Raw genomic sequence first — 72089 nt, forward strand, 5'->3', positions numbered from 1 at the left:
TTGGAAAAATGGCCACGGATTGGCGGACTAGTTGTGTACATTTGTGAGTCTGTGTTTCTTCTCCTTTATTTTGTCGGCCGGAAAGAAAAGTCCGGGGCCGGGACAGCCTGTGTTGTGATGGTTGGAGCACAGTGAAAGAATTATAATATCCAAACGTTTTGAAGGAATTTGTTTCACCCGTTTCATAAAATGTTCCTCTTCTAGATGTTGGCTCTTCTTTTTCTTATTCTTTTTTTTTTCTTTTTCTCTTTCTTATTTCTACCTGTATATCTTCCCAGCGAACTCATTCTTCAACGGCAAGGTAGTCTGGGCGCCCATGTTGACGGTACAGTTTGACCCCTAGAGTTTGTTTAAATTCACAAACACAGAACCTCCTGCTGCTACTGCTGCTGGTTCTTGAAAGGGACTTGAGGAAACGAAAGAAAAAAGCACGCCACAGACGCCGGTACGCGTCCGGCTATGGAGAATCCGCTGGTAGTTCAGCTTACACTGCCATATCATTATCATAATGCAAACATCTCTTCTCCGTTCGAGGCACATATATATATTGACCTACAGGGCCGCAGCCAACCAAGGGTGCAGTTTTATCCGAGCCGTGAAGCATGGCAGTCGTTGTGCCGCAGTTTCGTGTGATTCCTCGTAATATTCGGTTCCAATTAGGTTCCCTCTAGTGACAGCAGCAGCAGGGAATGGATCAATGTGCGTTTCGTGTTGTGCGATCTAACGAACGAACTAAATCAATTATTAGTTACAAAACAGGAACCTATAACAATTGGCTTAGCGAGAAGAAAACTGAGTCGCAGGATCATATCCCGTAGCATCCTGTTTCATGCAGGCACGTCCACAGTTGCCATCGTTGGGGGATAGTTACGGTTCGGATATGGTGCACCGTGAAAGTAAGAGAAAAGGGGAAGAGCTGGAGTGTGTGGCAACTTCGGGCAGAATTTTTTTTCTGCCTGAAACGTTGTGGAAACCACTCAAAGTGACCGGAATGCTTTTAGAGGGAACGATAAATCTATTACTTTTCACTAGAAAGTGCAGGAACTCGTACACCGCTGCAAGGTGCGACGCAAGTGTGCACCAACCATGTGTCGTATGCAGGCCAAGGGTGCACAAAGGACCAGGACTAGGTGCACTAGGATACGGTGGAATGGCGTGTCAGTGGACCAACCTTGACCGGGAAAAAGGGCTTTCGCTACGAGCATGCCGCTTTTCCTTTAAGACGTTCGGTTCACTTATCGGACCCGGCGTGTAGTGGGTCAGTTTAGCATTGGAAATGCTCTTTTAAAGCACGCGATCCGTACCCAGTTTCTAAGCTCTATTGCTGATCAAAGCACCGATGGAAGTTAGTGTTCAAAGTGGCTTCTGCTGGGAGTGGAGTAGGAACAAGTTTGTGGTTTTTTAAGTTCGCACTACCGCAAAGACACATGCTCAGAACGTCTATTATAAGACCTTTTTGTTTCTTGCAACTTGTACTTTATCAGTTATCACTATCAGCAAACTTTGGTTCAATTTTCAAATTTCGGTTTTCCCCAATCAGTGTTATTTTGATGCCTGATGGATACGAGCACCATCTTGGAGGGACGGTTGGTTGAGAACAAGCTATCGAATCAAAAAAGTTTGCCCATTTTGTGACCAACCGACGGCCTGCTATAACGAAAAGATTTTCCTACTGAACTCAGTGTGATAGAAAATAACAGTAAATGAAAAATCCTTTTTTGAAGTGGTTTTTCACAGATCGAGGTTGACAGTTGATCATGTAAGTTGTCGTTTTCATTTTGGTTCCTTTGATTATATTTTTTCCTAGGTTACATTTATGTCGCCGTTTAGTGCTTGATTGGTGCTTTCAGGCCGTTACGGCACCGGACGTTCTTTGGGTTGTGTAACATTTGAACTTTCGTTGGGATCGTTGACAACGTGTTGACGGCAAAATCCACACAAAATCGAAAGCGGGCAAACACAAAGTGGTCTATCGGAAGTGTCGCACAAGTATTTCGCCTAGCGGGTGATAAGGCACGTGCTATTCTCAGGCGATTTTAGGGAGCTCTCTAGCTCGAAACAGCTGCTCCTGTGAGAAGGCGATAGAAACAGTGAAAAAGTGGATTCAATTTACTGCGTTAAGTGTCATCCGCGTCACCATTGATAGGGTTCACGATAGGGGTTTCAGTGTGTAAACTTGAGTAGAAGCGGCGAACCAGAAGGAAAGTATCATCAGTGTGCCGCATGGTGCTTCAAACGTGTAACAGGAGTCGATTGGCATCAAAGGGTTTATAATGAATGGAAAAATGTTGCCGTTGGTTCTCCTGATCGCAATGCTTTGCGTATCGGCTCATGGAGAAGGTTAGTAAACATTATGTATGTAGAACTCTTGTTTGTAAATGAGCGTTTGATTCATTTGGTAAGAAAAAACTATAGCATGTTGTTTGAGAATCACAGGCCCGAAAGAGCTCGTGCACACGGCTTAAATTTGCATTCCTCGGGATGCATCTACCCTCACAAGATGTTATAATTCTCTGCTACAGCACACGATTAAACAAGTGACTCTTATCGCGCAGGCAACGGCACTAGAGGAACTTAAATCTACCTAAACAAAAAGAACTAGCCCGCTATCTTCGTTATCATAGTTAATCGTGTTGCCACGATATTCATAACCCGCTTGTTGATTATTGCAGTTATTTACGATATGGATGCTGTTGGTTGAATCCAAGCATCTTACTTAAATTAGTTTGATTTTCTTCACACAATACGATGAATTCGAGTAACCAAGACATATTTCTATAGAAAATAATTTCCCGACAATATTGTTAGATGTCTTTCAAATCTCTTGGAAGTTTTATTAAAATGTGTGATGTCTTAATTACTTTTATTTTCATTTATTCAATGTAATTGTAATTTAATGCAAGTTTACGGTGTTGAGCATTATCAAAAAAAAAAAAAATCAGTTTTATATTAAAGTTTATTTCACTCATTTGTCTAGCTTATTACTATTGTATCATTCACAGTCTTAATGATATCGACGCTATTTTACGTTATATAGAAAGCTTTCTGTTTGATCATCAAAATGAGGTGCTAAAGATTTTTTAACTCTAGAAACCGATGAGGCTTCACTGACACGGATGAGCGATTTATTTTCAATTTGTTATAGTGGCTCGTTCTTGCTATAATCAACTTTTTTCATCTCCATAAAGATTCGTGTTGAAATATGTTCTCCAATATTCTTTTATATTTTCACATTGAACTAACCAATTTGGTACCTTTTTGTTCAGTTTGTTTATGAAATTGTTACGAAACAGAATAAAGTTGAAATTGATTTTATGTATGACATTGTACGGAGCTTCTTAATAGTGAATTGCACGCACGGCCACCGCCATATTGGCGAGCTCTATATCAATAGATCTTGATTACAACAGCATTTTAAGATTAATTTACTTTAGTAAGCCTATTTTTATAAATAGCCAGCTTAATCGAACAGCTACGCACTGTAGACATAAAGAAATTCAACCAACGTGCTACTGAATCCTACGACCCGGGTGGGAAATGTCTGCGTTGAACGACTCGTTGCTCGTATCTCCATGGTACACACGGTCCAGATTACAGCATCCCATGTAAAACAATACAGAACGTGATTAATTTCTGTACCTTCGTACAGCAAAGCCTATCGAGCACAACCGGGCGGGTTGGCACGAACTCTGGCAGGCGTAGATAGAGTGAGAGAGAGAAGCCGGTCGAGTAATTTCGCCCGCCAGCATGACGTAATACTACAAACTGAAATCGTTTCATATCGTTACGTTTATTGACTTAGAAATCGGTAATTGAAAAACACAGCGGCAAATTATTTATGGTAAGGATTTAATTATTCATTTCAACAGCCGCCTCCAGGTAGGTGCAGCTGTGCCACCGCCCCGAGGCTTTGTAACACATGTAGCCGGAGTTCCCGCTGCTTCGCTCCTGTCACGCTTTCGATCGTTGCATCGGAGTATGGTATAACTTCGTCTCAGGGGTCTATCAGAACCTTCCGATCCTGCAAGATGTTGCCTGATGTTTGCAGCAGAACCGGTTACCGCCGTTTGCACTCTGCAGCTTAAAAGCTTTTTATTACCGGTGAAACATAACCTCGGTTCCGGAAGTGAGACTCGATTGTGGTAATGTGCACATGGTTGTGGGTACGTGACTACCTTTTACGTCAACCACAGAGCACCCGGCCCCCGAAACAGAACCGTGTATGTGTACCAAAGCTGTGTGTGTGCATGTGTAGTGTAGTTTAAATATTACTTGTTCTAAACGCACCGCTGTGCGCCATATCAGCTGGTTTAATTCAATTTTTGGCACGAATGTAATGTGGCACACCGCGTGGCGTGCTGTAAAGCTCGCATGGTGAGATGGAATTCGCATACAAGCGAGCTGCTGCAAACGGCAAGCATATCTTGCGAGTGTGGGGGAAGGAACGTTAGCGTAGTGTAAGGCGTGTTCGAATAACTTTCGCTGAAAAGTCGGGCACAGCGTTAGCGACACTTTCCGGCGTTTTAGTGCACACGTTGGGAATAATGTCAGTAATCAATTCACGGCCTTTGAAAGGGAAGCATAGTGCAGATTGATCGGTGACATGGGGGACAGCGAAATAACCGGTATAATATGCAACGCTGGGCAGGGATGACGAACCAGTCACCTCATATACGTGAAAAACATCCTTTTCCCTTTAAATGGATGCAAGGAAATGAAAGAGGTTATATCACAAAATTATTACAAATATATTTTGAATCCGTTTAACCGAATAGTATGTTAAATAATATACTTGGTATTTTATATTCATTTCAGCAGCGACAGCCGCTTAATGTTAAAAGTGATTCCTTAACATAATATAAGTGAGCACGTTGGTCTAATGCGTATGAAGCAAAATAAATAGTACCGGAGAGATAAACTGATTATCATTGAGCATTCTTCTTATTCTTCCAAAAATTTTGTCAAATAAAATAAATTACAATAAGTTAAAAATAATTGAAAAAATATAAAATTAATCATTAAGGATTTACCTTCATTTAAATCACTTGGAGTGCTAGAGAAGCGCAGTTTGTTTTGCAACAAAAATGTTATAAACTTTGGCCGTTTATTTTGTTGAATAATAATAGGTGTGATTATCGTCACAATTTTTTGGTGTGATTGGACCACGTAAAACCAATGCGTAAAAATTTCTCACCACTGTTACATCGCTACCGTAAGGCAATGCTTGCGACGGCAATATGTTGCCTGCATGGGCGCATGTCAAAAGAGTTATGAATAATTGATTTCATTTTTTAAATAATAAACGTATGTCACAAAACCGCGAGCTCACTAATGAGCAGAGTGTGAAGGTCACTGAGCAAATGGTAAGGAAACAGTTTTTTTTTGCTTTAAATTACTAAATAATCACTACCGGATTCAAACCGCCGTGCAAATTATGAACGAAATGTTTGGTACATTGTCGTATCGAGAAAAAAATACCTATCCTGAAAGACCAATTAATTGCTACTGATTACTATTTTGGGAATGAATAAATTGCGGATCAATCAGATTTTTGTCCACGCGTTGCTATTCATATTTTACTCACATGAACGGTTGTATTACGTTTTGTTCTACACCTTTTGTTATGATGAAAAAACACAGATGCCAAATACACTTTTGATACTTTTGATTTTTTAGTTGATCTCTACAGGCGGGCAACCTGTCATCCTTACGAGGACTTTGCAGTGTGATTCTCAACTCATCCATTCGAAAAATGTTATTTTGAGTTACAAGAAATGTATGATAATTTTTTTTTTCAATGCTATATATCTTAAAGATAATTTGTCTCATCTCAATCTTGTGCAGGGGGTGTACAGGGGGTGTGCAGGTGGGCTATCATCATCATACTTTTTGGAGCATCATCATGGGTCATATTGAGCTCTTAAAGTGACTTTTGTTATGTTGTAATGGGCGAAACTTTTCATTTATTACTAGACTAGTCTCACTCGCTAGATCTCTTTACTTTCAGTTTTGTTAATTAAATCCGCGAGGTGAAAAAGGTTGTAAATGGCATGAATTAACTTTTTCAACAAAACAATACAAATAGTGGAAGCTGATGATTTTTTGCAGCATTTTTTTGTAATTCTTAAACTACACAGTCAAACTTGTGCATATAATAGTTTGTACTGTTTAAACTTATAGATTCCGACCAAAATCAACAAAATGTCTGAAAGTTACCGCACTCACCAAACATAGATGATAAAAAAATTAAAACTCTTAACATCCAAAACATATTCGTTAACATTCATTGCTGCTGATTTTAGTAATCTATTGATACAGTCCTTCTTCTCATAGTATCTTCTTCTTGGCGTAAACGACCTTGTTGGTTATGCCTGCCCGTTAAGGGCTTACGAAACTTGTTTCCCTGTTGTACGTGGATAGTCTGTCCTCTCGTACAGGGGAGGGTCCGGTCTCAGTTGGGATTCGAACTCATAGTATGTTTTATATAATTACTTGTAAGATATTAACAATTGAATTTACAACAAGTTTAAATATTATATTCTTGATTTTAATTTGAATGCTTTCATGTTTTTTTTTGCTTCAAAAGTTTGAATGAATTCTTATCATCCATGATATTTTAATCTATTTTAAATATTTCGTAAAATTCAACGTGGGCATTTATTGTTTTAAATGTTGCAGCCATAATCGACTGCAGAATAAATGGCCATAACTGCTGAAACCGCTTGCTGCTGAGGTAATAAGCAGTATACAACGGAATAAAACTGCGTTTGCCAGTTTCCATGACATGGTCTTCTATCTTTTTATCGTACCCTAGCAGTAAAGAAAAAAAAAAACTACAAAATATTATAAACTCGGTTTGCATCTCAGCACCACGAAAATAGCATTTTTTCTTCCGTAGTGAAAAGTTGCTCGTTTTTCGTTTTATTTTGGGGTGATATATTATTTATTGCTAATTAAATATGTTGTTGATTGGTTTTTTTTCTGAATGCGAGGCCAATAAACGGCGTGAAGAGAATGTAGTTTTCTGCCGTAATTCCATAAAAGTACTCTCAACCGACTTAACTTATTTTTATTAGGGCTTTTTTCAAAAGCTTCATCATTAATCCACTGTTTGATGCGAAATTTGGGAAATTAAAAAAAAAATTATGATAATAGAAACATACTCAACTTTAAATAGTCGATTAAGCAGTCGATGCTTAACTTTCTAACCTTCTTTGTGATTATGAAACCCTTTTAAAAAAAATGATTAATACTTTGTTCCTATCATTTAAAAAGTTGATCATGCTCTATCCGTAAAAATGTTGATTAAATTGCATAATATTTTTCTAGATATGCATCATACATATGGATCCATTTTTAGAACTATGTAGCACAGCCCTCGCAAGGTTCATGTGTGGACTTGAGTTTAATTATTTTAGCTCTACACGACGTGAAAGTACTCTTTAACACTTTTCCGAAAGTGGATATCGATTGCATGGTTATATTTCTTTGGCATTCCACATTTATTCTATTCATTTCATTACCGAGCGACTAGCACACGGACCAGCGTAAGATGAAAGCCATTTCCATTATAATTACTATTGATCCGGATCAAGTGTGAACATTCTCGATGCAGAAAATGCCCGCTCTTTGTAGCGACGTACGAAGGAAGTTATGGAGCGAGCACTTTTTTTGTCTCGTCGTGCTCGTCTCTGCGCAGAGAATGGAATCGAGCATATCGTATTCCCAGGGCTTACATCGTAACCCGTACGGTAGAGCAAAAGCTGCAAAAATGCAATTCTTCTTCCGAGTGCCACCACTTTGGTAATAGATACATAAAACTGAAGAACCTACTAGCACCGTTGCACTATTTATGGCTAACAAAGACAGGCGGAAAATGTGCACCTTCCAAATATGCCCCTGAATCTGTAACACCTCCCCAGTGTCGTCCGGTTTTTGGAAACGTTTTGGGTTATAAATGTGGCCCGCAATGGAAGGTGAGAAAATTGATTCACGGTGCGGTTTCTCTAGTTCCGTGTTTGCGATCACCTGGTGACATTTTTCCTCCCTATAATCGAAGTGCTAGGTTCGGTTTTGTTATGCCGGTTTTATTATTTTCTTCAGTAGCCGTAATTGAAAAGGAAGGTTTTATTGCATACTCTCCTACCATGTATGGGGAGGAAAGTAGTGCATAGTTTTGCCATTTGAAGGTTTGTCGCCTGGTTAGTTTTGTGTTTTATTTTCGGTAATCACACCAGCACATACATAAAAACAACATTGTTGAATGATGGGGTTCCACTTATTACTCGCATGCTGATAGGTACTCAGTTTTTATAGAATATTCCTTAACCCGGTTTTCATTTTTATGGAGTTTCCTTTTCGCCCATGCTTAAGCGGCTACCGAAAAACACGGAGATTATTTTACCAATATCAGTATTTTACGAATGGTGGCGTTTTGTCTATTTGGCGAACTAAAATAATACATTTATTTATTTCTATCTACAGCTATCGCCATTGAACAGATACTGTCGCTCTGCTGTCAGGACGGCGAAGAGTGGGGCACACAGAACCGGCTCTGCTCGACCTACAACAAATCTCTGGAGCTGGTACCGGCTGGATTGCACGGTCTGTGCCTCTCGACCATCGAGATATGCTGCTCGAAGCAGCATAAGATCTACCAGTGCACGGCCGGCCAGATTGCCGCCCGGCAAGGACTCAGCTGCTCCCTGAAGGGCGACCATTCGGGATCGGAGTTCTACACGGTAGGTTGAACCGGATGGGTCCGGGTTAGCCTAAATCTAACATAATCAAATTTCATACCCAAACGCCTCTCGCCGGCTGCGATGTAGGATTGCTGTGAGGCATGCAAAATCGGGCTCGTGGTCGGCTCTAGTGCAAACAAGTGCTCGGTGGAACCGTTCTCCTTCGGCAGCCCCTGGGACGAGATCTATGATGCGTGCTGCAACGACATCAAAACAGAAGGTGAAATCATACTCCTCGGAGGCCATGATGAGCGTGAGTTGTTTCAACGTTGCTTGTTGTTGTTGTTATTATTGTTGTTGCATACCATTGTCGGACCGCCGTTGCACGCGTTCGCTTCTTCGCTGAGCGGGTACGCTGACACCTTACAGCATGCATGTTACCTTTTTGATTTGTTTCAAATTAGAGGGCCTGTGCGACCAATTTCCGACGATCTGCTCGCATGTGTGCGAAAACATTGAGGGAGGTTCGTATGTGTGCAAGTGCCACCCGGGATTCGAGCTACTGGATGACAAGAAAACGTGTGTTCCAGTTACGGATGAGGATAATGAAACTGCACAGCAAACTATGTAAGTATGAATCAAAATGTTTGTAAAAGCTATTAAATTAAATTTTTGTTTTGAATTGTCAAGTGTTTGCTCATACAAAAAAAAAAAAACGCGATAAGTTATATTCTGCTAGCATCTGCTTTAACCAGAGCCGGATCTACTTATGAGTGGATTGAGCGGGCGCAGGGAGCCCCGAGCTTAAAGGGGCCCCAGAGTCTAGGCCTAAAAGCGACAAAATATCCACCGATATTAAATTATTTGTCTCATCGCAGTCGTTAATGATTAATTTTAACTTGAACATTTAAGAGCGACAACAAATGTATTGTGTGACCATGAAAAATCAAATTACCACATGACAGCGATTTAACATTGATAAAGAAGAAGAAAAGCATGATATTTGTCGATGAAACAGTATTAAAAGTGTAGTTTCCAATAGGAATGCTGGAGGGTTGGCAAGCTATAATGATCTCACAGAAAGGGGTCTTTAAAAAACTATAAAGATTGCTTAATTTAGTATAATCATTTTCTAAATATAATCATAATGAAAAATGAATGTGAATGTGAATTACCTATCATATTATGTTGTTGATGAGATCTATAAACATATCGTCTCTTGGACTCTCTGCGGCGAGAGACCTTGTCCCACTAGGAAATGTCTTGCCACATCATAAAAAAACAAAATCAATTAATATTCGTTAAAGGCCGTGTAATAGAGCAGAATTATAAAATGGAAAATGTATAGAATTTATTCGAAATTTTTGATCCGATGCACAGGCCATCACATAAACATACACATACATACACGTCGACTTATAGTTGATCGTTTCTAATTTCAACTTAGACTTACTGCCTGTATGCCCAGAAAATGGGTTATTAATCCACCCGTAATGTCAAACAGAATCCTCTACTCGAGTTAGATTATCTGCATGCACATTTTCACTAGAAGAAAAATTGCACCACTTCCAGCTGCGAGAAAGGTTTCCAGCGAAATGCACGTACGGATGAGTGCGAGGACGTGAACGAGTGCGAAACGGGTGAGGCCACCTGCGACGCCGTACGTCAGATTTGTCGAAACTCACGTGGCGGCTACCAGTGCGTGGATATTATCCTCCCGGATATCGCTTGCGAGCCAGGATATCAGCCGAGGGACGGCAAATGTGAAGGTAAGGATTTCTTCGCTACTCCATTGCTAGCCGGCGTTTGCCGCAGGTCCGCAGCTGGATGACCCCCTCGAGGAGCATGCGAGAAAAATATCTTCTTCCAAGACTTTCCGGTAGTTTGCGCGCTGCCGGAAAGTGACATTCGGATGCTTACCGCCTCGTGAAGAGTGTGTGAATGTTTGTGTGTATGTGTGTGCGTGCTTGGAAAAACTCTTAACGCTCTGCCTTCGCTTCGTTGCCGGGCCGTGCACATTCTCGCTTGGGGCCACTTTCCGACCTGCCTAGATGTTAACGAATGCTTAGAGCTGCTTGACGCTTGCGACAGGGAAAAGGAGCATTGTCTGAACGGACGCGGCAACTATACCTGCCTGCCGAAGGCGGTCACCATGTGTCAACCGGGCTTTGCTTACAACGTGAGCTTGAGTGTGTGCCAAGGTTTGCCAGCTTTTACATTCTATACTCTTAAAAAAGTGAAGCTTATAATACCTAACTCCATACATGCAGTTTCCTCACTCAGCCATGCCGATTTCATCCAATATTTGAGTTCGCTCAAGCGCACCCTCATAGAATCGGATTTTACTCAACCTAGTAGGACAACATAGTCGAGAATTACTTACTTTTTATCCTAGCACCATCACATCTGTCCCTTATAGCGTAGAGGTGTTGAAAGTAAAGTCTAAGTCTTGAGTTCATAATGTAAGCACTTGGATACGATAGAGTCTTTCGCTTGATGATGAGATATGTTGAGCCCGTGCTGAAATGAAAATGCTAGTTTTCGTTCTCAAGAACTATGTGTTGAAGGTTTTAGTCTTCCTTACAGTTTTGAATTACTATTTTTCTAAGAAAATATACAACTCTTTTGTTTTGGCGTCTGGATTGAACTTATCAAGTCATTCAATTAATTAATAAAACGCATTACGCATTTATTACATCTTTTTTATACAAATTTAACTAGTATTGTTCGCTTCTTACACAAAAGCCTTTTAACAGTTATAAGACAATCTCATCAGATTTACTGTTTCATAAAATGTAAAAAACAATCCTTACTTTGAATAAACTTTTTGCGTTTTTTATTAAATCCTTGGACAAATGTAAGAATCGTCATATTCATCTTCTTTTATTTAGCATCATCCAAGAGTTCATTCATCATGACGTTTATTATTCAGTCCATTCCACAAAAATTACTACTATTAATTAATCTTAATTGCAATTATAGCTTTTAGTAACTCAGGTAGTGTGGGTAGTAGCTGTACAAAGAGAGAAGGGTATTTAAACAAATAACATAAGTGCCTTCACCATTCTATTAGCAACGGGAATGCCTTCAAGTTAATGGAGATTGTTCCAATTAAGTCGGAAAGGATGCGTTTTCCATTGCGATTTCTACTAGCATTAATACCTCTTTGTTGATTTGACTTCTTTCATCAACCATTGCCAACATCAGATGTCAACGAATGCGATGAAGAAGGAGCTTGCGATCAGGGATACCAATGCGTCAACATCGAAGGATCTTACGAGTGTATAGCTGTGGTACCGAATTATCAAACGTATGTGCTGTTTTAATCTTAAAGCCATGTACGATAACTCGTATGTGTATGTTCGCAAACTATTCAGGTTGGCTACAATTTCTTTCATCTTACTTTACTCTTCCTGTCCCGCAGTACACCAAGAAGGAAGACTGAAGCGTGTACTCCAGGCTTCAGGCGACATAATGATCAGTGCGTTGGTAAGCTTCTGATTGAACTGCCTCTTCAGAGTACAAGTGCCGACGAGTTTGATCTAGATGAAGCTATCTTCTATTGGCAAGCATCGTCGTTGATGGACCGTTTCAGTGTGCAAAACCGCTCATGGATGGATGAGGGCTGCATTTTTTTCTTCTATTTTTATGTTTAGTAAACACTCTGTTACACTTCAACCTCGTTTATTCCTCTCCTACACACTGGTTCTTTCAGATATCGATGAGTGTGCCGCCGATAGGAACGCTTGCGACAGTAATCAGGTGTGCACGAATGAGATCGGTGGATTCAGGTGTGATTGTAAAATTGGATTCATCTTGGATGCCGTGACAAACGCGTGTGTTGGTAAGGATGGAGACTCCCTGTTTTACATCGTCATGTTCCATTTTATCATTCAGAATATTATGTCCTTAGCATGTACGGATGAACTCAATTATCTATATCGATTTCTTCAATGGAAGCTTTGATCAAACGTGCTTTCCTGGGCTTTAAACTCGTCGTATGCTGTATATTTACAAATGGTGCCAAAAATAATATATTTACATTATTGAGCAATTTACGAAATCCTTAAAGTAGCTACCCAAATTCAATTCGTACCAGTAGTTATTAGATAACTTTTCGAAAAATTGTTATAAAAAGAATAGGTTTATATTCTATAAGTTTGCGGTGTTGCTTTTTGTTCTCATTGCAAAAGCATTGAAAGTAATCCTTGAAGGTTTATGTAATTTCGATAAAACCCAAAATAAGGCCTAATCCCGAAATTCTTTCATCATTAAAATTTTAATGGAATTTAATTTTATTTTTATCTGATTTATGATCTTAAATATAGAAAAAACAAACCAATTCACAAAATCTCAACTTACTCACCCTCAACTAAGCCTTTTGCTTTTAAAACTTTGTCAGTGATAAATAGGCATGTTTACTAAATATATGTAAAGGCATACATTTAGTTTACATAGCGAAATTCAATAGTTTGCTGATTGATGGTTTAAAATTTGGAACGGCGTAACAGTGTTGAAAATAATGTGAAAAGATTTCCAGGAAAAGTGGTGGATTGGCCGGATTAAAAGTATTACAAATTGAAAGAAAAGACATAGCTGATAGTTAATAATTTTTCCTTCCTGCGTTTACCGAACAGACATTAACGAGTGCCAGGTAAATGCCCATGAGTGTCTGGACACGCAACGTTGTGACAACACGATTGGATCATACACCTGCATCCGCCTACAGAGCTGTGGCACAGGATACACGCTTAACGCGGAAACAGGACATTGTGATGGTAGGTAGAACACGAGCAGATAAAATCAATTCGATATTCGATGGGGCATTGCCTTTTGTTTCGCAACGGAGTAAATGGTTTCTGCGTGCGTGATTTTTCCATTTCCCAGACGACGACGAGTGTGCCCTCGGGCGCCACAACTGCCGACCCCCGTTCGAATGCTTCAACACCAAGGGCTCCTTCCGGTGTCGCCAACGATCCAAGTACCAGCCTCCGGCGCATGGCTTCACCAGCACATCGACGTCAACCAGTACGACCACCTCTACCACCGCCCAGCCTTACCGGGCTCGGTACTCCTCGTACCAGCCGTACCTTCCGCCTTGCGGCATCGGTTTCGAGCGAAACACCCTGGGCGCGTGTGTCGGTATGTAGTGTAATGTTCTTGTATATAATTCTATATGTTTCATAATTGTTTGCCAGTTGAGCATCTCGATATTCATGTTCTATTGCATAAACCAGAAAAAGTAGCTAAAATTAAATGTTTCAAGTCACTCACATTTATTTCACTATTGTTGATTCCAGTACACGTTAAAATATGTGATTTTTCGTTAGAACATATTCAGCAGACTTTCATCAGTTTATTTATCGATTAAAAAATGCTGCTCAAATATGTAAATCGATTTCCTTTTAACAAATTATCCGATATAAGCCTTCCCGTGCATTACTACTGAAATGAAACTACTAATAAAGTACAATATGTTTTATTATATCATATGGGCAGCATATGCTAAAGCTGTGAGACGGATAAAGGTGATAAAATTGGTATAACTTTTTTCTCATCCTATGGAATGCTGCAAAAACTTTGACGGGCACTGTTAGCAATAAATCCGTAACGTCGTTGGTACATTTTTAAACAATTATTTGTTCGATTTATAATTATACTTTTATTTTTGCCAACTATTTTCTTAATCGTCGCGGTAACGGGGTACGGTTCCAAATGCAGATATCGATGAGTGTGCTGGTACGGGAAGATGCCATAGACATCAGCAGTGCATTAATACCAACGGTTCGTACCGGTGCCGGGACCTTCTCACCTGCCCAGTAGGATTCCGGGCTAACGACGATGCAACGGAGTGTTTAGGTGAGTTATTTTCGGAATCTTGGCTGGATATTGTGAAAAATTTAAGTTTCCTTTAATATAGAAGATATCATTTCCTTCGGCTACCTCGTAGAGTCAAAAGAATTTACGATTTATATAATGTCTTATCTAAAACATGTGACATACAATCACAAACCTCTCAAGTGCTCTTTTTTCCATACTAAATGGAACTCAATCCCTTAATCATAAGAAAATGTTCATCTTTGACAACAACACATATTGCATCAGATCAGATTGTATTAAACCTCCAAGGAGTATTAAAAAATGGAGAAGCCACAAGCAATTCATGTAACTAGAAACCATATCAAAGAAAGTAGAATGCAAGGACATTAGTTTCTATCCGCTATATTGGGCATTCTTTAGGACTTTTTTGTCAGTTTTATGAAGCCCTCTGGCGATGTTGGCATTTATTTTGCACCACGTCGTTAACGAGGTGTTACACTTAGTACGTAAGATTGAACCGCCCGTTTCGCTGCCGTTTGATTCTGCAGATATCGATGAGTGCGCCACCGGCGAGGCCCACTGTGCTTCCGACCAGACGTGCAAGAACAAACAGGGTGGGTACGTGTGTGTCTGCCCACCAGGGCACATGATCGGGCGAAACCAGCACTGCGAGGATATCGACGAGTGCGCCATGTACGTCTCGAAGGTCTGCCCGCAAAATTCGGACTGCGTCAACACGGTTGGCTCGTACCGCTGCGACTGCACGGAGGGCTTCAAGAAGCACAGCCCGAACGAGATGCTTTGCACGGACGTGGACGAGTGCAAGGAGATACCGGGGCTGTGCCACCAGCGCTGCCTGAACTACTGGGGCTCGTACCGGTGCGGCTGCAACCCGGGCTACAGGCTGAGCTACAACAATCGCACCTGTGACGACGTGGACGAGTGCGAGGAGTACAAATCGACCAACCTGTGCGTGGGAATCTGCGAAAACACCCCGGGTTCGTACGCTTGCAGCTGCCCGCCTGGTTACAAGCTCGGATCCGACGGCAGAAGCTGTATCGGTGAGTGATTGTTAATATAAAACTGATACATTGAAAGTAAAACCAAAAAAAAAAAACATTGAAAAGCCATTATTGAAATAGAATTGAATTTGTTTTCTCTGCTGGTATAATATTCTTTCCACGAAACATTTGCGTTGTTCGAATTGACGAGTTAAATACGTTTTCAGTGAATTGCAGTTATAAACAATACAGAATTTTTGAGTATGTTATCCTCATTATACTGCCAATCTTAGAATTCAAATATAAAATTGTCTAAATTATGCTTCACACTTGGGGTTGGGTTTTCCCAGTTTTCTTTAAATCCTTAGTTTTCCAATTACCTTTTTTTTCATCGTACGTTTACATCCAAGCGTGCAAAATTATTACCAGTACTTATATGCTGCTGTCTTGAGCTTTCGATTAATTTCGAACCAGGTTGGGAAGCTACCGTATAGAAGTATGAAAACCTGTTTGAAAAAACAAAAAATAAAAACCTTTTATTAATTGACTCTTATATATACCTTTAACAGGCTGTGTTAAACGGATCAGTTTACCCATTTTTCGTTTTCCAAATGATTAAATGTTAACTAATCGCTGATTTGTGACGTGCATTAATCAGAGCAATAACCAAGCAATCGTACCTAATGGCTAGCGTTTGTTTAGTTGCGATCGATTTTTTTGCACCCTATTGATCGTTGAATGTCAAATATATCCACTGATGTTTTCGCCTCTTTTGGTTTCCTTCTTTTTTTCCCACCATTTGCAACGCGTGATCTCATTTGTCAATTATTTGCTCGAACGCTTCTGGGATGGCTGTTTCCGGTCGGGGTCTGGTTCTGCGTCCTTTTGCAATGCCGCTCACGTACACCACCGGACAGACATTGACGAGTGCCAGACGCGGGAGGTGTGCAATGGGCACCACGACGTGTGTACCAACATCGGCGGGAGCTACCGCTGTACGTCCATCGAATGTCCTTACGGCTACCGCCACGATGCCGACCGGCGCAAGTACGTAGCAACATTTGCATTTACAGCAACGCATAATTGATTGAGTTTCGCTTTCCGTTGTGCACTGTTGTGCCGTGTTTTGCTCCGGAACATTTCATTTTTAGCCGTTGCGAGCGTATCAATCGGTACTGTAATGTCGGCGATATTGAATGTCTTCGGCGGCCGCACTCGTACTCGTACAATTTCCTGACAATCGTGTCCAATATTCCGGTGCCACCGGAGGGCCGCGGCCTTTTCACCCTTGCCGGTCCACAGCAGTTTGAATTGATCGAATTCGACTTGAAACTGGTGTCGGTTGATGCGGCTCCGCATGTTCGCGAGGTGGATATGTACTACTTCAGGTAAGTGTTTTTGTTTGTGCAGTCTTTTTTTGTCCAAAACATCCATTCAATATTCTACCCTAACTCATTTAATTTTGAGGAGCTTTCGAAGAAAAATCATGCAATCATTATTAATTCTAATCAATAAGAATTATTTGCTTTATTATTTGATTATTCGAAGCTACGAGATGTCTTGTGGTCCTCTATGGCACGTCTTTATTATTCGGTTACTCGAGCAAGAGGATAACGCACCACGTGTGCGTTCAAAATTTTATATTGCATATTGCTATCATTTGAGTTATTGTAATTTCATCATAAATTCCAGTCTTAACCAATTTAATATAATTTGTACTAATATACCAAATGTACCCCACCTTTTTTATCCAGTTATGTTCCCAAAAGTTCGTTATGTATTTCAATAAACGAATTTTTTTTTCTTCACAACCCTACAGTCTCGACAAGAAGACGAACGAAGCTCAGCTGAACCTTAAAAGAAGCATCGAAGGACCACAGGATATAGAGCTGGAGTTGAAGATGACAGTGTTCCAGAACGGCCAAATGTACGGATCGAACGTAGCAAAACTGTTTTTAATGATATCGGCTTATGAGTACTAGAATAGTTTTTACCGTTGGATTTCTTCCCAAATCTGCGGTGGTTTTTCATAGCTTTGTAAAAGAATCATACTATGCACTGCATGCTTTTCTTTTTGTATAACAATGTACTTGAAACATTGAGTAGGTTAATTTACTGCAATAAATAAACTGTGAATTACACATGAGTTCTAGCTCCTAAAGTATCACATTGAATCTATGTTGTTTGTTTAATTTATATGCTATTTTAATATTCCTTTTAAAATAGTGTAATCTTCAAAATCCTCCATTTCATTGGCCATTAACTAAACTATTGTTATAAAATTGTCCTAGAACTCTGGATAACGAAAGTTGCGCTTTTTTCATTTGCTCTTTAAATAATACACAGTTAGAATGATTCTCATTAAACGCGTATTCATAAAAACGTTTAATTACAAGCATTAAGATGCATTAGCCGGTGTCATACGTTTTTCTCAAACAGATATGCTAGACTTAGGCACTGAATTCACTGGACATTTGAAATCCTTGGCCTTAGACATAGATACCGGGTGTTGGATATATGCTGTGAAAGGTTCCAGCAGCTGCTTTGGTGCTCTCTAGTACCAGCCTCTGAGCACTGACATTAACTGGTGACCCTTTTTGTAGCAGGGTGCCAAAATCCCCGAAACAAAACAAAAAATCCCTGGTTTCGGTTAATCCTTTGGCTGAGGGGGTTCAAACGACCCAAGGAACGAGCCAAGGAACGGAGCCACAAAACCCTGCTCGTATACCCGAAGACTTGACAATAAGTGAGCCGCGAACGACAACATTTGGCGAAGGAAATTTTCAGCTCCATTAGGCACTATCCCTGAGTTGCAGTTGAAGAAATCAGTCCTTCTCAGGGTCTGCCGGGCAGGCAAAAACCCTTGGTAAATCCGTGCTCCCAACGAACATCCTGCGAATGTGATGGGAGTCGGAGCAAACCGGCGTAACGTAATTAAATTTAACAGAAAGGGAAGAAAATCATAAATAAGCTTTCGGCAAGCGTGGCCGCGCCGTATAAAGCATCCTTCCTAGTGTTACCAACCGCAAGCGTTCCTTCTGTGGATACTTGTCCACTGAGAGTGGTAGTGGAGCTCAAGTGGCCCGGAGAACATCCACTGTGCCAAGCATTGGGGTATCTCCAGAAGAAGACGTTTTTTGTCCGTACGTCATAGAAAACTGAGGAAAGCCATGGAGTGAATGGACTGGCAGCGACGCGAGGTGACAAAATGTGACATCCAGAAAATTTATATTTGATTTGATAAACTTACGAAGATAAAATAATCTCCTCTTTCATTTCCTAAATTGTTTCCGTCCGCTCGGCGGATGAAAATACGTTGCCACTGCTGTAGCAGCTTTTTTTTAGGTCGCAGTTGGATCGTTGATTCTTCTCCTCCAGCACTGTCAACTTATAAAGGGGCACGCCATGGTATTTTGCTGAACTATATTATAAGGCAATGGCAAATTACAGATCATCAGACACTTTTAGATGTGTGTGTTATTTTACGGATTGCTTGTACTTTTAAGCATTGCGTTCAATTCCTTGTATTTGGTAACAAATCTATGACGCATTATTTCTAGAAAATCCTTCGAAGATCTTAAAAATCTTTTTACCGTTTCGATCAAAAAGAATAAGTTCAGCAAATGTAACGTTTATAATTCACAAGGCTTTTAGTAACGTCTTGGGATCTTTTGATCAAAACATTGTTTGTTGCCACAAACCTTTCAAATGATTCTTGAAGTGGATGGTTATGGTATTTAATAAAATAATCATGATGATGAATAGTATGGACATGTGGACATGGACACACATTAATCTGCAGAGATTACGAAATAACCCACTTACATTTGGGAGTTCAGCAAACTCTCTTGAATTTACTCGGTTTCTTTAATATTTGTATCTTCAGTATAGATTGCAAAATAATGTTGAGTGAACTTAAATTAAATTGTCGAAGAAGAAAATCGTTATAACCAATCTAATAGGACCAGAAGGGACAGAAAAAAATCAGTTGGGAAGCAAATTGCATCTGCATCATCATCACTTACACAATCTTAATCATAAACATCATCATCATCATGCTCGTCACCACCATTAAACTATTTACACTCACGCTTCCACCGCTTACCGGATGTAATTAGTTTATCTGGGCGTCATTCTCGTCAACGGACAAAATCGTCGGGTACCGGTAACGATGGGTGCATCCTTGTTCAATCTGCAACGTGATTGGATCCAGGCTCTAGTACGTTTTCATAACGATTTAAAATTTTTCTTCGAGATCTTGAAGCTGCATTTGAACCGGGTTTTTATTTTTGACGTATCATTGTTGAGTTTTTCAAGTTTTTTTCGGCTTACCAGCGCTTTACTAAAGTCAACATAAATGGTTGGATGATTTTTATAATCTTCGATAAAATTACTTTGTCCTGAGGCAACTAACCGAAGAAGGAATTTTCCCCCATTTAAATTTTGCCTACGGCTGCGGATGATTGTAATGAGTTTTCTTGTTAATCTTTAACCAGCTAAATAAGTTTTACCTGTCCGACAAACTTGAACTAATGAAGTTTGGATTAATGGGTTGAAACATTAAAACCTAATTGACTCTTTACACCGGCACTGCGTGGCACGGTGAGTCGGTCAATGGCGCACGTTTCTCCATCGTTGATGGATTGGAGTTGAAATTAGTGTCTGAGTGTGGAGTTTATGAGCGCGCCCTTACAGCACACGCTAGCTGTTGGAATGAAATGCGGATGCTGGACAAAAAACGAAAAACTTCCCGTTGGTCCAACACGCTGGAGTACCAAGCAATTGCAATTTCCGTTTGCTGATTGCTTGTTCGAAATGGTGCCACTGGTGTAACCTCGTTTTTCACTTAATACCAGCATCAATAGTTATATTATCAACCAAGACATTGAATGAACATGGATGATTTGTTTTGCTTGGCTGTATTCTGCTGTCAGTAGTTAGCCAATCCTTAATGTATCCGTATACTTATAGAAAGAGTTTTGCGCATTGTTGTTCTCCATGGTTATTTGAAAAGATAAATACATTTTAATAACACGATGAAAATTAGCCCTCTTTTCATAACAAAACACTATAGAAAACTCGGTGGTGTAATGTTTCGTATACTCAAACTCTTCTATTGTAATGAAATGCTCATTTCAATCCCATAATTCATGTAGATCTAAGCTTAGCTTAAGAAGCGCCTGAGCAAGGTATTGTGATTAAATATACTGAAAACGAGACATATTTAGATCCTGAATTGTCGCACATAAATGAACTCAAAGTATTTCTAATGCCCTCAGATAACATGATTGCGCGTGTTCTTCTCAATAAAATAATCGGTAATTCGCAGATTGATTGAACTTTTGTAACACAGTTTTGTTTTTGAGCGACAAACATAAATTTCTCATTGTCATTTCGGGAAATATACTTGATATTTTCGCAGACCATTTCTCGAACATCTTTTCTATATATACACACAACAACGTATACACACAACAACATGTATCTCAAATTTCAAGTCTCAAAAGGTAACTGAACCTACATTTTTACCTCTACCATTTTCCATGTCATAAAAAAGTGGGGCTAAATGCCACAAATCAACACTTTGCATTATTGATTATTCTAATAGCGTCATTCATGCTGTTTTAGTTTTTTCAAATATCTATGATTTTTAAACTTAGCTTCCCGTGAAAAACAAAAAAAACAGAAAAACTTGACTTCTTTTTTCCTCGTGTTTACTGATATAAGGTATAAACAACCATTTATAACAACCGATTTACGTGATTCGTAATTTACAGAATAAGTACAACCTTGACATAATTTAGTTTGGATAGTTCCGTATTGAATATTTTTAAACGATTTTATACACAATTTGTTTATCTGTTAAAATGTCAAAACACCATGTAATTTGCGTAGTTAATCTAATAACCATGGAAAATGTATATTATAAAAAGCAACATGTTATTGAGCAGATTCCATTCCATCAGATATGGTTAAATTTAATTAAAAATTTAATTTTTATTTAATTAAAAACTTACATTTTACCTCACCGGGACATCATTCCCCTAAGAGTTTAAAGACTTCTATAACGCTTTAAAAAACAACACACTTTTATTGAGATATTCAATTTTAATTGGCCGGCCGAGTGTGGCTGTGTTGGTGAACGGATGTGACACGATACAATGTGCGGAAGTTCGATTTTCGTTTTGTCAAGAAACAAATGCTGATGAGTTTAGCCGATCAGTTTTCGCTGTTGATGTTTGCCACAGGCGAAAAGCAAAAATCAAAACATCACTAATCGTTGTACGACGTCCACCAAACACCAAAACTAAGATTAATGAGCTCTAATTGTCCCAGATAGGTGCAACCGCCGGCCCTAGAATCGGGACTTAGAAATAAATCATTCAATTATCGTGCATCCGGCCGTTCGCCACATAAAGGGCGAAAGTCTAATAATTAGCACCCGGGCACCGGGCTGGGCGCGATCGAAGCAAAACTGATTAGTTTTGGTTTTTGCGCGGTTCCGATGCCGGAAATTGAATCTTCTTCGGTAGGCTTGGCAGATGAAAAAAAAACACAACCGAATACATACACATAACTAAGCGATTATTCTTCACTCTTCCGAAGGTTCGATCTGCAAACACACTCTTTGTCGGTTAATGGGGTGTTCTTTGTTTTTTTGTTCAGTTGCAATTTTGCCCCTTAACATCTCGACCTGAGCCTGATAAAGAAGACATCTGCTGTGGCATTTATGGATAGTTCGATATTTTTTCAAAAGCAGTCCACACGACATGGCGAGAAAGCAAGCACAACGGCGTCCGCTTGACAGCGCCAATGCGTAGTAAACGGAAAGGCATGAAAACCGTAATCCGATTGGAAAAGTGCTGTGACTTTTGATTCGTCATCAACTTTCGAGCAGGTTAAACGACACTAACCGTCATCAGCATGTGCCGCCTTAACGGGGAGTTAAAAAAAAATAGAAGAGCACAAACCCTTCTGACCCCTAGTACTACATCGGAGGAGTTCCTAGTGCAATGGTGAATTTTGATGGTTCTGGATTGATAAGTTTCTGAAAAAATTGATAATTTTTCGTTTGTACGTGTTTCATTGTAATTTTTTCTATTTTTCTTTTTATTTTAAATGGCACAAAATCACATTTTGACTCCAAAGAGAGTCACTGTGACCGAGATTTCTTCGAAGAGAGTCAATGTGACCGACCAAACTCGAGATTTTAATCCACACCTCTGACGGGGTGTTTCCTTGTGCTAGCACTGCCCCATGAGCATTTGTTTGAAATTGAAGAGAACTTTAACATTCGCGGCTGAATACGCTTTGTTGCATCTTGCTTGAAAAAAAGAAAACTTTTTAAAGCATTCTGATTAATTTATAGTACCAAATATTCGTGGGCATATCGTTATCGGCATATGACGAATCGAAAGATCGCTAGGCTGTCATTAGGCTTTTCGTTTGTGAAGTCACCTCAAAGTGAAAACAAATTAAAACATAAAATTAAATTGAAAAGTTACAGTAATGATCAATTTTAAAATCATTCATCAATTCAATAAGACGTTCTTCCAATCAATTCAACAACCATCACAAGTAATCGTATGAAAAATTAAAAAAAAAGTGTATCCCACATTACGCAATTGCTTTGTAATTAGCGATTTTTCAGATACTCAATCGTACAGTTTGGAATGATATGTACTTTCTAAACACTTATCAAATCGATTGATACCTCCTTCATTCGAGCGTTCAAACGTTAACCGCATCACTTTGCTACCAAACAAAGTTGAACCACCGTTGGGTGCCGCCTTCCATCGATTTCGGCAATGAATAAATTTAAATTTAGATTCGATATCCTTTTATCGGCCCAACAGAGGGTCGTCTCCGTTCGAATCCCCGCGCTGGCTCGTTTGACTTTCGGTGTTATTTTCGGGGTATGCTACTTCGCTCCCATTGTGATTGAAATTAGCTTCAAATTCCTTTCTCGATCGTTACCCAGCTTGCGGTTGGCTGATCGGCCCGCTTTCCTTTTTTCATATGATGCTTCAAAGAAGCTCCACTCCTTCGATGTGCTCTGTTCTTATCTTGTGATGATGCAGGAAGAACTGTCCTACAGCAATAGCACAATCTTTTTTCTCTATTCCTGAGTATTGCCTATCGGCCAATCCCACACATCTACCCGAATTTTACGCAGAGTCCTTTTTTTAAGCCGTGCCGAGGAATGTTGCGTATCCCGGACGAAAAGGGGTGACGAATGTTTAGCATACCTGACAACGCTACGGCAAATGTGCGACTGTCGTTAAGAAGCAGAAAACCCCGCAATGAATTGCAAATGATATCGTTGAGCTTGATAACTGAACGACACGCTGGGACTGAAGGGCGATTTCGTTTAACGATCCTAAGACATATGGTGGGATTTGCCGAGACGTAGTTTAGGTATCATTTTCAAATGTCATTTTGGGGTGGTCGGGATTTATTTGATGTTTAAGTTCGGAGCGAGTATCTCGTTCGCTGTTGCCTATGCTTTTCCTTTAGATTTTCAAAAAGGAATATTTTTGAACGACTTTTTTCAGAGTAATTGGAATAGATTTCAATGATATCCAAGAATGAGTGTGTTTTATTAAAGTGAACATTAACTGAATTGCCATTTTATCGTGCAACCGGCCGATAGAGGAGAGGAAAAGTCTAATAACTCCTCATATAACTTCTCTGGTAAATATGTTTGATACTTTGCCCCAGAAAATAAGCCGTCAATTTTTCGTGTTTTGTTTCTTAGGGCAAGTCAGGCCACGAAGTACATTTGTTACAAGTCAGGGCGCCAATTACATTTACGTGAGTAGTTAGTCGTGCGTGGCATTTGTGTTTGGTTGGAATTTTTAACCACGGTACCAAACAGGTACGATAATGCTCATTAACCAGTGGCGTCTCGTCCACCTGAGCAACCTGTGCACTGCACAGTCATGAATTTTTAAAATGAATCACAAAATTATTTGTTTAGTTCTGGTGTTGTAATTTCCACCTGCAACAGTTGCGTTCAAAATCTACTTAACGCTTTACAACTCTGCGCTGGGCACTTATGCTGGTGCACCGCTGCTACAAACCAGCATCTTTTATCAAATAAGAACAGTTCTCTTAACAACAGTCTCATAATACAATTCTCATTACGAAAGGGTAAGAAGCGCTAGTTTTCTTATTAGCAAGAGTCAAAATCCAGCTGGAAAGTCGATCATTTTTGTTTACGGGTGGGCACTTCTGGCGGTGCACTAGCCAATCGTATATGTACACATTAGTTCTCTCGTGCATGTGTTCAATGCGTCCATTTAAAATTGTCAATGTATAGGTGCCTTTCCTGTGTACATTAAATTGTACTCAGGGCGGGCTCTAGGAGAGTCTGGCTTGCCAAATAAGAATTTGATTCATATATATTGACTAACGGCGGATATATTTATCGAGTAGATATTGACGTTCGTGAAGTAAATTTTAAAAAAAGTAAAACTTTGAAATAAAATCGAGGAAACAAACACGCAAATATAGTCAACAACTTAAAGCTAATTAAAAAATGTCTAAGCAGGCACGTTGGACTGGGCAATACTGATGGTGCACACACTTTCATTCGAACGATTTTTCATGCAATTGTTGTATTTAGCGTGAAATTACCAGTCAATTTGTACATCGACATTGAGCAGGACATCGTAGATGAGCTGTTAAACTCGTTTTTCAGGTAGATTCATTTAGTAGCAATGAAAGATTGCAGAACTAAGTAGACCATTTACGGTTCCTCAAACTATTCATTCACTTAACATCCTGACCAAATTTGTCGTCGTGTGTCGTGTCGGTCTGGTTATAATAAACCACGTTATATGGTTTATCTAAGAAGGTATTACTTTTTTTGAAGGTGCACAACCATCTCATTTTCTCACGAGACGCCGCTGTCATTAACATTAATTAATAAATATAGGTTTTTTAATTAACCATTCATCATAACGAGCAATAATCGATACATTGAAAATTTATCGATTATGTTATGGAAAAAAAATTACACAATAAGGATGAAAATATCTTCGACGTAGGCAATGTAGCTTTATAGCGTTATCTATTCCATTGCAATGAAGTATTCAGCGTACATACGCGCTCCACGCATAGTAATCACATAATATGCAAACACATGTGATTATGTTCCACCGAATGCCAGTTCAAACGATTCCATTGTCTCACATTCTTGTTTTTTCATCGGCTTATTGGGAACCTCATCGGTATTGTCCGCAAACAAAGTAACGGCTCGACCAAATCCTCGTTCAATTCTTGCATTGTTCTCATTGTAAATCTTACCTTTTGTTACCATGTAACAGCGTATGTATTGATCAAACATCAAGTAAAACCCCGTTCTATTCGTCTGTTATCAACTTACTTTATTTCGTACAAAAGTTTGTTAAATTATTTACTCTTAACGTTTTCGAGTTGTTGTCCGCTCTTGCGCTTAACTACCGGATTGCTACCAGTGATTTTTATAAGTGAAATTATGTCGTATTGTCTACCCTCTAAATGGTTTTACCGCCCCTCTCGCCTACTAACCATGGTGGCATGATGATCGAACACATTATGCTATCGTTAACTATTACAATACACTTACCAAGCACGTGGGCTGGGGATTTCTTTTTCTCGCTTTTTATTTCTTTTAAGTTGGCACGTTGTTATCCGATTTTTTCTGTCGCTCATTCGGTATCGCATCAAATGATGATGAAGAAAAGTAATTTTCTATACATTCAAAAGAAATTTAGAAAAGGTGCCTTGGGACTAGAAAATGTTAATGTTTTACACCTACTTAAAATATAAAAACCTCACGAACCTAACCAAACTGATAGAGAATTCAATTTTTTCGAAAAGGAAACGAGTTGAAAAACATTGCGTAGCTCTGGAACCAGTGCTGTCGAACGCGACCACCAACAGGAAGCCCTGTAATCCACCGGTGTGTGCATACCCGAGTTGACCACGAACCCCGAAAATACTAGATATCCGGCAGTCCCTGGTGCAGGTTAAAGCCACGGAAGAACGCCTTGTTCTTGGCGCAGTTGATGTCGTGCAGCTCATGATCGCAAACCTGTGGATCGGATCCTGCCGAGTAGAGCGCCCGAAAGTCGGTACTCTGCGCCACCAGGACCGTCGGACGCTGGTCCCGGCAGCCGATGCTCGTATTGCTGGCGTTCCGCATCAGATGTTGGTGTGCTTCGCATTGGTATTGCTGCTGCATCTGGTGATCCGGCGGACAGTTGGGAAAGGGCATCGCAGGGCTCGACCCGATCCGATGCAGCGTGTTGATGCTGCCGGTACTGAAGGTGCGCTCCAGGATGTCGCCCCAGTATTTCTCGGAGCACTCGACGTCCGGCCGGGGAGTGTGGTTGGCCGAGCGGCAGATGCTGGCCGGAGGTGGTCCCGGCGGTAATGGCAGTGTTGTGAGGCGGTGATCGTAATCTAAGCTGATGCTACACTTTTCCTCCGGTGAGCTTTGGCTGTCAGTGCACTTTGTAAGAGATACGCATAATAGTGGATTTTTGAAATTACCGTAAAGTCTCAGTTCTCATGAAAGTTGAAATTGATATTTTTTCATGTTATACCGGTAAACGGTTTTTTTCCTTTGATTCATGCAATTTATTATATTGTATTCAAAAGCATCATGGATTTTTTTCTTGTATGATAATCAAACTATCCATCAAGAATGGAATTCACGAATTCGGTGGAAAATCAACAGCGTTAAACTGTAAAATGATTTGTAATTTGTGTATGTGCAAGCCTTACGTGTTCATTCTTATTCGCTCGATAATGGTTTCTAGGTGACTTACCTTCGAACTGAAGAGCTCCTTGCAAATCTTTCGAAACCTCGCGTTCAGCAGCCAGTACAGAAAAGGATTCCAAAAACTACTGCTTAAAGCTACCCAAGTGACACAAAAATCGATTGATGGTGGTATCTGTAACGAAAGAAGATTTCACATTTTATACGAGATCCCATCTTCGTTATGATCGGACCATCGAACATGAAAGCAAGTTCCCATAGCCCAGCGGGGTGTTTTTCTTTTCGCTCCCCACCACTCCTACCCTGAAGTAAAAAGCAGGTTGTTATCAAGAAGGGTGTGCTCTCATCAAAGACACTCTAAGCTACATGCTTTCCACGGGATGTTTTATGATTTTCGGTTCAAACTATTCGGGTCCATTCACCCGAAGCGAAATGGTGTGTGAATGAGTGTGCATAGTTTTCACCTCGTTGATTTCTGGTTTCCACATTAACGGATCGATTTCATGTGGCGCTATGCAAATTTTAACCGTTCCAACGGTGTCTGCACATTCGAGCGTATTTGCAAGTTCAAAGGTAAACATATGAGGAGTGTGCTTTTCAATGACTCGTCGCAGTTTCTGGTGTCGTAGTGGTAATAAATAAAATTAGTTAAACATTTAACTAGATACTTCGCACTATTGGCAAATATGTATGTTTCACGTAAGCTAACTAAACTTGAATTTCGTTTAAGTTTACAAGAATATATGCAGTTAGGACGTTTCAGGAAAAAAGTTATCTATATTTTGTTGTTCAACTTTTGTGTGATTGAGCAATTTTGTAGAAATTCGCAAAAGAAGGGATGGAGCAAACCAAATAAATATTAAATTAAGAGCGAAGAAGAAGAGTGAAGAACCATCGTTTATGTCCATCAAACATGCAAACAAATCTGCCTCATCACTCACCTTCGAACCAGTACACGTGGCCACTATCTCCTGTATCGTCCAGGGTGTGATTATGACTATAAAACCTAATGATATTGCTGCCATCGTCCGCGACGTCGAGCCATGTATCCTTCTGTCGTCGTCTACAATAAACTGTAAACGTAAAGGAAAAAAGGTGAGCATTGTTTGGTACTGAAAATCTGCCAGAGTGATACATGTGGAGTAATTCATTAAACATTTATGTTGAAACCGATAAGGTGAGTTGCGAAAAGTTTCGAATTGGTCGTTCGTTGGTTGGTTGGTTGGTTTTAATAAAATAACAAAGCTTAACCGGACCGAAGCAATATAGGAAGAGGGAGAGTAAGAAAACAAAAACTAACAACACACGAGTGAAAATATCACAAGAACACAGTTTCACACCGTACGCAACAATTCCAACATAACATTTGTCACCGCCGAAAGGGCGGAATTATGGTTCATCTCCAATTCTAATGCCCCGCGCCTCCTTCTCGCAACGTGGATGTTTATTTATGACGGCAGGATTCATAAATTTCTCCAAAAATCCCAGTCACTCCGCGCATCGGACCTGAAGGGAGGAAAAGTGTAAGAAGAATATGGGAGCCATTGTGCAATACGTTTTGTGTGCGGTCTCGAATTGAATCATGTTCACCCGCGAGGACGATACACGAACTTGTTTGTATGAGAAACGTTCGAGGTCGTCCACCATAACGACGTCTGGCAAAATCGGGATAGGTGTGAGCAAGCAATAAATATTGCTTTCGACATGCTCGATTGAACGATTTCACATATCCTCCCAGATCGCTTGAAAGGATACAGAAAAATAGCGCTTTTGATAACACTTGCTTAGGTTGAAGTGAGTGTGGTATCAATAGACTGCTCATCCATCCAACAGGATAGTGTTTTATTCGTATTATCATTAACTTTAGTAAGAAATTAAAATTAAAGAAACAAAGTTTGCGTGCTATGCCATCAAATCAATAGCCATCAATCGTTTTACAATCCGTTTTATTTCGTTGGTTTCCATGCCGCATAGGTTTACAATAATACATTCAATGCTTCAATTGAAGTAGATTGTTGATTGAGCATAGTAATCTGAAGCTTGAAACCTGCACCACTTGTTTATTAGTCCATGTTCGAATCTTCTGTCATACAAATGTATTGACTCGTATGAGTAAAGAACAAAACACATTAGTATAAACTAGTTTACATTGATTTATCGAACGACGTAAACCGAGGTCGACGAAAACCTGGGCCAGCCTATATAATAATGATTAAGCGTCAAAATATTCGTCTAGAATTTTTTTGAAAATATTTCTTAAAAAATTAACATTTAGCAAATATTTAATGTTAGCCTATGTGGCATCTACTACTAATCCTATTTATTTTGTCGTGTTTCATAAACGATTTATATCTCCTCTTGGACTGCTCTTACATCAGCGTAACGATAAAACGATTAATATCAACAAACAACAACACACTTCAACATCATTTGCAGATAAAAAGCTTAAACTTTATATTTCAATTTACCTGCAGACCGTGTTGTTTTCCACTATTACGTCAGACCATTACCCATTAGCTACAACTTATCAGATACTCTGCCCAGCACCAGGTTTCATGCAACTCCGGAGTGTAACGTTGCAATTGGGTAGCGTTAAAAGCCAATGAACCAACATTGCATAAATTATCTTCGATGTGCGTTGCACCGAAGCTAAACGACGCGTTTGTTATGTCGTTGGTGAACTGTCATTCCAACGGTTCGCTCCCTTGGAGCCACTTTTTGTCCCGCACGTGCATGAAAAGGGTGTATTCCCAGTGGGAACATGAAGGTACCTGGCACATCAGGGCCCGAGAGAGAATGGAAAGGGTAGGATTGTCTCCTGGTGGAACGTTAGCCCTTTTTCTGCGGTTCGAAGGACCCATCGCGGTAAGGGGGGTTTGCTATCCGACTCTCTGACTGAAGGCTAGCATTTCCACTACCAGGTTTCGGAAAATAGCTGGCGTAAAGGAAAATATTATCGGCACAGTTAGAAAACTAATTTACTAATGAAAAATAATTAGTCACAAGGCTCGAGTATAGCTTACTGTGTGCTGTATGAATCCGAACGGTGTGAATAGCGTGCCGATAGTGTGCACAAATTGGTTTACTGGATTTCAATCGAGTTAGATTTTCGATGAACAAGAACAGGACTGTTTTATACATATTTTAAATATGATTTTGAATGTTTATAAAAATCTCCAATTGATAAATATACATGCATTGTTTGGTACTGAATATTATCGCTTATAACAACCTCTCAGATGAATTGTTCAATATTTGTGAAAAATATTTCATTTGTAATCGTCCTCGGTTTTAACAATTCTCTTGTTAAAACTCATAGTCACAGATACATGTAGTTCTCCCTGGTTTTTTTAAAACATTTAAACATCAATTATGCAATGGTCGTTGTTTGCATCCTCGTCATCACCATCCCCTGTTTGAGAGGACTGACTATCTACGTAGACAAAAGGAAAAAGGATAGTAACCTCCTAAGTTAATTAATTTTTTATGCCAAACGATGAAAACAAACATAAGTATACAATATTATTCAATTATGTCGTTTTTTATTTTGTTTTTTATTACTACAGGATCTAATCGACACTTTTACTGATTATAAAGTCTAAGCTCCGCGACAGCCGAGCGGTAGCGCCGGTTAGAAAATCGGCCCATGAGCGCCGGGGCTCACCACCTCGACGGCGTGGGTTCGAATCCCAACCGAGACCGGACCCTCCCCTGTACGAGAGGACTGACTATCCACGTACAACAAGGAAACAAGTCTCGTAAGTCCTTAACGGGCAGGCATGACCAAAGAGGTCGTTACGCCAAGAAGAAGAAAGTCTAAGCTCTTTAAAGTCGAAGCTATTCTTTCTTTAAAAACCTCGCGCATTTATGGTTGGTCAATAAAAATCATCCAGTCAAATCACTTCAATTTTTTCTTTAACGCATGCACTAACAGAGTTACATCATAAGTAAGTGAATATCTAAAAACAATACAGAGATAATTAAACTAAATACCGTTTCATTGCATTTGCTGCAGCTATTCTATTGTTTTTGAAAAATTCGTGTCTCAAGTAAACCAAAATGAAGCATTTATTTATGTCACGAGTACCTTTCTGAATTGTTTCGGCTTAATTTTTCTGACCCAAAAGTTATTTGTCTTTCCGATGGTAAAAAATATATTTTAGAATATTCTTCTCTTAAGAGAGCTCTTGGTATGGTTGTGTGTGATGTGCAGTGGAAAGGACTTAGCTTGCCGGCTGTACGGCTTCCGAATGGCAGCAGCAATCAAAAGTCGATTATTGCATACTGTTGTTTGGTTGCACGCCATCCTGTGAATCTGTCGACAGCTCACAGGAAGAGCAACGTTATACTTGGTTCGTAGCACGATGCGCACCAAAAGTTGTTCCTCGGACGCACAATAGCCAGCGGAGGAGAATTGCATCGAACCGCACAAGTTGAGCCGCTGTCCGCCTGGGTCGACTATCCACACCATCGGTGGAGAAATAGGACACCCCGTGATTCCAGCCCGGAACTTTGTCGACTCCCGGCTTTCCTTTTCGACGACCGTTCCGCCACCATTCGGAGGTAGTGGCAGAAAGCAGACACACGACGTTGGCCGTTGAAAACCCAACTCGGACCAGCCAGTCAGGGCGGTCTTCCGCCTCTCTCAAACGTTCCATTGATAAGAATGAGGTTCAAATACATCACCAACAGAACCTACTCGGGCGGCCCCTTGGATGTTTGACCTGGAAAAGACTAACCGAGCGGCAGTGGAGACTCGAAGCCTCGAGAGACAGAAGGCCTTGTTCAGAAATATTCAAAAGCCATTAGTTTTTTGTTGTTGCCATTTTATTTTTTGTTTCGCCGCCAATGCGTCGTTCAATCTGCGTGGCTGCCTGCGTGCTCAGCATGGTGCGAAGGAGCGATGTCGGTCAGACGGTGTGTGTGGTGTTGTTCGTTAGGAAAGGACAGTTGTTTTTTTTTTTTGTTTTTGGTTCGTTTCAATATTGCCACGAGAATTCGATGCAGGGCAGCAAAAACGAATCTCGCGCTCCAGCCCATCAGGATTGCCGGGATGCCAAAAAGCGAAATGGCCGGCCAGTCCGACGCAACGAATCTCTGTCTTATAGCTTACCATCGTCGAGAGCACACGTCATCGGGAAAGATCCAGAGCGGGGCAAGTAATTTCGAGCAAAATGTGCCGCACTTCACGGTTTCGCTAAGAGTCGGCTGGCAAGGTAAGTAGTTGGTAGGCTAGCGGCATGGTGCCCGAGAGTGGGTCTTGTTCTTCTCGCACATGAATAAATTTGTGGTCTTTGAATATTTAAGAACACTTCACTTTCAAGCTCGACTGATATCGAAGAAAAAACAAACCCAAAAGTGCGCAACCTACGATGGCAACCGAAGGGAACGTCACCGTGTTCCATTTTGCCCCGGAAGTGTGGAGACAAAATCGGGAAATGTTTCCGCCGTACAGTTTCCTGCTGGGTGGCGTATAAGTTAATAAATTTATTACCATCCAGTAAATATGCTATTTAGAATGGAAAAGCTGTCGTAAAATATATCGAAGCCCATTAGTGACGCTGAACGTTCTGGCTTCGTGTTTTGCAATGAAAACAATGAAAAACAGTGCGGGATGGTGCGGTAATAATGCAATTGATCATCAATTCGTAATTGAGAGCTCAGAAACGGGCGTTACCAGTGGTGATGAGTTATTGTTTTACATACATTTCGCTCATTTGCCATAGAAATGGTGGGTATGATAAGAGCAAAAAACAAACCAGTGACTGCAAAAGGAAATCAACGACAAATGATTGGGGGACTTCCATTTATTTTAAGTAAATGAATGCAGGAAAGTAAATGCAGTTGTTTTTCATTCACAAGTTCACCTTAAATTCTTTAGCTGAGAAAATCAAAATATTCATGTTTATAAATGATCATGAGGGTTATTATTATGTTGTTAGTCAAAGTTGTTCCTAGATTAGGCAACTTAAGATCACAATTTTGAATCAGGGTTGTTCTTTTTTCTTACACAATATTAATTAAACTGTGTTATTTTTTTTAATTTCTTTCAAGTAATAAGTAGTATAAGCGAAAATTAAATTTAGAAATGAAAGAAAGTTTGAAATTTAAATATCACTAGTTCTCAAATTTTTGGGTTTACATGTATTTGTCAAGTATTGAGAAGATAGTGATAGTTCTAATTAATTCTACAATTACAGTATTCTCTCGTTTTAAAAATAATAGAATCAAAAGGATCGTGACAATTGCGCTGTTGATGGAGTATACTTTCTTTATCCAACATAAATAACTAAATTCAGTAATATTGTTGAAAAATGTTGCTAGTAAAATTCCGTGAGTCAACATTATTCTGTCTCACAGATTGTTCCGGTATCAAAAGAAAGGTTTGTCGAATATTTTAATAAAACAATAATGTGTAATAACACGTTTTGATTTAAATAATCAAAATAGATTTAAATGAATTAATGGATTTGAGATTTTCCCTCAAAACCCAGAAAAAAATTCTTTGAACCATGTTAATAATCAAAATTCTAAATAAAGTGTTTGAAAATCTATTGTTTGCTGTAACGTGACAATTGTGAATATCCTGCAATTTAATGAGATGCCAACCACAGTCTTAACCGTTGATAATTGAATCTTGCGATCGTGCGATCCCTACAATTTCTGTCAAGCATAAATCAAACCGCTTTCATTTCCCTTGCATTAATGATTGCACACCGCTAGTAAGTCCGTCCGTTTCCGGTAAAGCTGTTACGGTTCATTATCTAAACCGTGGATAATTTGTGCGATACTCATTAGTGTGGTTTCAATTACAACCCAGGCTGAACTTTAATGTCCAAGACGTCACGGTTCGATGAAGCTGCAGCGTACTGTACGCATGGACAGTAAAATGGGCATGAGCCCATAAGCAATATTTTATATATGTTTTGTTTAACAAATATGAAAATTATTATTTTCTACAGAACGTTTATAAACAATTAGCTGTATCTTAATTTTACATTCACCCGAAAACGAATTTTCTAAAAAAATCAAATAAGACTGAATTTAAATCAGGTCTTAAAAGCTGTGTATACTTTATTTTTCTCAGCTACTAAAATTGTTTAACAAATAAGATATGATTAGACATTGAAGCTAAAAACGAACAATTGGCTTCCCATGAATCCACAAATTGTAAAAAGTCATAACAGTGGCGTGGAACGGAAAATCACAACGTTCTGCGATTCCCGAGCAAGGCGACATGCAATTGTCACAGCGATTCTGAAATATTAAAACTCCTAATTCGTCCATGATAAATGCCTATTATGTCGTGACATTTGTTTGTTCACAACATATGGTTTGGTGGAAGCCAAACAAAATCGGCGGTAGGATTTTCACCGCACGGTAATGAGATAGGATTTACATAATGATCGGCATTATCGGAGCTGCTAATTACTTTCACGTTTTCTGCCATGTTATCATTCGTTAGGTACTTTTGGAATCGCCAATCGTTTAAAGCTAAAATGGCAATAGGAAGGACACTATTTCGCAATCATGTTCGTTACACTTGAATGTTATAAATTCTGAAAATTTGAATTCCAAACACATTATGCTAGTTAATTGCAATAACATGGCATAGCTGTGGATAACTTGTTAATATCTATTAAATAATACGAATAAAAAATGAAATTACACTGATTCTATATTTTTCTTATTACAGTTCCAATACAATGCCTAATTTGTTTTGAAGGGTGAACAAACGCTTATAAATAAACAATTTTTGACGTTTGGTTGAGTAGTATAGAATCGATGTTCTTTTTGTACAATCGTCCAAATTCTGATCAATATCTCACTTCCAGCCAGGGAGTTTTTGATAGCATTTTGATAGTTCTAGTAACGAGCAAAGACGGTTTGCCAAATAGTGTGTGAAAGGCAAGGGATTGCAAGAGTTAAGACATTCCAAGTTCAACCGTCTGCGTGTGACGATTCATTTTGAAACAGGGAAAAAGTATAAAAAGTATCTGCCGGCAAGTATCGCATAAAAGTTAATGTTTATCTGAGAAGCGGGTTGGGGCAGGATGGCTTACCTTGTCGGAGAAGGACACCGACATCGGCGTAACAGCGGTGATTCCCGTGAGCGTATTCCCATCGCAAGAGTGGTGCTCCAGACCGGAACCATTAGCCGTCAGTGTCGTCCCGGCCAGCGTCTCGATGGTATCTCCGTTGCCCCGGCCTCCGTGCCCCCCGCCGTCTCTGCCGCCATCGGCCGAGGCTCCGGTGGCGTGTCCGGTGGCGGCGTTGCCATTGCCCCCATTGGCCGAGGCGTGCAGTGACAGGGAGGTGGCGCTCGGTGTCGCCAGACGGTATCGATTCGCGTGGAAACTCGACCCGTAGCAGTACATCAGGACCATCGTGGTGGGAAAGTAGAGCGCACAGCTGGACAGGATCCGGTAGGATGATTTACTGTAGAACGGCTCGCACGCCAGTAGGCCGGTTTTGTTGAAGTAATAACCTAATAATGATAAATTTATATGCGCACATTCGTTAATCACTATCGGAGTGGCTTTCGACGCACGCTGGGCTACATCTATGCATGAGTATTTTGCGGGTGTTTCTGTCGACAGCATAGTGTGAGTAAATACACAGGATTGTTGAAATCCTAGGAGGCACTTTGAAGACTCAACTCAGACCCTTCTTGCCCATCTAGGCCCTCGTAATGTTGACCTACTCCGCTTCATTAAATTGTTTCGCGTTTCGAGTAACATTAATTATAATAATTTATCCGTGCACACTATCAAATGCACAATCTCAATTGATACTCATACGAACCATGCAAATTTTTTCAATACACATTCAGCGTGCGTAGCAAACTGTTTCAAAATACTTGAAAATGCGTATTAAAAATTGGGAGCCTATAATAAATACAGTGAAAGAGCTCAAGCATGTGTTAAAAAAGTTTTCATAAGTTAGAGAGAGTGATAGAATAATCAAAAAAGCAATTTTTCATCAATTTGTTATCATATCAAAGCATAAAGCCAGGATGCAAAAAGACCGTAAGTATCAATCATTTTTGAAAATACTTTCAGAAAAAAAAATCAAAACTGTTTTTGTCATTTCATGTTCAAAAAGATTTTGGCATGTTCGAAATAGTGTAAAAAATTAAATTGGTGCAAACCAAAATTTAATTAAACAGAGTTTTTCATCCTTCAGGGCCTTATATGGCTTGTAAACCAGTTGTGCCCCACTCTTGTATTATTACAACTCTTTCACATCTTAACGTCAAAAAAGCTGATAAAATAAATTGATATCAATTCAAGATTTATATTCAAATAGAATACGATATTTCATCAAACAATTTAGTATTATAATGATTTGTAAAAATAGAACAGATGGATTTTATGTACATTAAATAAAAAAGGTGGAATGAAATAGATCGATTTACAGTTTGACCAAATGTTACCCAATATATCTAATCTTTTACTCACCTTTAGGAAGAACCAACATTCCAAAGCAGGTCAAACATAATATCCATGTAACGCTTAAAACCGCAACACAGCCCTGAAAAACAACAACGATAGAAACATTGTGATAAAAAGTCAATTATGCTTTTTGCACAAAACATTTTTGACATCCTATGTTTAGATGGAAGTTTTTCCATACTGCGGAAACATTTTTTGTCTAAATAGAGAAAAAGAACCCGGAGCCCCAAATATTCTACGACGCTTCCAGTGTTTCAGCATTGTTTAATCTCGTTACGTGTAGGGTCACGTTGAATATTTGATCGGCTCGAAAGGGATTCGCATGGTTTTTACGGAATTATTTTGGCCCTTTCTGTTTCTGGTTCTTTTGGGTCAAACAATGCAAAATAAAAACCGTTGTAATTAATGCTTTTATGTAATTAAAATGTATTTTTCACTTTGATTCTTTTAAGGTGAATATTTAAGCTTATTCATAGATGAGACGTGGAAAAAATGAATCTGATAGTAAACAGAGAAAATGCTGCTATGCTACAGTCAGCCGAATTGTTTGCAATGCCAATTGAACTGTGACCACGTTACTGCGCTGGAGTGAATCAAAAAGGAATTGTCACATCTCTGGTTAAGTACAAAGAAATTGATGAAAATTTGTGGTAACAGATTTGATGGGTTTGAAATCTGAAACAAACCATTGCAATGTGGCAGGTATTTGTTGTCCAAAAAATAGAAGATCAAAAAATATAAAAAAACAACAGGAGATACGATGCTTCATTTTAGACAACGTTTTTAATTCAGCAAGTTATATTTTCCTATAAATTTTTTACCATGTGGACTCGAACGAACAACAAATAGAAATGCACGCCATTTATCTCCTAACTAGCCTGTAGTTAAGTCAAATTAGGTAAGAGAAACGTTTCGACTGATGACCGAACCAATTCATGTTTGATTAAAACCCACCTTTGAGTTTAGAGTGCATCGTTCGCACTTGTACAACATCGAAACAATTCAGGTGGCGGAAATTGTCGCTAGGAACGTTCTTGCACGACACACCGTAGCAACGGCAAACCTATCGCCGTAAATTACACCAAGCTCACGACAAATTGAGCATTACCGGTAAACCGCAGTGATTTTGTCCTAGATCGATGAATCGGGAAACCCATTGACAATATTGCGCCACCATTGATTTGAAACCTCTCCATGTGGCCGTTGTTCTCACTCAGACGGCAACAGTGAAACGCTTTAACTGGACATGCCTGATTTCTCGCCCTACCCCATCAAGACCTATTATGTAGCTCGGGAAATGGCCACTGCAAAGGGGAGTAATATTGAACACCTTCTCTAAGTTCGATGAGTGGTTCAATTTTGTGCACCTAGGGATGGCGTGTTACGTCTGCAAATTGGAACAGGCTGGGTCCGTCAAAGGACGACAGATTTAGTTACAGGTAAAAGGTGACCGGACGGGTTCATTTCAGTTGAATTGAAACCCAAACCAAGGCCGACAGGGTATGATTTGTGGACAGATGCTGGGATAAATGCTTAAAAGGTAGTATTGCCGCTTGGGAACGGTTTTGTGACTGTTTTAGAACGATGACGTTTCTCTTATCCAAATGAAAATTGAATTGAAGTTCAATTAGGATGATTTAGGGAAATGAATTCTAATAAGACGTTTACGAACAAGCAACTCAACGGTTAAGGTCTGATATTGTTTGATTTAATATAAGTAGTTTATAAACAATTTAAAAACTACACGTTTTGTTTTTTCAACGTAAACAATTTTCACAGCCCAGCCAACTCAGGCAAATCGTTAAAAAGGTTGACAATACTTCGACAAACCGCAATGGTTAACAAAAGCACTCCACTTCTGAGAGCGAATCGTGCGCCACTGGCGAGGTTCAGTGAATACCACAGGTTGGCCCAGAGTGATGGTTGCTTGAAATATTTGAAATGAATGCATTGCATATCGGTCACATCCTCAAAGGTGATGGTCTGCGGACGCAGTTCCTGTAGTGCCAAGGTTGCGGCACGTATTCCTGCAAACGAGTGATTGAACATTTAATTAGAAAAGACCAGCCGCAAACTTTTGTGACATCGAAATGTCTAACACATACCACCCTGAACCGAGCCATTGATGAACCCTCGGTACCAGCAGCTGACGTTGGTAGAGCCAAAGATTAAGCAGCGTGCGAACGTCGGATACACATCAAAGTAAAACGGTATGGGGTTAATTTCGAGTTGGCATTCAAGAGGTTTCAGTAGCGTTCGACAACGGAAATTATTCTCAAGCAGTCGCAGGATTTGTTCGCGTATACGATGTCGCTCGGTGTCATCGATTTGACCGCGCAGTGGCGAGAAAAAGCTGCCAGACAGTTGAGCTGGCCCCGTTTGGAAGCATATTAGGTTCCGACCGGGAAGGAACAGGCTGCCAGTGTATCCATGTTCTTGCCAAGATGGCGCTGGATAGAGCAGTGTAAAGGAGGTCTCGCACCATATTCCCAGGAGCGAATTCGGCTCGGTGAAGTAGTGAGGTTGAGCGGGCTGGATGTCAATGCATATTAGATCCAAACAAGACATCGCTAGAATGACATATCGCGCGCGCCAGCATCTTCCAGATGTATCAAAAAGTGATACAACTCGATCTTGAACATCTGCGGGTAGTTCGATCTTTACAATGTTGGTGGAGTAGTTTACAGTTCCATGGTCAATCTTTGCCACCAGTCGCTCGACGAGTATTTCCCAGTTCGGGCACCCAGTTGGATACAGGTGATCCTCCTGTTGTAACGTTAACATTTCGTAAAGTTGTCTCAACGATGACATCGAACGTATCAGCTGTAGACACTCGGACACAGTCAGCTCAGCCGGGTAGAAGCCGGTTCCGATTTTGATTAGGAAGCGAAAAAACTGCCGGGATTTCTCGAACAACAGCATGTCGCACAGGTATTTATCCATATTTGACGGATTCCAAGTTATTTTCTGTTGTAAACCAAGACATTCTAATTTTGCCATAAACCGGAACGATTCGAATCGAGCCAAAACTCGGCGTAACGAAGGAATGAAGCCCTTGCATTTGGAGTTATTACAATCGAAAGGACCGATATCTAATCGGCGCACTTCAGAAGCATTCAAAGACTGTGCTGCATTCTTCATCGGGCTAAGTGGAATACGGAGCTCGCGGCACAGCATTGCGGCATGGTATTGATCGGACGTGATCCAACGAGATTTTAACCCTCCAAGTTGACCGCCGGGTTGATTGGTTTTTTCGAAAATTTTCATACTGATTCCGCATTGTTTTTCGGAAATGATTTTAGCAGCCACCAATCCCGAAATTCCTGCACCTACAATAGCAACATCAAGTATTTTTATATCAGCGGCTTGCTCACTTTGCTTCGAATTATCCTTTGTTTCCATTCCCAAAAGTAATGATTTAATTTAAAAACTAAAAATTGTTTAGAAAAGGCCAAAACTTGTTCCAGTGAAACTATTTACAACAATACATTAAAAATGTCTTAGGAGATAGGTTACTTTGATACTTTCAATTTTCATCGCAATAGACGTGTTGCTTAGATGCAAATTACGAAATTCGAGATGGAACAATTTAAAAGTTTATAAGTCAAGATAAACGGATTTAATGCAGTTTTTTAATGCAGGTCTTTACAACTAAGTGTGACAAAGAAAGTATGCTATTGTAGGTAGTCCAAAACACAGACCGAACGATTGTAAACTGACTGCCAAAAATCGATTATCGTAAAATACGGATGGAAATCAAATACTCCATTTCATTTCAAACATATTTGGCGCAGTTAAGGAAATTCTGCATAAAAAGTTGAATAACCAAATCAATGTTCGGTCAAATCATACTACGTTTTGCACAGTGCTAGCCTAACTACCATAGAATATAAGAAAAATAAGTGAGGAACTCTTAAATTGATATTTCTTCAAGTTTCAGAAACTCTTTGTGTGGCACATTATGTTCCTAACTTGGCGCATGGTTTTTGCAATGTTCAATGCGCGATGTGTTCCAAACTTGGCGCACTTAAAATAAAATGGATGTAGTTCATCGAATTGAACAGCTTTATTCAAAATTCAACTTAAAACAATAGTGTTTCTATTGTTGTCTATTGTGTTCAACAGCAATTTAAAAAACAATTTAGCTTTTTTTTTGCAGCGGACTTTGGCTTCTCTCGTGAAAATAAAACTATCTCATCGCTAACTTTCATAATCTCATTCATCAAAGCCTTCTATGATTTAAAAATAGCTAGCGGTGCGAACAGTCATATTCTCCACGGTGAATAATTAGGAACACTGTGAGCCAAACTTGGCGCAAAATATTTTCGCTTCAAAATTAGTATAAAAATCTCAAAAAGCACCGAATATAACCACGATTCATTAGAAATACTTACGTTTTAACAGTTTCTGATAAAAAAAACCTAATAATTTTTCCTTTGTGGATAAATGATTGGAAACAGTCGAACCCCCTCCTTAGCAGCGTTGCTAACGCGGGTAAAAAATGGCGCACTTGTGGGATGGAATTTTTCATTTAATTAACATTTACATTCAATAACAAAAAATCAATAACATGTTTTGACCCGGATATATTGTACAAACATAAAAAATATACGACTACATATTCTAGGGTGAAATAATTTGGAAATAGTCTAATATCGAAGAAAATATTAGAAAGTGCGCCAAGTTTGGACCCGCGCCAAGTATGGTGCTTCTACGGTATCTGAGTTTTTAGTGAAAAGTTCTAATAGGGAGGGAGTAACTTACACCAGATGGATTAAAAATAGCATATTAGAAAGTGTAGTAAACAATGAGACCGCCGATAAATGTAATGAAGTAATGCCGATCCAAACAATATAATCTAAGAAAATAATCTTGAACATATGTGGAATTATGTACAAGACGATGTATTATCAAGGAACGGTGTTTGAAACACTTTGTGGTGAAGTAATACATACTGTGCTGTATAGGTGCACAAACACAAATGTTCAAATATTCCAACATAAGTGTAAAAAGAAACCACATGCAAGCAGTTCCGGATGGTTTGCTAATGGCAAACATATTTATCACGTGAAATCTTTGGATGAACCAATAAACCCATCCCAAAGAAGACTCTCCAGAATTCGGAGAACCAGGAATTCACTTTGGCGGATGCCGGCGTTGTGAGCCACAACGCTGATCGTTCATGCTATCCATCATACCCTGGCGTGTCGTAACCCTTCCGGTTTCATCCTGCTACGCTGCAAGAGTTTTTGCATGGCAATCCCTTTTCGTGCTAGCAGGAAGTCATTGGCGTAAGCTTACTTCCTGGCCAAAACCCCGGCCTGTATGTCGCTACCGGACGTTTGGCGGCCTCATGTCATCACTCAGACTAAAGGTTAATAAATTTTGTAACGGGCAACTGCCGCCCAAGGTTCGTCCCCAGTCCCCACACTTGGGGATGCTGGCGACAGGGACACCTCAAATGATGGGCAATTCATCTTGCCATCTCCGGGTGTCGAAGGCGAACATTTCCAGCCGACGGTTTTTCGCTTCAAGGACCTTTCTACTTCCGATTCGTGTCAAAGATGCTACGGGACGTAGGAAATGGGACAAAGCCATTGAAATAAGGAAGAGAAGGAGAGAAAACCCGACATTCATCCAAAATCGTAGCACCGGAACACGTTCGAACAACTCATTCGTTTGTCCGGGTGTCATAGTGATAAATACGAATCAGCACAATATTGTTCACATTAACTATGATTGATAGTTTTTGGCCGGCGGGCCCTGAGCGGACGGAATGACCAGCGACGACTTTTTGACGTTCTGTGGTTCCCTTCCATGTGCTGCATACGCACGCCGTATGGACCCTCACCCTCGTTGTCCCTCATTACTCATCGCGCCCCGGCCAATCATGGCCGTGAGTGAAATGAATTCGAGGGACGCACAAAAAATGGGGCAACTTTTCTGATTTTCACTCCCAGCATGGCGGACGATTTCCCTGCGTGCACGTGCCACCCGTGCCTCGGGTGCAATCGGCTCAGTCTCGTGAATTATGGTATTTTCATTTTGCGATCTGTCTAGCACCATGTTTTTACCCTCCCGCAGAGATTGTATGAAATCAAACAAAAAACGATCGCTTTAAAATAACCCAAAAAAAAAGTGGGTTGTGTCGTGGAAGAGACAAACGGGACCCGGAACGGAATTGGGCTTCGTTAGATTTCCCTTTTCGCACACGCAAAAGTCGGAAGTCCAGTCAGGCGCGCTCACCAGGCCTCGCCAGCACTTATGGGTTGATACGGATCGATCGGAAAGCGATAGTGGTTTCAGTAACCGATGGGATTCGTCGGCAATTCCTTTTTTGTCTGTCTGCCTGATACGAGAAACGAAAACATAGAAACGCAACCGCGATTTGAGTCAAGGGTTGCGTGCGCCTCTCGTTGCCTTCCGCGATTGAATCGAGCGTACAGTTGAAAGATGGAACGAAAGAGAACGAGAGAAAGCAAGCAACTAAATAAAAAGGAAACTCCTCCGTACGGCCGGAAATGTGCCAGAAAACGTGAAAATGCGTTGTTTACATTTGGCACCATCGTGCACATCCGCCAACAAAGTACGACTGCCATCCGGTCTGTCCTATCCTATCTGCTTCGGCGAATGAGCCTGATCAATGGTCCGGCAAAACGACCGACTACAACCGTGGACGGTTTTCTGCCCGGTCAACACTTTGCCAGCAGCACCTACACGAACACGTTGGCGTCCTCGATGCCGGGCTCGCTCCGGGGAGCGTTCGAATGGCGTTCGTTTCCCCGAACCCAAAACGTAGACAATCACACGCGCAAATAGGGACACGTTTTGGCCCGGTCGCCCCATCGGAAAGCATGATTTCTGCTCCCCTTCCCGACGAGGCCTGAAGGTTCGACCGTCTCTCGTTTACACGGACCTCGCTGACCGGGAGGCGTTTTCATTTGTCATCATCACCACCCAGTCATCCAGCGCCCGGGGGGGAAAGGGGTCGACCTATGGGAGTAGGGCTATCTACAATGTGTGTATGGACCATGTAACATGGTCACTACGACACCGGGAAAAGGATTATCGAAAAGCGGGGCCGACCGTCACTCGACCGACTAGTCCTGCAGATGCGGTCAACTGGGCTGGGCAGGGATGAAAATGTTGGAAAAGCAAGACTTTAACCATACACTAGCGAGACAACTTTCTCGGCCTCGGGTTCCTATTTTCTCCCATGAACTGGGTCAAATTATGCAACCAGCTGGGGTGCGCGAGATGTTTTTGGCGAATAAACATTCCTACATCCTTTCACCGTTTCAATGCAAAAGTACAATGTTCTTCTTAACAATATACCATGTTAGTTTTTGTTTAATTTAGCTATTGTGGCTTCTAGAAGGACATAGGAGGTTACATATAACTGTGTCATTTTATTTGTAATTCTTCCTTCTATAACTCTACACGTAATAGCTAATTAGTCTCCTTACTATGTACAAATTTTTATAGAAAAAACTAGCCCATTCTGTATACAAACTTTGTTATCTAGGAAATTTTCAATGAGAACGTTTTGGAAACGGGATAAGTACATTTTGTTTCAGTGCGCTGCTTTTAAAATACCTAATGTTCCACGGTTTTCAAAATTCTTTACAAAATTTTTTATGCTTCTTCGAAAAAATCTAGTATTAACTTTATTACCTAATCGCATTCTTTGAATCGTATCAAACTAAGCACAAAATGATAAAGCATGCTAAACTAGCTTCTATGAAAGAAGCTGAGTTCTGCTACATTACAATTTACGAACCTTTCAGAGTAATAAAAATGGAATGTGGAATTTAGTGTTTACACATTTAAGTGTAACAATATTTGGTATTTTTAGTTGTGTTTTGAAAACAAGCCGTTTTTTCCGGTAAGTTGTGCCAAAATTTGTTTTTTTTTTCAGGAGCTTTTAAGAAGCAATATTCAAAATTGCACCTACACAAGCAACATTTTAAGTTTCATGTTTGGAACCATCAGGTTTTTGTTGAAAATTGATCAAATATGCAATATTTCTCTTGTTTTTCTATTGCTCAACTATTTAAAAAGATATCAAAAATAATAGAAGGCTGCATAGTATCTAATTTTACATTAATTATAAAGATGCATATTCGAAAATATGTGCTAATGATTGTTGCATGTTTTACAAGATTAGAGGTGCATACTATAAAGCGAGTAATAACAATAAACATTTACACTTGAATTAGACTAGCCAACAACATTGTATAAGCTTTGTATGTTTTATTTCTTTGTATCCCACGCAAGTTTCAAACGGTTTCATCTTTTCTAATGCAAATTTACTAGCCTTAGTTTTTCTTCATTTCATCGATTTTTGTATTTGTGTAGTTCCTTACATAACTCCAATTCAAACCTACGATCAAAAAACGTATTTTTCATACAATAGAACGAGCCAGCGGTTATGTACACTATTGTTGAAGCATGTGCAAGCAAACTTGCTCAGGTAAAAAAGTGTATTCCTCACAATTATATAGCCTAATAACTTATACAACCTAGCTGCAGAAACACTTTCAACAAAAACAGCTTGCGTTCTAGCTTGAATTGAAGAAATTATAGCTAATTGAGTTTAATGTTATGGCACAGATTCTTGAATGAGAGGGATTTATGAAGTTCACACGAACTGTTAGCTTACACTTCTGAATGTTGTGTGCGACTTTTCCTTTCACCGTCTTTGACTTTCAACTTTGACCGACCCCCCAAATCAACCGGCCCACGCTTCGACCACCACGATGAAGACACGAAATTGTCATCATGCTTAATTCGACTCCGAACATCACTCCTGCTCAAGCACAGACGAGTTTTTCTTCCTCCGTTTGCCCAAGTGCGGCACAAAAGAAAAACGGTGGGCGTAAAACTGTCACCACAAGCAGCAATGTCAGCGAGAGTTTCGAGCGTACGAAAAGCAAACCATCCCCTGGAACCCGGCGGAATGTAAGATGCGAATGATGCGAAGTGCATTAGCCGCTCTGTCGTTTTGTCTTAATTAATCTATAAATCCTTTCCCCTGAGCCGTCCGCCTACGCCCGAATGGACCATTTGATAAGCACAATGTACGTCCTGCCAGTGCGCTTTCCCTGCAGGGGAAAGAGCGCCACCAGAGGGCGGAGTTGTTTCGCAGCTTATTTCGCTGCTGCGGGTTCCGAATCCGGACGTCGACACTATCAGTGCGGCGTCGGGCCAGTACTCGGAACCCATGTAGTGTGCGTTCGGTTGCAATAATTTTGTTCGCATTAGTGCCTCCCCGGGCCACCACAAAGGCCCCTGCGTTGGATTGCAGATTCTTGGCTTTTCATAATCGTTTGCCGGCAGCAAATCATGCGGCTACGTGCTTCGAAATGATAATTTTATCGGTCCGAAACGCTTGCCACAATTTGCCAGATTGAATCGTCGAGTTTTCCGCCAAGCACACTGCCTTCAACAAAACTTGCGTCCATGAAACTAACTGCAGGACTAGAACTAGGAGGACTGCTATGATGCTGTTACAAATTCAGGTGTGGTTTTATCGTACCGTAGGGTGATATGATAATCATGGTTAATGCATTTTCTCTTAGTATAAAATTGAATCAGTTACTGCTAATTTCCAACCAAGGATGCTGTTTTGTATCTGATAATCGGTTTGTAACGTTTATGGAAATGGTAAGAAGCGTCTATAGTTAATAGTAAAAATAACTTTTTATGCAATTTATTTCAACTACTTTTCTTGACAGCTTTTTCTTTAATAGTGATGGCTGTAAAAGCTGAAGATATTTTATCCGTTTCAGTAAATTCGTTCAAAATAATATAAAAATCTTTTGTTGTTTCAATTATAATTATTTCTATTTGTTGCTGCTTGACTACTACCATTTATAACAACCATTCAGCACATGTAAAAACAAATTCTTCGCAAAAGAAAAGTTCTCTAAATTGTCGAGTTTAAAAATTTCAAAACATTAAAATGTTGTCCAAATTGTTTTCAGTTCATTGAGCGTCTAAAAAGCTTCTAGTTCAGTTCAATCATTGAACTTCTAAAAAACATATTGACTATGATAAAATTTGTTAAATAAGGGAGTTGGATTATAACACGATTGAAACACTCATCCAACATTCGTGGACTCGTATAATCAAGCCAAATAATGTAACGGTTCCACTGAGCGTATTGATTCGGTGGTTCAGCTCATCTTTTGCCAAACAGTCCCAGTGCCCTAAATCGATTGTCAGTAAATCAAATTTTAATGTTGTTTCACCATCATTTAACGCGATAGCATTCGGCTGGTTTATGTGTTTCATCTTCTTTTTTTAGGCACGGTTTGCTATCGATGCTTTCGGCTTTCGGTCGAGAATTACTTCTGTCGGTGGCTTCTTTTCCCCGCACCGGAAGCAAAAGACACTGGCAAATGGGAAGGGCACCGATAAGGCGAACGACATAGGGCTTGCCGAGTGTGAAAAATTGATTGCTCCTTCGGGAGGAAAAACTGCCCACGGTCGTTTCGCGATGAAAGTTGATGCCCTCGGCCAGCTGGCAAAGAATGTCACGCTGGCGGAAGGTTTGCCCTACCGGGTAGTCTCAACAATTGATTGTTTGATTATACGATAGGAAAAGTGTCAACTTCGAATGAAGTCTCGGTTACACTGCTCTTGTAAACAATAGAATGCGCCAATCGGGTATTGCTCACGAACGTTAAAAAGATAAAAAAAATGTTATTTTCAGGTTATTTCGTCGGTGGATCGAACAGTTCGGACTACTGTGACGAAGCGGGAATGGTTTTCCAGAACCGGGAAAGCCAAAAAAATAGCATCGTCCAGCAACACACTTAACCGATCAATGGGATTAAGCGAGAAAGTGGAAAAGTCAATCAATTTTCACTTACGTATGTGCTTTGCCATTCAAGGGATACTGGAACAAACTCTGGGAAGTAATCTCATTTCTTCACGTCATCAACTTCTAGCGCTATTATTATTGGTTTACAACCAATTGGAAGATATTCGGTTTCGCAATGCGATACTAATATCGTTTACTATGCGTGGTTTGTTTGTTGTTTGGTTAACTCAAACTCAATTTCTCTCGTTTACTTCCAACACACTTATGTGGACACGAAAATCTGTTTTGCTCGCGTGTCTAACATGATTGGCTACGGATCATGGCAAATTGGTATGAAATCGGCTATAAAGATTATTATAACATATACTAAAGGATAAGCAATAGCGTTTGAGTTTCACTATTGTTGATTGAAGCTGTGAAGCTGTGTCGAACACACCTATGTTTTTAAAAAAACTGTTACGCGTATTTTTCCATATTAAAAATAATGTTTTGCTGTCCAAATTGCTGTTTATTTGTTCGATTTAGAATATGTTCGGCATTTTAATACCAATTTTAGTTCTACTTAAGTTTAAAACTAGTAAGTAAAAACCAATTTTTTTATTGTTATAGCTTTATTTAAAACAAAAACCTCCATATATATACATTTTTTTTTGCAAATTTTATATAACAGAAGTTGTACATGCCAGATGTTGGAAAAATTTCGTTCAAACCTACGGATTTAGGTATCTGTTCCAAATGTTTGAAATAAGAAAAGTTTTAGCAAAGGGAAGACCAAACTCTGCATGATTTCCCCCCAAAAAAAAAATTATTTGGGCAGAATGCCATCGTCGAAAGTGCAGCAGAGGAGAAACAAAACACACACATAAATACAAGAGTGCAACATTCGTAGATCGTATGGCAAAAACAAACCAAAGGGAACGCCTCGGGGCCACGAAAATAAATTCTACATCATCAACCGGGAAACGATATCGGGGTATCGGAATGCTGATGAAATCGCCGGACACCAGAGGATTTATGGGCGCCTATTGCTTTGTGGTGTCCGGTTTGGGAACAAACCATGCTGAAAAAAGACACGCACACACACACGTTTACAGAGGCCTACGGGCAAGTGGATGTATGTTATTGAGTTGTTTGATTGTATTTTTATTGCCATTTATCAAAAAGGACGGCTTGGTGAGCCTCGAAGGGTCAAGTTTTCGGCTGGGAGTAGCGTAAATATTTACGGCCGGTTTCATAAACCATTCGATAGCTCAATTTGGCGCGAACTGGAGCGTGTTGGGTACTTGAGGTTCGTGCAAACTGGCACTTGCTTGAACACTCACCTTTTTACTGGATCGCTTATGATATATCCGAGGATGAAGCACGCACAGATATCGGTCGACAGCCATGCACACGAGTATAACAGCACTTTGTTGTGATAAAGCTCCTCGGAGTAACGCCTGTAACGGTGGAGGGAACGCACTAAGTTAGATCCGGCCGGTGATTTGCCGTAAAGACAGGACGCCGGCCGTACCTGGATTTGGCAGAAGATTTCCCCGTAAGGCCAGCAGTGGAGTAAGGCAGGTAGGGCGCTGAACGGTATGATCAGGAGCCCGATGGCCAGATCGTTGAGGGCCAGCGACGTCAGCAGGTAGCGCGGTTGGGGCTGTATGTAAAGCGCATAGCGGCGGCTATTGATCACCAGTATCACCATCAGGTTCGCACTGATCACCAGGAACGTTAGCAGGACGATGAACAGCGCCTGGATGACATCGAACGGGCCTATCTGGCTGAAGAAGTTGCCGGCAAATCGATTGTTGGAGCAACTGATATTATTTATCGCTGGTGCTACTAGATGTTTGCCAGCCTTCAGATCCATTACAACGGCTACATTATCTGCAACGAGAAGGGGCAGAACGCCACGTTCTGAGGTTGATAAATGATAGCTAGTTTTATGTTCGTGAGGTCGGCTTTGGGCAAGAGCGCGCGTTCAAGCTTACGTTAACCGTCGTACAATAAAGATGTTTTTCGTTCCATGGAATTATGGCGTAGCAGTTTTGACTTTTATCCACGCATTTATGGACGAGATTCCAGGATGATTAAATATCCATGCGAAAAAGTAGATAAACGAGCAAACTAGAGTACTGTGAAGCATGACAGCAATAAATTCCGTACACACACTTTTCTATAAAATTTTCTCAGCATTTCTGGACTTGTTATTCCCAAAATGTTGAACATGTTCTTATGAACAACCCCATGAATTAAATGAAATTAAATGCATCTACATGTATTAAAATGAATTGATGTTATTGAATACATACTGCAAACAATTGACCTGTTAAGTTTATGTTCGTTATCTCTAATAGGTTACAAAAAATGCTTTATAGATGCATATTATTTTATCTTCTATTATTAATTGAATCTTCTTGTGCTACGATGTAAGTATAAATGATTATGTCTTTGTGACGAAGTAACATGATTACTTTTCAGAAAAGCCTGATTGGGTTGACATTTGTGTATCGCAGCATACAAAACCCCATATTCTCGTATGCCAAAGGTAGATTCACGATAAAATACATCCATGGGTTGGTTTTCGCGTGAGTAGATATCGTTATAATATGGCATAATCACATGTGAGTGTATATTTACATTAATCGCAGTAATTTTAAGTGAAGCAACAAAGTGGCATTTCTTTGTCGGGTTTCGAACAAAGTCTCATTTATTTCACACCTCTCGGGAGAACCACTGCCTGCGACTTGTTTCAATCGATAATCCAAATCCCGTCTGACGCGAAAACTCACTTTGATATACATCTAAATGTGTACACACGAGGCGCTTTCTTACTTACAACAACCCGCCTTAGCATTGTAACTGTCACTACGTGTCGCTGACTTAATTTAACCACCGGTCGCTTGGCTTTAAACATTTCACACCTTCTTTTCACAGACCGGAGAAGCCCGTATACTGTCGTACTGTGGGTCGCCAGAGTAAACATTTGGCTGGAAGGTACGTTAAAATATACCTCAAACGTCGCTAGAAGCAACCCGAACGACCGAACAGGAACCCGCAAAATCAACTCAAACAAACACACTAGAACGAACCTTTTTCCTCGGATAACCCTCATCGGATCTCGGAAGCGGTCAACAGTTTACAATTCATTTTGAAGTCATCATTAAATCCGGCTCTCAAGCAACTGAAAGCCGTTATAAAAACTCCTGCTTTCTGACCTGAATATGGCTTCGTTTAGAAAGTGTCCTTAAAAAAGATCGAACAGCCGACCGCTCGGATAAAGAACCCTTTGGCTGATAATGGAAATGAAAAAGCAAGCACAAATCAAATCGCACGACGTGGAGATTGAGTCGATCATTAGCCTAGGGTTCCGTATTATTGAGTTACATGGTCCGTTAAAGGGTTGTCGGCAAAATGTGATGAAATTTTGGTACAATTAATTAGATTATTATGGCTGGTTTTATCCGCTAATTTTGCTGAAAGCAACTTCGATTTTGATTTCATTCGTTTCATTATCATAACATTGGTGGCAAAGTTAAATATTTTCAACATTCGCTTGACACAATTATTATTGTCAATGTAATTATTTAAATAGCTCTATAAAGTTTTACCTCACTGCAATTCCGTGAAATATTAAAATGGTTAACAATGTTGGGTCATCGTGTTCCAAAAAATCAGCAATATAATTCCAAGCCAAATTAAAGGACCAGGCGTCTCCATCAGAGTCGTGTCGTGACCATTAGCAAGAAATAAATAAATAAATAAATAAATAAATAAATAAATAAATAAATAAATAAATAAATAAATAAATAAATAAATAAATAAATAAATAAATAAATAAATAAATAAATAAATAATCCATTAAATTCGATTTCAACGATTGCAACCTTCAGTTTTCGTTAACTATAGATAGTTCAAACAATATAAATTTGAATATGTTGATAGGAAACTGTATTTTCTTGTCTTCTTAGAAATCAACCAACTTTCATTTTCCTCAGTTTAAGATGCACGGCATTCGGAGTGCCGTCTTTAAAAAGTTTTCATCTAGGAAAATGTTACAACTAAGGATGGTTTGTCAATCAGATCTCAATCCAAACCAATCCTTCTGACGAAAGGAATCATGGTATGAAAACCAGCATGTGTACCTTAGAAAATGTCTATTAAGTACTACTTGTTGGTAATTTTACTAAAATAAAAGTTTATTGAAATGTAAAGTAGTTTTTAGCTTATATTCCTCTCTTCCAAAAGCCGCTAAAAGTTATCAAATGTTTTCAGATTTTAAAAGTTTCAATGCTACCGCTGCATTTATGGTTAGATTATTGGGTTTATCGTTTCCCGGTGGGCGATAAAGCAGGAAACGCTTTCTAAAATAAGCAGCTTCTGTGGTTCTTCAATTCCCAAGCATAATGTCGTCGGGCTCACTAGAATGACATAAGATGCATCCATAGAAGCATGTCCACAGCCAGCCGGGTACACTTGAAACAACACCGGAACCATACCGTAGCAGAAACATTACCAAAAGTTGACTGCAAACGTACAAGCAAAACATTTTATCCGATTTGCGCTCACAATCTTTGCCCCCTGCTAGGTGACCTTTAGCTCGGCATGTGCTATTCTGGTCCTCTTGGGCACGAAAGTCACACAATGCACGATCTCGTGTGCTGCTGCAACTGGCTAATGTTCGACCTGTTGGAGCACGACCACGCTGCAACTTTGTCGCTGCTGCCTAGCATGCGAAGGCGGTAGGAAAACATGGCAAGAAAATCTGTACATAAAATTACCGTACGACAATAATTCCGTCCCAGGTGCCCAGGTTCCCTTCCAGATCTATTTTGAGACAAAATATTGGCACAGTAGTCGTTGAAAATATAGTACAGTACAAATAACAAATTATTTTGCCAATGCGTAGTGCTTCAGATTACATTTCTTAAGCTTTAAAGAATGAGATATGTCTTGTGAGCTTTACAATAACTATGAAGCTCACACATACATGTAAATTTTGTAGGAAAGAATAAGTGCTATTTAAATGCACTCCACTGTACAAATGTAGCAATGGATCTTCACCTGACAGGCACAGTATGCAAGAGTATCGTCATGTCTGCGACGGCCCGGTAACTGGATTTTCTCTTCTACGCTGATACCACATCCGGCCGGTTGTGTGGTGAACTTATGATTTTCTAATGTGTATTTGTTTGGCGGTTAGTTTGCAGCTAGTTCGGGCCACCGTATGCATTTCGGAAAGGTCACAGCGAGGATCGAGTGCCACCATATGTCACTTTCTAGCATCATCGCACATTTGATACAGCAGAAATGGCACGAAAGTGCTAAATTGTAATTTAGGCTAAGCGTTAGCTTTCCTTGGGATCACATTTCATCAGGAATGGAAAAAGGTTATGCAATGGCAATGAAACGATACATGGGATAATAAGAATAAAAACTCAATTGCTGGTTTCACTTTAGCGCTTCCGGTTGATTTACTGAATTTGCTGGTTCGCTTTCGTAACGAACTTTTTTATGGCCTGCATGCTGCGGTTTGCATGATGTGGAATTGCTAAATGTTTAAACCGCTTAACAAATAGCATTAATTTCTTTACAATGCATGAAACAACCCTTAGAGGGGATCAAAAGGCAAACCAAAACCACAACAAAAGGAACTAAGGATGGGGGAAAAACTCATCCGCCCAAAAACTGCTGACCAATAAACCTTTCCGTATTTGCAAAGAAATATGAAAAATATTTTCAACTATCACACAGCGGATGGTTTCTGTTCTGGACGATATGGAAAGATCCATGGCCCGCGGTCTTGTGTGGTCGCCGTTCAACGTGGTGCAAGTGAAATGTGAGACATGTAGTATAGAAACACATGGGAGAATAAAATCATGCCATATTTTTTATGGCCGCAGATAGCAACAGTGTCGCACAGGCTTATATGAATATGGAGAATAACAGAAGGGAATTTTGAAAACAACAATATTGTCCTGCTGGATCCTCTTACTGCTACAGGGCAATTAGTGACAGCAAAAGCAAATAAAATGGGCTCTTCTGATATAAACCTGAACTTTTAATTGAAGCTACAAAACATAAGCGACAACGGGGATCGTTTATGGTTGTTTTGCGGTTTTACACTCAGACCTCAAACAAACCAAACAATATGACTGATAAAAAGGACGCAATTTTTAGAAAGTATTCGAACTTTTGGAACTATTAGAATGTTTGTCTTTGTTCATCATCATCTATGATGATTCAAGAATGATGTTTGATCTTTGAAATTATTTGTTTTAGAAAATTAAACATGTCTGCTACAGCATTTTGTTACGATAATTTTGAGAAAAAAGTTAAAAATGTTCTAATTTTGAAAGTCATTCGTCGACTAACCCAAGGTGAGGTAAAGCAAAACAAAAGTGTGTAATGTTCAGTTACAAGTGTGAATCAGAGATCTTGAGAGTTAGTTCCTCTCCGAGACTCGTTGCGATCGGACGCACTTTTACCAAAACAGAGTGTTAAAAAAAAAAGTGCAAAAGCAAGCCACATCATGGCTGCTTCGAGAAGCACCCTGCGGGTGGATTTCTCGAAGCTCCCCAAAAGGCCGTCCTTGATGGAGGCCACAACCCTCGCCATGACCAAGCTGGGTCTAAGCAGCTCTTCAATCGTTTCAATCCGGACGAAGCCGGCATCTCACTTCCTTCACATCCGAGTGAAGGACCAGAGCCTTGCTCTAAGAACCGTCGAGGAGAACGACGGCAAGCATTCTCTCGAATGCGACGGGAAGAAATTCCCGATCCCGATCGTAATGGTCGACAATTCCGTGGTCATCAAAATCCACGACCTGTCCGAGGACATCACGGACAGATGCATTACGGATTTCTTTGCTCGATACGGAGAAGTCCGGTCAATCCGAGCCGGAGTATGGGCGAAGCCATACCCGTGTGCCGGAATCCCTGACGGATACCGCTACGTCACAGCGGTCTTGTCTAAGCCGGTGCCGTCATACGTCTCGATTGGAGGGGAAGAGACGCTGGTAACATACCGGGGACAGCAGCAAACGTGTCGAACATGCCGTCTTGCTGCACACCATGGGATGACCTGCACCCAAGGCAGGAAACTGGTGGCTCAGAAGACGAGCGTCAACGAGAGGCTGTCGTATGCCTCAGCGGTGCAGAATGGCACCGAAAACCCTGCTCCAGCAACAGTCCCCCGGGCGAGCACACAAACCGTCCGTGCACCGACCGACCCGGTGAGCACACCGACCGTTCCGGCAAGCACAATGCTCATCCCATCGAGCACACCGATCATCCCGGCGCCCGCATCGACCGTCCCGGAGAGCGCACCGGCCGTCCGCGCACCGACAGTCCCGACGAGCACATCGACCGTCGCGGCGAGCACATCGACCGTCGCGGCGAGCGCACCGGCCGGTGCTTCGAGTCTGACAATAGGCGCACCAGCAACGATCATCCCGATGCAGGCCACTAGCGTTGCGGCTAGTACACGGACCGTCCCGGCAGTAGCATCTTTCATCCGGGCAAGTGCGTTGACCGTACCGGCAGCATCGACCAGCACCAAGATGGACAACGCCGGACTTCAGGTGGACGCCGATACCTCATCGACGTTCAAAGCCCCTCGTGTCCCTTCACCTTCCGCTACATCTTCATCCCTTTCCTGGCAAACAGTGGCAGGTAAGAGAAAGACGGACGAACAGACGGACAGCGACGTGTCGTGCAAGTCTGGGGAGGAACCGATCAAGCGTAAGCCAGGTCGTCCTCCCAAAAAGACCAATGCCACGGCAGCGAAACCGACTGGGGTAATGGAAGTGGACGCACAGTAGTTTGGTGGAAATGGATGAGTTGATGACATCAGTGACGATCGCATCGATAAACATCAATGCGATATCCAATTCCACCAAACTAGATGCACTACGAACTTTCATACGCACTCTTGACACAGACATAATCTTCCTACAAGAAGTTTCTGTCAAAGACTTAGTGCTCCCTGGGTACAATGTTGTAACAAACATTGACCACACAAGGAGAGGTACAGCGATCGCCTTGCGGGTGAACCTAAAATTTTCTCACGTCGAGCGTAGCTTGGACTCACGACTAATCTGCGTTCGGCTTGAGAATTCCTCCACGCTATGCAACATTTACGCTCCTTCGGGAAGTCAAAACAGAGCTGAGCGGGAACTCTTTTTCAACCGCTCGTTGGCGTACTACCTGCGGAATGCACCGGGACCGGTCATCCTTGCAGGGGATTTCAACTGCGTGCTGAAGTCCAAGGACGCCACGGGTATGGGGAATACGAGTCTCACTTTGCAAAACTTTGTTGACAGTATGCAGTTGTGTGACAGCTGGGAGGCTCTCAAAGGAAACTTTGTAGAGTTCTCTCACATCACACGTGGTTCGGGCTCTCGCATCGATCGCTGCTACGTCTCTAAGGACATGAAGGATCAACTGCGTGCAACAGACATGCACGTATTGTCTTTCTCGGACCATAAGGCGCTCACGGTGCGCATCTGCCTTCCAAACATACCTCGCATGCGGCAAAATGGATACTGGCAACTTCGGCCACATATCTTGACAGCCGAAAACATGGAGGAGTTTAGATGTAAGTGGAACTATTGGACAAAACAGCGAAGGAGCTTTAGCTCCTGGATGGAATGGTGGATTCATTTCGCCAAACCAAAAATAAAATCGTTCTTCCGATGGAAAACGAATGAAAAATACTCCATGTTCCGCTTGCAGCATAACATTCTCTATGCGAAGTTAGAGTCCTCATACGGTCGGTATCTTTCCAATCCGATCGAGTTGGTCAATATCAACCGTATAAAAGGAGAAATGCTACTCCTTCAGAGGCGTTTCTCCGAGGACTTTACAAGGATTAACGAAACAAGGGTGTGTGGGGAAAACCTCTCCACCTTTCAGCTTGAGAAACGAAGGCGGGAGCGCACCGTGATCACCAGACTTACGTGTGACAACAACGTTGTTTTGGACTCTCCAAAACAACTGGCAGACTATATACATACGTACTACAGGGAGTTATACACCGACGAGACAACAAACGTTGACGATACTTTTGCCTGTCATCGTGTAATCCCCGAAGATTGCGAAATCAACAACGATTGCATGGATGAGATCACCTACGGTGATGTCCTTCATGCAATTGAAAAATCGAAACCTCGAAAGTCTCCTGGGCCGGATGGAATTCCGATTGAATTTTATCAGCGAACGTTTGGGATAATTTGGAGAGAAATCATATTGATTCTCAACGATGCTCTCAGCGGTCGTTTCCCGGCGGCCTTTGTAGATGGGGTCATAGTGCTTGCGAGGAAAAGGGGAGATGGGTGCACACTATCTTCGTACCGTCCGATCTCTCTGCTTAACACTGACTACAAGCTGCTTTCCAGAATTCTGAAGCAGCGGCTCGAGAAGATTATTGCTAGGTGGCAAATCATTTCACCGTCGCAGAAGTGTAGCAATAAACCCTGCAATATCTTCCAAGCTGTGCTCTCTGTTAAGGAGAGAATATTCGAACTCAAACGGAAGAAGAAGTGTGCAAAACTCGTCTCTTTCGATCTCTCGCAGGCGTTTGACCGTGTTGACAGGGGCTTCCTGTTTGGAACGATGGATTCATTAGGGTTTAATCCCGCACTAGTGCGGCTTTTGAGGAAAATTGGTGAGCAATCTTCGTCCCGTGTCATTGTAAATGGATCCCTATCACCTGCCTTTCCCATCCAACGTTCCGTGCGACAAGGAGATCCCTTGTCAATGCACCTGTTCATCCTCTACCTTCACCCCCTCATCAAGAGACTCGAAGATATATGCTGCGATCAGGACGACCTGATCAACGCGTATGCTGACGACGTCTCCGTGGTGAGTACTTCCCCTTCCACAATCGAGCGGGTGAGAGCAGCAATTGAGGCCTTTGGAGTCACTTCTGGAGCGAGGTTAAACGTCCTTAAAACCACGGCTCTGGACATCGGAATGGTGACAACCGAGAACAGAATCAACCTGCCATGGCTGCACACCGTAGAACGGCTCCGTTTACTTGGAATTCTGTTCTCTAACAGTATCCGGGAAACAGCGGGCCACAATTGGGATACTGTTATCAATCACTTTCGTCAGTTGGTATGGCTGCACAGGGTGAGAGATCTAAACCTGCTGCAAAAGGTAACGCTGCTCAACTCATTCTTGCTCCCTAAGCTATGGTTTGTTGCGTCAGTCTGTTGCCCTCGCGCAATGGACATAGCCAAGGTGACAAGTTTGATCGGGTCTCTCCTCTGGAACGGATCTGGGGGTATACGTGTCTCGCTCCAGCAGCTGGCCCTGCCACGAGACCGTGGTGGCTTAAACCTACACATCCCAGCCGTGATGACAGCAGCCCTACTCACAAACCGCTATGTTGCAGAACATCAGAGCCTCTCATTTGGAGCCCAACACATCTTGTGTGCGGGAAACCCCCCAGATATTACATTGATACCGTCTACGTATCCGTGCCTTCGCAGTGTTGTCCAACAACTGGCGTACACTCCATGTACGGTAAAAACACAGCTATCCACCAAGGCCCTCCGCAGGCTGCAAGTGAACAGACTACCCCCAGCCAAGATTCAGTCCCATCCGAAGGCAACCTGGAAAAAGGTGTGGAACAACATCCACCGAAGCAAACTAACAGCGGAGCAAAGATCCACCTTATATTTGCTTGCGAATGGCAAGATCCCGCACGGAGAGCTGCTTATGCGTATGGGACGCACGCCTTCGGCTTCCTGCATGTTCTGTGTTGAGTGTGACACCCTGGAACACATGTTCACCTCCTGCACTCGCGTTATTGCCGCCTGGGACCTGCTGCAGCAGTGCATCAGGAATGAAGCTCCAGGGTGTCAGTCGTCCTTCGAGTGTCTCCGATTCCCAGTGCTTGGGAATATAAGCTTTGCGCAGCGGAAGGTTGTCCTTCGTTTGTTTGCAAACTACATCATCCACATCATTGGAAACAATGATGCTGCGATCGATGTAAATGTCCTTAAGTGTGCACTGTATTTGTGATTATAGAGTATAAGAAAGTTTTGTTTGTACACCTTATCTATTTATAAAATAAATAGTTTATATTTTACAAAAAAAAAAAAGATGCACGGCATTCGGAGTGCCGTCTTTAAAAAGTTTTCATCTAGGAAAATGTTACAACTAAGGATGGTTTGTCAATCAGATCTCAATCCAAACCAATCCTTCTGACGAAAGGAATCATGGTATGAAAACCAGCATGTGTACCTTAGAAAATGTCTATTAAGTACTACTTGTTGGTAATTTTACTAAAATAAAAGTTTATTGAAATGTAAAGTAGTTTTTAGCTTATATTCCTCTCTTCCAAAAGCCGCTAAAAGTTATCAAATGTTTTCAGATTTTAAAAGTTTCAATGCTACCGCTGCATTTATGGTTAGATTATTGGGTTTATCGTTTCCCGGTGGGCGATAAAGCAGGAAACGCTTTCTAAAATAAGCAGCTTCTGTGGTTCTTCAATTCCCAAGCATAATGTCGTCGGGCTCACTAGAATGACATAAGATGCATCCATAGAAGCATGTCCACAGCCAGCCGGGTACACTTGAAACAACACCGGAACCATACCGTAGCAGAAACATTACCAAAAGTTGACTGCAAACGTACAAGCAAAACATTTTATCCGATTTGCGCTCACAATCTTTGCCCCCTGCTAGGTGACCTTTAGCTCGGCATGTGCTATTCTGGTCCTCTTGGGCACGAAAGTCACACAATGCACGATCTCGTGTGCTGCTGCAACTGGCTAATGTTCGACCTGTTGGAGCACGACCACGCTGCAACTTTGTCGCTGCTGCCTAGCATGCGAAGGCGGTAGGAAAACATGGCAAGAAAATCTGTACATAAAATTACCGTACGACAATAATTCCGTCCCAGGTGCCCAGGTTCCCTTCCAGATCTATTTTGAGACAAAATATTGGCACAGTAGTCGTTGAAAATATAGTACAGTACAAATAACAAATTATTTTGCCAATGCGTAGTGCTTCAGATTACATTTCTTAAGCTTTAAAGAATGAGATATGTCTTGTGAGCTTTACAATAACTATGAAGCTCACACATACATGTAAATTTTGTAGGAAAGAATAAGTGCTATTTAAATGCACTCCACTGTACAAATGTAGCAATGGATCTTCACCTGACAGGCACAGTATGCAAGAGTATCGTCATGTCTGCGACGGCCCGGTAACTGGATTTTCTCTTCTACGCTGATACCACATCCGGCCGGTTGTGTGGTGAACTTATGATTTTCTAATGTGTATTTGTTTGGCGGTTAGTTTGCAGCTAGTTCGGGCCACCGTATGCATTTCGGAAAGGTCACAGCGAGGATCGAGTGCCACCATATGTCACTTTCTAGCATCATCGCACATTTGATACAGCAGAAATGGCACGAAAGTGCTAAATTGTAATTTAGGCTAAGCGTTAGCTTTCCTTGGGATCACATTTCATCAGGAATGGAAAAAGGTTATGCAATGGCAATGAAACGATACATGGGATAATAAGAATAAAAACTCAATTGCTGGTTTCACTTTAGCGCTTCCGGTTGATTTACTGAATTTGCTGGTTCGCTTTCGTAACGAACTTTTTTATGGCCTGCATGCTGCGGTTTGCATGATGTGGAATTGCTAAATGTTTAAACCGCTTAACAAATAGCATTAATTTCTTTACAATGCATGAAACAACCCTTAGAGGGGATCAAAAGGCAAACCAAAACCACAACAAAAGGAACTAAGGATGGGGGAAAAACTCATCCGCCCAAAAACTGCTGACCAATAAACCTTTCCGTATTTGCAAAGAAATATGAAAAATATTTTCAACTATCACACAGCGGATGGTTTCTGTTCTGGACGATATGGAAAGATCCATGGCCCGCGGTCTTGTGTGGTCGCCGTTCAACGTGGTGCAAGTGAAATGTGAGACATGTAGTATAGAAACACATGGGAGAATAAAATCATGCCATATTTTTTATGGCCGCAGATAGCAACAGTGTCGCACAGGCTTATATGAATATGGAGAATAACAGAAGGGAATTTTGAAAACAACAATATTGTCCTGCTGGATCCTCTTACTGCTACAGGGCAATTAGTGACAGCAAAAGCAAATAAAATGGGCTCTTCTGATATAAACCTGAACTTTTAATTGAAGCTACAAAACATAAGCGACAACGGGGATCGTTTATGGTTGTTTTGCGGTTTTACACTCAGACCTCAAACAAACCAAACAATATGACTGATAAAAAGGACGCAATTTTTAGAAAGTATTCGAACTTTTGGAACTATTAGAATGTTTGTCTTTGTTCATCATCATCTATGATGATTCAAGAATGATGTTTGATCTTTGAAATTATTTGTTTTAGAAAATTAAACATGTCTGCTACAGCATTTTGTTACGATAATTTTGAGAAAAAAGTTAAAAATGTTCTAATTTTGAAAGTCATTCGTCGACTAACCCAAGGTGAGGTAAAGCAAAACAAAAGTGTGTAATGTTCAGTTACAAGTGTGAATCAGAGATCTTGAGAAACATCGATTTCAGTAAGATCAAGCTCTTTTTATTTTAAAATAAACAGTGAATGTTTTGGGTTTAAGGGTAAAAATGAACCTTCAGAGTTATGTGAGAAATAGTTTTTAAGGTTACATCTTCTACATCTATTTTATTTATTTATTTAAAAATAATGGAGCGATACACTTTCAGATGGGTTTATGAAACACTTTTAGATGTGTTAAAAGTCAATGATATTCAAAGTTTGTGTAGATAACAATAATTTTATCAATTTTGATATTCTCTGAACATCTCTGAACATAAAAAGGTTAACAATAATCGCACATATTTTGATCATACGGCTATTGCAACTATTAGGGAGTACGGTAGTTTTGATTTCGATAACATTTTCTCAAAACTACTATGCAAACGTCAATATAAACCATGTAAAAATAAATATTTAAATGAATTTTCTCTGATAATTTGCCATGCGCCTTATTTTCTACAGTAAGGTATTCCTTTCATAATGGAATCATTTTTTGCAGTGAGGTATTCCTTCCAAAATGATAAGTGTACACTTTTGCCCAACCTTTGAATTATAAACGATCCTCTATCAATGTTTGACATCAAATGATGCGTGATGAATTTATTTTGCTTGTATATTTGGGAGGTTTCAATGGACTTTCGTATATTTATGTAAATACTCTAATGTTGTATGGTTCCAGTCTTGTTCTTGTCTATTTTGTTGTTGTCTAGAACGCTTTTGCGATATCCATTATGAATCGCCAATGAATAGATTAGACAAATATTTCGGTAGATTTGCTACTATACGGTTCGTAGTTCGCAATGCCTAGAGCGCCATTATCGTTATCCAGTAACGGGCAGAGGCGGTCGCGGTTTCGAGATTGATCGGGTATAACAGCAAACGGCGGAAGCTTGTCATTCATCCGATTGTTAATCGAACTGATCCTCTGCTTTGGTAAGTTTGATGCGATAAAAATTAACACAATACCGTCGTGGAACATTTGCCCATCTTCGATTCACCCTGCGAACGCTGATCGATTTGTGGTGATTTATTATTCATTTCACTCCAAACTGCTCCGCCTCCGGTCGACCACTATTTCCGCTGGGCTGAGCTATTGCGCTGGCTTCCCGCACTTCCGTTCTATGGTTTTCGGAGCACGTGTGTGTGTGTTTATCTGTGTGTACAAGTTGTTCAACGAGTTTCGTAGTGTGTTGTTTGGCAGGATTCATGCATTGTTGATAGCAAGGTATCAGTTTTCGAGCAACACGCTTTCAAGAGATGAGAGGCCTCCAAGGAGGCTGTGGGGTGGATTTGCTTTTTTCTATTTTCTTGCAGCACAACATTTTTCAAGCACAGGCTCAGACTGAAAGACGGTCGAAGACATAATAATGACAGAATTCCATAAGTGCCAATATATCTATACAATGCCGATCGAGCGCTGCTTGAGAGAAAGCTAGTGTGGATGTGAGCGTGTTTCAGCAGATTGGTAAGATTTTGTCGCTACTTCTTGCGCCGTTGTTCAGCTGAAGTTTTGCTTCCATTGACTATTCATTCATTCATTCTTATCTGCACTTTTCTCGTACCCTTCGCTATTGACCGTAGATGGCTATCGGCTGAGAAGTCGTACATACACAAACATGAGAAGAAAAACTTTTTCCCGTACTTGCGAAGGACATCTGAATACGGTCGGCTCGAAAAGAAAGCGAAACGACAGATTTCTGTGATATCATTGACGAGAAAAAAGAGAAGGTGTAGAAAGAAGATGGATAGCTGAGAAATTTCGTTTACTATTTTATGCCTTTCTCGGAATCAATTCGTCCTATCGCTGAAAGGGAGGCCCGGAGGAAGAATATTGGCTTTGGCATGAAAATGATCTGTGAAAGAATTTATTTTTATTTCGATTCGATTAAGGAGTTTTCATTTCCCGAGCTCACACGACCCTGCCCATGCCCCTAGATGCCTTTTATCATGTCCTCGTGGATCATCGGCAGTTTTTTCTCTCCTGGCGTGTTGGCCACCCGCCATCGAAAAAAATGGAGGCTTCCATGCTTCATCTTCCGCTCCCTACGGCATAAGATGTGGATCACCAAGCGTAGCAGAAACCCGCCGTCAAGGCAACGATGGGCCGACATTTCTAAGACATCAACAAGGAAGCAAAGTAAAAAAGAATGAGAGATGCTTTCGCATCGTTAGACACTTAGTCAGGCTCTTTTTTCTTGGTTTACTTTTCTTCCATCCTTCGATCAGAAACAGCTAATTCCTCCTGCTTGTAGCTGTTGGACCTTAGTTGTTAGTGAAAAAAAATCCTCCTCTACAACCCAAGAACACTAACACCACACTTTAGCTGCGTTGTTCTTTCTGATCAAGGCAAATCACAACCTTTTTCACCCAGACGTACCCTCCGTTCCACAGATCGGTTTTCAAAGGGACTCTTGACTCTTTACCTTTCTTCAGTCCTAAAGAAACCCAACAACCAGTACGTGGTTAATGTTTGGAGAGTTTTTTTTTCGATTTAGTAAAACGAATAAAAAATCTCGATATGTTACACGCTTCACTTGACGTGCTCCGGTTCGGTATAGCACAATTGAAGCACTGCTTCCGGAAACCAAACGTGGATTGTAACGGTTAGAGCCTCAAGAGGGTGATGTTTGCTTCAAGCCTTTTTAAGTGATACTTACAGGGAACTTACATGTTTGCACAGCCTTTGTAGTGAACAAACATGATCATTTGGGTTCGCTTTGTTCGGTTTACTGCCTTATGTAAAGTCTCGATTGATTCACTACTGGATAGTGGTTTAAAGATATTTATTATTCGAGTTTTATTTAAATTTTTCCTGTAAAATGTTTTTGCCACATTTATTAGACTTTTTCTATAATACAGAAGAACATAAATCAAGCATGGTTTTTATGCAACATTTGTAAGTAATGCATAGCTCAGTCGATGTATCAACAGAATAATGTGCCATTGTAGTTTTAATACACTTTGTCACCATTTTAATTACTGAAAAGCAAAATATATACTTGAATATTATGCGTTTTTCTACTATGTAATCATACTGAAGGTGGTAGCGCCGGCTAGAAAATCGGCCACTGAGTGCCAAGGCTCTCCACCTCGACCGGACCCTCTTCTGTACGAGAGGACTATCCATGTATAAAAGTGAAAAAAGTCTAGTAAACCCTTAATGGGCAGGCATGACTAAGATGGTCGTTACGCCAAGAAGAAGAATCTAACTAAAGCTTGGAAGTGTTTAAATGAATTAATTTGATATTAGAAATATGTGAAATGATAAATGCGCAGAATGTGTTTTCAAATCATCAGAGTAGAGCATTATTCCTGTTGAAGCCGTCTTAAATCATTTTAAAATATGTCGAAAAGAAGACTACTATTTTTACACCATCTTGAAGAAGTTATTGTTTATATTCAAAATCTCAAACGTGCGCACTCCCTCGCGTTGCGTGAATTCAGTACGATACTCCATCATATTGCTTGGTATGGCTTCAATTATACTCCAAATCGCATCCGATGATTGCATGCTGACTGAATTAAAATTAAATATTTATGTAGGACCGACCAAGCACACTTCGGTTATCGCAACTCTCCCTGTTGTTCTTGTACGCTCGCAATAATGCGTACGAAGGCTTTACAATATTTGTATAAATCCGACAAATCGTTTTTTTTGTCCTATACATATCTTGTCTTAACAAAGATTACCCTCCAAAATCGGTATAGTGAATAAGAACACGAGATCAACTCAAGACAAGCTATGTTGTCTAAGTCAGAAGTGTTGGATTTAATTTTTTTCAACCCCTTAACACTTTATTTTAATGCCTTGCAAAACTTGTTTTATGGACGGCAGGCACGTCGTGTGTTAGCACTTTGTGATAAATGAAAAATAACAGGAAAATCTGCCAATCGTAGGATATGACTAACAATGACCATCGAATTATTTTTCATGACACCTTTAGTGACTCCAAACAACTGTTCTCATCTACCAAATTCATCCGTCATCGCTTACAAACAGGTTCCAACAGAGATGTCGTGAAACGGATTTTCCATTTCCAGACGATTTGGTGGCTATCGTACCGGGCATCTCGAGGAAACCTATGGTAGAAGAATTTTTGCACTCTTGCACTTTTGGCGTTTGCTCTTTCTCTTCGGCTACCAACGAACACGATAATGCACTTTTGATGAGAAACCTAACGCCATGATGCGCCCGAGAAAGGCGACGGAAACGAGTGCCAAACGACTCCCACGAGGACGATCGAATGATTTCGGGCATCGTAAGCTACTTTTCACCCAGCTCGGTGGCGTGGACGTTGGGTCGTGAGAATTTGCCCCATTGCCTTGCACGAAATGACCATAAAATTGTAGCACTGCCATTTCCTTCCTTTTACGGCTAGTTCATCGCACACTTTCCGGTCAGTAGGTTTCTCAGGATGCACGAAGTTGAAGCAGATAGTAAAAGGAAAGTGAAAACGCGAAAGCAAGAATATCGAATAAAAATTACAAGAAAATAAACCGATGTAGACACTGCACAACAACTGCTATACTGCACAAAATAACAAAATGCCTAAATCTATGAAACATATGAACGGTGAATATTACATTCTATTTTTGAGTAGCAACTTAACTTAAATAGAAAAAAGCTAGAAAAATGTTTGATTTCTTAATTTCGAGACTAAATTAATAAAATTGATTACAGCAATGAAAATATTGTATCATAAACTTATCCCATCATTAGTATGCCCTTTATATTTTTAGCTATATCAGTTAGAAAGTAACCAAATCATAGGCTTCTGAAGTCCAATTTGAAAACTAGAAATTGATTAATCATAAAAAAACACAACCTTATACTTCTGCTAGACAATTGATGAAGATCTAAACTGTATTCGACATTCTATGTCTCCAAGCATCGAAATGTAAAATAGTTTAATTAAAAGTACACCACAACCACCTTGCTCTAGAAATGGTTTTGCGGAGAAGGAAAGATTATTTAAAAGTTTCTCATCACCGGGAGGCACATGGTGCGTTCTACAGATTGCTGATGTGATCGGTAGTACACCGAAAGGTAATTAGCATAAATTTGCATCGTTTATCGACGGGAAATTGGATCCAGAAGTTTTGAGCAGTAGAATAAATACCATTTATGATAGTATTTAAGATCCCTATTACAGTTTCAACGATTTCAGATATTTAGATAATTAAACCAATAGAAACTGTTGTGTTTCTCAGGTAAACAGTTATGGTCATACAATTTTACTGGCCAGTCTTAACAAAGTCCAAACTATTTCCTTGGAAGTGTTGTAACACGTGAGATATTGAGTGATATATTATGTATGTTTTATATTATTGAATTTAAGCACAAAAAAACTACCCTACAATTGAACATATTAATTCATTCAAGGTGAATGTTATAGATTGAAAACTTTTGACAAGTGCACAAAATTAGCAAAAACTTTTCAATTTCAGTGATTTAAATTCCACTGAGCGTTTGCATTATCCACAATCCTTTGAAATCATTCGATACTATTTTAGAAGCACCACTAGCAACCGCAGTCTGCATCTATTATCGAAACGAATATCCTGCGAGAGCATGTTCGTATTTTATAAACATGCTTTAACGTGCCATGTACTACCGGGCAAACCCACGAAACGCGCCTTGGCATGAATAAGAACCGATTCGTACTAGTTAATTTATATTTCACTGAGTTTTTGCTGTTCGCAAGCGTATCGAATGCAAAGCGGTCCCTTTTGAACGATTCTACTTTTCGCTAGCGAGGACAAATGTACGAAATTGTTGAAGTTTGATAAAAAAAAACTAACCTAACGCAACGAACCTCGAAACAAATGCGAATCACTTCCTTCTTTCGGTCGTTCGTAACTGTAGGCAACTGAGCCAAACCTGCGATGGCATTACGCTGTCTGCACGAAATCCTGATTTAAGGGAAGTGCCTTGCAGTGCTTTAACTTTACGTATAAAATCAGTCAGCTGTGGCAACATAAATAAGAAGTACGTGCAACAAAAGTACACTAGTTGGAAAGGGATTTCTTAGTCCATGTTTTCATTACTGAAAATCACAAAAATAATAGATGGCGTTTCTGGTCTGTGTTACACAGCCTTATAGACTTCGTGTGAGGTAGATTTATTGTAAAATAATTATAATTATTGAATTATTTTGAAGCCATTTTGTTAATTCCTATGATAAACCTTCACGTATAGTATTTTTTAATTAAAAATGTTATCGATAATTGCGAGTGTTTGGAACAATCCAATTAAACCAATGTTGTGATATTTATCATTTATATTATATTGAACAAGCAAAAAGAAAAGTGGTAACAGCTGCATAACAGATTCATACTACGTGTCAAATATATATCGCACTCTGATTAATATTTGAGCATCCAATATAAAGGCCCATTTATCATTGTCATACCTTACTAAACCTCAACTACGAATTATAACTATTTCTAATTGACGTTGGCAACGCAAACATATGAATAAAAGTACTCTTCAATACCCATGGATAGTCAACCCTCTCATACAGGGGAGGGTCCGGTCTCGGTTGGGTTTCGAACCCACGCCATCGAGATGGTCATGGTCCGATTTTCTAACCGGCGCTACTGCTCGGCTGGCGCGGACCCCATGTTGAACATTAAAGTTTCCAAAAATGTAATCAGCCTGGATCTTAAACCGAGTCTTAAAACTGTTTGCAAATGTAGTGTGAGAACACTATCAGCACTATCCGCCAGACGAGTACAAAGTAGTCCTCGCTACTTGAGAAGGCAATATCAGAAACAGTCGAAGTACGAGCAAGGGTACGAAAAGGAGGAACAGAAATATAGGGTAGGAACGGTAGGACGAGAGAAAAGGGACAACTTAAACATTCATCATTTGTGCTTCCGACGACGCGGTCATCGAGACGGTGCTGAATTTCGTTGAGGTAGGACCCGTTTTCACATACTTCACAGACACACTTGCAACATACATAGAGACTCATCCCCGGCCTTAACCTTCCCACCCGTCATCATCTGTGCTGGATGGAACCACAAAACCCGTATCTATTCACCGTTACGGTTATGCGTGGAATAAGCAATGGGCAAAAGTTCTCCCATAATTCTTTCGCTTTTCACTGGCACATCCTCGCTATCCAACGGGCCACCGGTATGCCAAGAACCTGTGTGTAGCGTTCAAGCGAGCTCCTTGAATGAATGCGGTGGCTACGCAGGAAACATGGTGACACTTTTGTAACACCACGCCCGGTGGTCGGCGTTGAATGAGGTGCCATAAATTCGCCCGTGCTTTCTAATAAGCTGTACTCATTAAAAAGCCAAAACCAGCTTCCCGCTTCAAAACAGTGCGAACCGCACAACATGGGGCGTTTGCGTTCTGTGGATTTACCGTCAAAAAATGTCTTCCAAGAGCTACACTCGACTCGACAGAAAAGTCAAGTAATGCAAATAAAGAAGGTATAGCAACTATAATGAATGGAGATGAGTGTGAGGACACACTTTACGGCAGAAGAATGAAAGCTGCTTCTATATTTTTGCTCCTTGTGAACCGTAAAATGGGTGAACTACTCAAACATTGAACAAAAGAGAAGACTAAAAAGTGACAATTTTAATTACTTATTGTAACGATCGTTGAGCTCGGGGTGTAAAATCTTTTCTGGATTTTTCATTTTTCATTTTCTTTTACTTCATTCCATAACCGTTTTCTGCCAGTAACATGGGATTCTGGTCGGGAACTATTGTGAGACCTAATTGAAAACAAATTGTTTGGCATAAATTCGCTTTTTTGTTGGTTTTATTTCAGCTTATGAGAAAAGTTTCACGATGTTTATCCTTTCACTTTTACCAGCATTGCTATATTCGTTTTTAAAGCAAATATTCTTCTTACTGCTTTTACAACCAAAACAGTTTTCAAAAACAATTAGATTAACGAAGAAAATTTCTCTAAATTTTCAAACAACACCCAAACTTCCCTAAAATATTTATGAGCAAGATGTGCAAATTATGAAAACAATACTAAATGTATGTTTACATTTGTTTTTATTAAAAAACCACGTATTAATTATTTTATTATTATTTTTAAAAAACACGTATTGTAACATTTAATAATGTTCGTTGTTGAAAACCATACTTTGATAACATCGACAGAATAAATTAATTTCCAGCATTTTTCCAAAAGTTTTTCCTTAATTAAAATTGACGGATTTAAATTTGTGGGCATTTTGTCGAGGGTGAAATTGAAAATTTATTTATCTTCAATTTTTGGTGTCGGCACCGAATGTATAAAATTCCGAAGAAAAGTCCACAAACAAAGGGCAAGGAAAAAAACAAATTGCAAAGATTAAATTCTTTTTTGTTTTTTTTTTATACATCTTTGCGCGCACTGGGAAAGATACCCTTTTTAGTCATTCCTTTCGATCCTTAAGCAAACAGATTCATTTATCCGACACGGGTCGTAGAGCAGGCGACAACGAGCTGCAGGGAATAATAATGGAAAATTTTCCTCCTCAATGCGCGCTCTGTACGTTTTCCCGTACCGGTTCCTGGCGTGTCGGATGCCCGTTTACGGGACTTTTACGGTCCATAAAAGATTTGAATTAGGTCTTTATAACTGGAAATAACTCTTCATTTCGGTGCAGACATTTTCGCACACGAACATAAAGTGGTGCGATAGAATTTATTTTTTCCCTCTAGTATGTTCTAAAATGGTGATCAATTGACAACTAGCTCTCATCAAAGTAATGATGAAGTTGTGAAAACAAATCGAAAAAGCTTCCTTACTATTACCAAGAGTCTGCAACACGTGAGTGGTTCATCGTAAATAACGCTTTTGCCAGGTACCTCAACATCTGCATCGGCAATGTAGGAGAAACAAGTGAAATATTTTCAATTTTTTGTTTTTTAACAATGCATCCCGCCCGCGAAGAGTCACCCCGTTTGCAATTAAAAACTTTTCACTTGCAAAGAGGGAAAAATTATCTCCACAATAAGCGCGGTACGAACTACAATGAGATTTTATTTATCTTTTTACAACATTTGCCAACTCACCATGGAAATAATACAAGGTATCCAATTCAAATTTTTTTTTTATTCTTAATACTCATGACATTTTCAGCAATATTGATCGTTGAAGAAAAATCTCTACAAGTACAAATTAAAATATACAGATACAAATAACTTCGAGCCTCTACTCTGACTTGCTCTACTCATATTATTATATATTTTAATGATCTATCACCATTCATTTACTATTTCCAAAACCAGCCCATAGTGACAAATTATGTAGATAAGCATACTCCTCTCTTTCCAGCCTTTTCCCCTTCCGCGTTCCATTCAAATCCTGTTGATTGTGGAGCATTTTTCAAATGCCATTAAATCTGCCGTCAAGGCAATAGAGCTACAGTTTCCCAGTTTGGACAGGGGAGGCAAAAAGTGAGCAAAAATTGCTGTCAAAAAACCGCAAACGAAAACGTCTGCCCTGCGAGCTGGCTGCTGTTCTCTAACACTAACAGACAGACGGAAGAGTTTAGTGGATATTTTTTGAAAATGGCATAAATCTTCGCTGAATATGCAACGCCGCAGAGAATGGCGAGCGGAAGTAAAGAAGATATAAGTAGATCCCGCAGAAGCGTTTCATGGCTGGAAAATTAAGATGCCACGCAAAGGGACCCTTTTTTCTTCCTCCAGGAAGAACTTCTCCACTCGGTGCGATGTCAGCTTTTCTCAGCATCCGGCAGCTAGGAAATGTACCCATGTGGTGGTGTTGGTTGCAAGTGGGACGTTTTTATCACGCGAATGAAAAGCTAAATGCATGCTTGCCTAGCGCAAGGCTAGCAAATCATCAATTTGATCCATATTCAATCACAATTCAAAATTGGTTGCTACGGTTGTACCGGCAAAGGTGTTGATGAAAGCGAGCCGGCAGGAAAATCAATTTATGCCAAATGACACCGGCTCTACTGGTGATGATTCTGCTTGCTGCTATAATTGAAAAGAATCGAGGAAAACCATCTCGCCTATCTGATACTTGATCAACTTGGTGGTGTAGTTTTGATCCTACACCAGATGGGAAGGAAAACTCATAACGGCGTTTCCCTTTTTTTTCCTTATGTAAAGAATATAAGTATTTATGATATCATCTTTGATTTCACTTGAAAGGGCGATAATCTTTCGCTGAATGTAAGGAACTATCGAATAAAAGACGACAGATAATGCAGTTTGTGGGATCATCAAATAACATATTCATGATTAGGTGCCATATGCTTTTATGCATCATCACAAAAGATGCAGTTTCAACCATTTCAAACTATAATAGATATGATGGGAGTTTTTACAAGATAAGCAGATATTCATCGTAATCGTATCGTATTCTTACTGATTCCTTAATACTCATCGTTCAGATTCTTTTTCATTCACATTTATTTCTTAAGGTTAAACAATTCCAATACCAATATCAACTGTTTATGCATGACTTTCAAACATCCAATGGAATGTTAATTTTTCTGTATACAAAAATAAAATTTTCTTTTTCATATTGAACATAAATCGTGGTAAAGTTTCAATCGTCAAAACCGAGGTATTTCTAGTGTTAATGTACAAAACGGAAAAACTAAATCCGATGTCGCATATGTGTAATAAGAAAAGATCTGTGGTATCAAATAATTTAATCTATCAAATTATCTCTGTATTATTTTCGACAGGGGAAAGATAAACTATATGCATTGGTGACACAAAATGCCCCTACATATAGCTGAGTTATCGAATTTGTAAATGTATTATTTGAACAACTCCGTTTAGGTTCCGCATCAGGTTTCCCCATATTTTGATTTCATATATACTAAATACGTCATTTTACGCCTCATTTTGAAATCACATAATTTTGTTTACATAAAATATGTTTATAACATATTACCGTAAAAGTTTGGTATGGAAAGTAATTTTTATATTTTAATTTGAGTTTTTGCTTCAAGAGAGAACGTTTGCATTAAAAAAATAGACAAA

General features: G+C 40.2%; 2 protein-coding genes across 2 annotated transcripts; one reads left to right on the forward strand and one right to left on the reverse strand.

Annotated features, from left to right (window-relative positions):
* The first annotated feature begins 7969 nt into the window (after positions 1 to 7969).
* Positions 7970 to 17514, forward strand: LOC131285228 (fibulin-1). The gene is made up of 15 exons (XM_058314082.1): positions 7970 to 7976; positions 8485 to 8741; positions 8829 to 8994; positions 9146 to 9308; positions 10254 to 10450; positions 11889 to 11991; positions 12106 to 12170; positions 12397 to 12525; positions 13319 to 13459; positions 13569 to 13823; positions 14403 to 14540; positions 15050 to 15562; positions 16420 to 16549; positions 16654 to 16890; positions 17322 to 17514. Exons 1-15 carry the CDS (start codon positions 7970 to 7972, stop codon positions 17482 to 17484), a joined length of 2664 nt encoding a protein of 887 aa, XP_058170065.1. The 3' UTR covers positions 17485 to 17514.
* Positions 17515 to 26489: 8975 nt separating this feature from the next.
* On the reverse strand, positions 26490 to 49413 carry LOC131287630 (5-hydroxytryptamine receptor 1A). The gene is made up of 8 exons (XM_058316693.1): positions 49069 to 49413; positions 48878 to 48994; positions 36734 to 36806; positions 35336 to 35760; positions 32012 to 32027; positions 28214 to 28335; positions 27322 to 27447; positions 26490 to 27002 (listed from the first exon to the last, which is right to left on the reverse strand). The coding sequence occupies exons 1-8, from the start codon at positions 49411 to 49413 to the stop codon at positions 26490 to 26492; spliced, it is 1737 nt and encodes a 578-aa protein (XP_058172676.1).
* Positions 49414 to 72089: the final 22676 nt, after the last annotated feature.

This window comes from Anopheles ziemanni, chromosome 3, assembly GCF_943734765.1.
Source record: "Anopheles ziemanni chromosome 3, idAnoZiCoDA_A2_x.2, whole genome shotgun sequence".
Classification (NCBI taxonomy): domain Eukaryota; kingdom Metazoa; phylum Arthropoda; class Insecta; order Diptera; family Culicidae; genus Anopheles; species Anopheles ziemanni.

Bases quoted from the DNA above. Each gene is read 5' to 3' on its own strand.
- LOC131285228 (XM_058314082.1), top strand. The intron at 9,309-10,253 runs GTAAGTATGAAT...CACCACTTCCAG, and splicing joins GAAACTGCACAGCAAACTAT to CTGCGAGAAAGGTTTCCAGC. The intron at 15,563-16,419 runs GTGAGTGATTGT...ACCACCGGACAG, and splicing joins CGACGGCAGAAGCTGTATCG to ACATTGACGAGTGCCAGACG.
- LOC131287630 (XM_058316693.1), bottom strand. From the start codon at position 49,413: ATGGATCTGAAGGCTGGCAAACATCTAGTAGCACCAGCGATAAATAAT. The intron at 35,761-36,733 runs GTGAGTAAAAGA...TATCATTATTAG, and splicing joins AATGTTGGTTCTTCCTAAAG to GTTATTACTTCAACAAAACC. The intron at 27,003-27,321 runs GTAAGTCACCTA...TCTCTTACAAAG, and splicing joins AGGAGCTCTTCAGTTCGAAG to TGCACTGACAGCCAAAGCTC.